The sequence below is a fragment of the Chiroxiphia lanceolata genome, chromosome 1, assembly GCF_009829145.1.
Source record: "Chiroxiphia lanceolata isolate bChiLan1 chromosome 1, bChiLan1.pri, whole genome shotgun sequence".
Lineage (NCBI taxonomy): Eukaryota > Metazoa > Chordata > Aves > Passeriformes > Pipridae > Chiroxiphia > Chiroxiphia lanceolata.
Window position 1 is genome coordinate 48,676,244 of NC_045637.1, and position 72,089 is coordinate 48,748,332.

At 38.1% G+C, this 72,089-nt stretch overlaps 1 protein-coding gene and 1 long non-coding RNA gene across 7 annotated transcripts; one reads left to right on the forward strand and one right to left on the reverse strand.

Moving 5' to 3' along the window:
* Positions 1-989: 989 nt before the first annotated feature.
* RBBP8 (RB binding protein 8, endonuclease) lies at positions 990-44,649 on the reverse strand. Of its 6 annotated transcripts, none has more exons than XM_032700298.1 (19): positions 44,534-44,649; positions 35,645-35,869; positions 30,572-30,614; positions 27,226-27,321; positions 25,214-25,326; positions 23,411-23,486; positions 20,183-20,346; positions 18,646-18,747; positions 17,857-17,954; positions 17,056-17,183; positions 15,230-16,112; positions 15,019-15,145; positions 11,459-11,559; positions 10,560-10,674; positions 9,873-10,025; positions 9,097-9,166; positions 7,999-8,095; positions 3,650-3,791; positions 990-1,758 (listed from the first exon to the last, which is right to left on the reverse strand). In XM_032700298.1, exons 2-19 carry the CDS (start codon positions 35,754-35,756, stop codon positions 1,661-1,663), a joined length of 2,718 nt encoding a protein of 905 aa, XP_032556189.1. In that variant the 5' UTR covers positions 35,757-35,869; positions 44,534-44,649; the 3' UTR covers positions 990-1,660. The 6 variants fall into 6 exon arrangements, with proteins under 6 accessions (XP_032556189.1, XP_032556195.1, XP_032556170.1 ...); XM_032700304.1 differs by lacking the exon at positions 44,534-44,649 and adding an exon at positions 42,773-42,813; XM_032700279.1 differs by lacking the exon at positions 44,534-44,649 and adding an exon at positions 38,735-38,848.
* Positions 44,650-56,401: 11,752 nt separating this feature from the next.
* Positions 56,402-60,760, forward strand: LOC116792890. The gene is made up of 2 exons (XR_004359294.1): positions 56,402-57,309; positions 59,086-60,760. It is a non-coding gene; the product is annotated as an uncharacterized LOC116792890 (long non-coding RNA).
* The last annotated feature ends 11,329 nt before the right edge of the window (positions 60,761-72,089 follow it).

Consider the following 72,089-nt stretch of genomic DNA (forward strand, 5'->3'; position numbering starts at 1 on the left):
TAAGATCCTGCTTTATGGTGAACTTGCCACCGGCTGCTGCAAGAAAGGAGCCCCAAAGAGAAGATACAAGGACTCCCTGAAACAACATCTCAGCCTTGGCCATATTGATCAACCTAACTGGTCTACTCTGGCCTCCAATCGGGAGGTCTGGAGACACACCATCTATAACGCTGCTGCTTCCTTTGAGAACGCACGCAGGATCACTCTTGAGGAGAAAAGACAACGCAGAAAGAACCGTGTCTTGCCGATACCACCTAAGGAGTCTTTCTGCTGTGCCTTTTGCAACCGGACGTGCCTGTCTCGTATTGGCCTTTTTAGCCACCAGCGTGCTCGTAGCAAATGTGGGTAGAGTCCTTCCCAAATCTTCGTTCATGAAGCCCAGCCATGGTGATGTCCTGACCTTTCCACTGGTAGAACTTGCCAACATTTCTATATAACTACACCTGTAATCAAATGGTCCTATCCACCAAGTTTTTAAATACATATTTTTATACACACACACACACACACACACATACACTCTCACACAAACACACACACATATCAAATACAAGAATAGAAATTACAGATACATTTATATATATAAAAATTTTTAAATATATAAATCCTTGGAGTATCTGTATTTTCTATTATTTTATTTTGACTTAAGGCATTTAAATGGTTCCTTGCTTTATGATATCTTTTTAAAAAAAAGAGTTCTCACTGGTTGAACCTAACTCTGATTGTAGCTTCTTTATTCCTCAGTATCTTATAGGTAGGCAGGCCAAAGATCACTAAGTACGTATTACACTGCCTCTGTTGATACTGTATGCTCTTACTTCCTAAATGCAAGTATGGAACTATATTGCCTGCTACAAAAAATTAATTTAAAATACCTCTGGACAATCCTTTGTAATCTAGGTGATGAGCATTGCTGTCCACTAGGAGAACTCTAGGCAGAGCTGTCACCCAAATTTAGAAATAACAATGCTTATCTCTATCAACAAGTGAGACACAGATATGCAAACAGGTCCAAATTAAGAAAAAAAAAGAAATATTGGATATTCTAATTTAAATACTTAGGAAAACACGGTGCTATACATTTAACACCAAAATTGAAGAATGACACTTAGACTTCATGGTTTTCCTACCTCCAAACTATTAACGGTAGATACATTTCATATTTAATACAACTTTATTACAAGCAAATATAACCATTACTGCCATAAGAGAAAGGCCATATAAGAAAATCCAGTGCAAAATAAAAGCACCCTAGAAAATCCACATTTCTGTTCCCATTAATAGACATTTACCCTTGCAAGAATAAATGATTTCAGTGACTTAAAAGCAGTTACTCACTGACACAATATTTAGACAGGATTTGCTGGAATTTTAGCCGTTGACTTCAAAGGAAAAAAAAAAGTGGGAGACTCATTGTCTGACAGGTGCAAAAATTAATACAAAATGTATTAACACAATATGAAACAAACATACATTAAATATTTTTTGTTTCCTGCTAAATCAGACTTTCAAATGAATTCTATAAAATTTACATATTCAATTAAACAGTTTATCTATCATTGTGGAAAACATAGTCCTTTATTTCAAGTTTATATTAACTATAAATATCTATGGGCAGGAAAGATACGCTTCAAGTTGGCAGGCCTTACTTCCCCATCCTTTATGTCTTTTGCTCTTTGGCTTTTGGAGAAAACATCACAGCATAAGGCTGCCGTCTTTTTGGACGCTGACAGGGAGCAAGATCCTCTTTAATGTATCCTTAAAAGAATAAGAATAAATCTGAAGTAAGAAATATAATATAAAACCAGACATAACTTTAGCTTAAATTTGTGTTTACCCTCAAAAAATAACTTGTGATTTTTATTTCCTTTTGTGGGAACTGGTTCTCACTTCACAAAAAGTTATGAGATCCCAGGGTGCAATATCATTCATTAAAACACTTCTCTGCTTTCTGGTAGGTGAGTGCATAGTAATGCACTGCAGACAGCCAACACTGAAGAGAATGGTAACTATGAATTGTTCAACTGTTAAAAAACAAAACTGCACTTTTCATTTTCTTCTCTACAGAAGATTTTACGTAAGTAACAAAGTATGCAAGCACTGCTAATTCAGTTGACTAATAAAAACCACTTTCAAAAATGTAAATCCTAGTCATGCAGAGAAATGGCACTTTAGGCACATGTGCTCTGTGAGTCTAAACAGTACATCCCTCTGTTTTAAGGGCACCCTTATTTATTGAAGACTTATCCACCTGGAAAAAGCCAAACATGAACCGACAGATCAAACACACCTTGAAAGCTTTCTGATAAGAAAAGTGTATAGCAAATTTCTATAACATACTCAACTTAGCTAACACTGACAGTGAGCAGACATTTTATGCAAGTCGATTACAGCACCTGGCTTTTGTCAAACCCTTACTGTTTATCAGGAACAACATCCACCCCAGTGAGAGTAGTAGATTCCTTCTTCATAGTTGGAAAATGCTGTCATGTAACTCAGTTATTTTAAAAAAAACCAACACAAACCACAATTGGTTCAAGATACCAATAAGAAGTAGAAAATACATCTGTTGTACCCCACTACTTTGGAGCAACGGCTGCAATTGCTCATTGTGGGAACTCTCTCTGGTGTTTTGGAGTTCTTGCTGCATTGTTACATAATTTTTTTTTTTTCCAAGGGAGGGTTGATCTTAAGTCTGCCTCTGATATGCTTTTGAGGACCACTAACAACTGAACAGCTCTTATTCTAGCATAACAGCCAAGAATTTTTAAAGAGTCTGTAAGCAGATTCCAAATGGGTAGTAAGAAGTTATGTAAAAATCAAAGCTCCCTGTTCTGAAAGATTAAGAATAATACTGCAACACTACCACACAAGAACACATACACATCTCTGGCTACATTTTCCTATGCCTGACCTGACACTGTTGTTAGAAGATTAATTCTTCACAGCTAATAACAAATGCACAAATAAAGATATCAGTAACTCAGAGAGTTCATATAGGGCTCCTCACCACTTCTGAAGAAATGTATATAGAGTGTACTACAAACTCACAGTGTTTTAATATAATTAGTAAAACCTAATTTTTATACCAAGCTCTAGGATTTTGAAAAATTATTTAGGAAAGAACAAACTCCTGTGTAAAGAGAAGTCAAAAAAACCCCAAAACCCAAACAGCACAATTTTTATTGCCACTAACAAGCGGGGTATATGTATTAAAAACTATTTAATCACACCCTACCTGCAACATACCCATTATCATGTGGTGTTACGAAGCTCTAAAAATACTGACAAAGGACATCAACAGTGCTGCCTGTCCCTCCTCAGTAAGTAAAATCTCTCAGCCTTTGCCTCTGAAAACCCAATTCTTGCTTGGATTCAAAGACATGTAGGGTTTTAATTAAGTTCTAGGAAAATCCCAATTATTTCTGCCTTCTCTATCTAGGGTCTAAGAAAGTTTTCATATATTCCTGTCTTAGTAGTACAGGAGCTGCTAAAAATAGACAATATTTATTTAAAATAATGGGTGCTGATAAGTAAACAGACCTCAACAGGACTGGGTGAGAAAGGCTACAGATAATTTCAGGGAACCATTTCTGGTAAACAAAATCAGCTTTGAAAAGTGCTTTGTAAGATTTTTTTTTGCACAAACCTCTTTCCATGCAGGTTTGGGTGGAAGGAAATCCAACCTCCCAGAAATTTTCAGGAGTATTCGGAGGAATGTAGCGAAATCTGTGTCTGGAACAGGAAGCTAGTTTCTTCTCTCTCTCTTCTTCTGGAATGTCTGCATAATACTAAATATTAGGGGAAAAAATCCAAGTTAACACATTCATACATATACAGCAACTGCTTTACACAATGACATTGTCAATCACTGTGTTTATTAACACAGTTATCTAAAAATGGTGAGGATAGCCAAGAGTAGAGATTTGTTATCCTAGTGACAAACACCTGGCAATTATCCTAAAAGCTTACTGAACTTACAGTTAGCTTCCTATCTTTTAACATACCATAGGTACGAGGTTTATGCATGTGTATAATTGCTTATGTCAACCATTTTACTGACTGATTTTACAAACATAAGTAGCACAGGTGTTGAAATAGACGGGAATTTTTAAAATTTATTAAGTTTCAGCTTGCATTTACAAATAAAATTAAAAAAAATGAAGAAACACACTACAAAAGCCTCACTGCAGAATTATTTCATGTCTACATTTATATCAGCAACAGCAAACTTAAGTAAAAATACTTCCTTCTTAATAACCCTCTAATTAGTAGTAAATAAAGAGCTAGTTTAACTAGCTGTCACTGAGACTCCACAAACTGTCTGCCAACCTCACATTCTCTACAGTAAATTGGTTACTCTTTTATTCCTGTCAGCTGTACTGGAGGTTGCAAAGACTTCAAACCTTTTTGCTGCATGTTCCCATGAGTAGCATCTAAGAAAGTTAGGGGTTTTTTTTTCCATGCAGTTTTGTACTGTTTCAATTTGTAATTCTAGTTGTGTCTCCTAAAACTACGAATCTGGCACTTTGATATCAGAGAGTGCCAAAATATTTTCAAAGCAAATTCACCATGTGATTAAGTGGCAAGCCAACAGTCACAGCGACACAAGAAACCTGACCCTAGTAGAAGTGGTAATACAATTCTACTGAAATGACAGTGTTACAATTCAAAAAAGCAAACTAAAGTTTAAAGCTCATTCGATCAACTGCAAAGTGATCTAGACTGGTGAAATCAGAAAAGGAAAAGGAGCCAAGAGATTACTTCCTTTCCCCAACTACTAGTAGGATTTTGCATAAAAATCCTCCTTCAAAAAATCATGAGATATAAATATTGATGGTTGTATAGAAAAGAGTAATCCCAGCTCTGAATATGTCAGTGTCAAAACTGCATGAACTAGGAAAAGCAGACTTGTTTCATTTTGTGATTCTGCAGTCCATGGGAACTGCAACTCTACCTAAAACAGGTACATTTTCTCCCATCCCCAAATCAATTCAGACTTTGTGCCATTTTACAAAGTGTGAGACCAGAACATACTGTGCTCTCTCCCTTATTAGTACAGGCATCTGTAACATGTGGATCTCCCAGTTAAGAACACAGATTTAGGTTGTTAGCAGGTTGTAACCAAAATTCAGGTTATGGTCTGTCTACTACGAAGTCCAGGAATGTGGGACAGAATAAACAGCCCATTCCATATATAATATTCAGGAATTGTTATGAGCCCCTAGTAAAAGGTTCTTCAAAACTTTCTGAGTCTAAGTCCAGGATCAGTCACTGATTTGACAATGTTTGCCACTGTCTTATAAAACGTTCCCTTAAAGCAGAAAAAGCCTATGCCAAGACCAGAACTTAAGTGGGTATCATCAGTATCTTGGGGACTGAGTCAGATAGATTAAGGTTACTTTCCAGCTAGACTTCAGAGACCCATCTGGAAAGATGTTTGTGTCACTCAGTTAAATATCTAGAAACTAATGAAAGAGGAGGAACAAGTAATTATCATCTGGAACACATCAATTTTCCCTGCAAAAGGTAAGAACATGGTGTAAAGTCAGCAAAATTAATACAAGAATTCTACAATATCTGTATAAGCCAAATAATACTAAGTCTTATTTAGGGATAATTAGCAGTGCTCCATATTTTTGTCCCGTAAATAGCCTGAACATTTAGAAATTGACCTACTAAGAGTTTGTAATGTGCTGTGTTTTTTTTAATTAAAACATTTAGATTGGTATGGAATATTTATAGATCCAACAATGAAAAATACAGTACAGTTCAGTGGCAACAGAAAATAAAAAGACCAATCAAAAATCAATACAAGTATGTTTTAAATAGAAATTAGAAAGTAACTTTTTTTCTTTGCCTTGTTTAGAAATCTGTTAGGGTTGACAGAGAATGAGAGAGTTATGTATGTCAGCTAAACAGCAGTAAGAACTCTCAGCTGTTTTCTAGATTGATTTCCCTGTCCACAGCGTTTTCAGTCCGCACAAAACATTCGAGCTAGGGTTTTCCATGGTGAAGATAGGCAACACCTCATCCTACAGTGTCTTCTCTGTAAAATAACTGTTTACAGAACTCTACAATTTCAAGTCTCAGAAAGGGAACTCCCATTAGTTTAGCATAAAGTTACTTACAGAATAATTTCTGTAATCTAAATGCATATAAAAACATCTGACTGATTCTCCTACTCATCCAAAGTGTAGCTAGACTTTATAGCCACACTAACAAATGTTACTTTTACAAGCTACCAGTAACTCCTGCCTACAATCTTTCTCTGATAGCATTGCAAAGTTGTAACAAAACAAGACTTCTTATCAAAAGTTCTACACTGTAAAGTGAATGAGATGCTTCCACAATTTTAAGATAAGCACTTATAAAGGACTGTAATATCAGTCTGCTGCGGCATGTGCAGAAATTAAATCTGTCAGGTCTTTTCAGAGTGACAGGTAACTCACCCTACTCACATCACTTGCAGCACACAGCCAGAAACAACTGACTGATATCTACTCACTCCCAAAATATTTCCTTAGACTTTGGTGACTTTTCAAACCCACATGGCTAATCAGTAAGCCAAAACTTTTTAAAAGCATCATTTATGCTTTATCCAATACTCCCTTCTTCCATAGGCATTTAATTCAAAGCTAGTTTTATTACTGTGCAATGACAGAGCCAAGCATTCCCTACATTTCAAGACATTCATTTTGAATGGTGTAGACTTAAAAAAAACCTCAAAAAACCAAAATCAACAACAAAACCACATTTTCCTGACACTTAATGTAAAAACCTACTCTTATGAAACTGGAGCTGTGAATGTTTTCAGACACCACAGTTACCACTTTAACTTGACAGAAAATAATAAGAACTGCATTTGCAGAGAGAAGATCTGCAGGTTACAGAAACAGGAAATTAAAACACTAACCACATGGCTCTTGGACCAAGAAATAGAGTGAAGGTTTGGGGGTTTTTTTTGGTTTTGTTATTTTCCAATATCTCGCTTTCTTACAATTAAACATATATTAAACACATACTTTATTTTCTTTAAATTAAACATATTTTTGAAAATGGTGTTTATAGTTATAAAACTTAAATATTTGTATTTAATGAGTTTCATCAAAACTATTTTTCAGGAATGTGTTTTAATTAAAAATATAGTCTTATAAATTTCTTCAACTAAGTAAATGGGACTTGACTGGAAACTGAATAGCAGAAGATTTTATGAAAAATGTTGATTCTATATGGGTGTGGAAATTAGGTCAAAATATTCCAGAAAATCCATCATTATTCAGTCACCAATCCACATTTCTAGTGAGTCATAATTTATTAGATAATCACCAATGATTAAGTTCAGCCTGAAAGCCAAATTAAATATGTCCTTATTACACATGTAATTACTTCAATATTTTATCTCTACACCAAGTATCTGAAAGCAGTTTACTAAACTGAAAGGGAGGAAAAAATGTAAACATGAAACCTGAAATGTAATACCTTTTATCCTGCTAATGTAAACATTTTTGCATGCATTTGCACATATAAACACATTGCCACCTATGCTGGTGCAATTATTTGAAAAACTTATCACAGAAAACAAGGGAAAAAACAAGTAAACCAGAGAGAGATATATCTATTTATAAACAGGAACAACAGGACATAGAACTTACTGAATCCAATACCTGTAAATTTCAGTAGAGCTTTTGAGCTGAAATTTAAAAAACTTTTAATAGTTCTTTGACTTACTGATCTTACTGGAACCATGATGTTAGAAGCTTCTATAACACATATACACAAAAAAACCCCAAGACTTTATATGCAGTTACTACAGCTGAAAACAAACAAACCAACCGCAAACTTGGTAAAACAGCTTTGGTAAACACTTACTCCTCTGCTACTGTAGGTAATGACAATGATGCAACCAGATTCATGATTTCAACAGCACTTTAGCACTTAAATACCGTCAGAGTTAGGGGAATGGAAGACTGACCAAACTTTTAAAGCATTACTTACTATTTCACATTCCTTACAAGTATGGCCAAGTAATTTTCTTCTTTCTTCTTTTTTTCGAATAACCTCAATATGAGGAAAATCTAACACAGTATTCTTTCTGAAAAATAGAAACATTTTCACATGATAGTACTTTTATTTCTTCTACATAACTGGAAATTTCTGGTTTTTAGAACATAATAATGGAGAATCAAGGAAAAAAAATATCAGATAATGCCTGCAAAACCCAAATCAGATTGTATTTCATAGCTGAATAGGACTATTTTTATAAATAAAATGTAATATGATCTTTTACATAACCAGAGATGTATGTCTCATTATTATGGCTTTTCATTGTGTGAAAGATATTAGATAGATAGAAATTGTTACTGTTAATAACAATTGTTAATTGTTATTGTTAATTCTATCATTATTAGATAGAAATTGTTCTGTAGAGCATTTATTTTTGTCTGAGTTGTGCTTGCACTGATTTCCATGAGAGGAACATATGTGGGGTTTCAAGACTAGAACAGATTCTTTTCAACTTATCTGCTCACAAAACACTAAACAAGTTTTCCTCTACAAAGAAAACATACACCAAAGTGAAAAAAAAAACCAAGCTAACTGAAGGGCTTGGTATCATTATGAAATAAAGATACAGACTTCCAGTGATGATTATACAGGCAGCAAATAGAGGAGGCACTAAGAGGCACAGTTGTTGAACATTATTCATTTATTGCACAGAGCAAGGGGCAAAAATATCAGAGAAGGAAAGATTTTTATTTGTACAAGCAACCTATAGGTTCTTGGCTCTTAAACTCATACATGACCACATGCCTGTAAGAAACCACATGGATTACAAAACACTGTGTTCCATAAATTATAAAAAGCAGAACAGGCAATACCTTCTCTTCAGCAAATATGACAGGCATCTCAACATGGTTACTTTTTTTCCCCTACCCCAGCTTTTATCTAAGGCTTTTATCTAATTAAGTAGATCTTTTGCCTGTGCATCTTCAACTGCTAACATATAACAAACATGTTGATTTTATGGAGGAACAAGCTCCCTATAGGGAGAATATAAAGAGCCTTAGAATGTCTATACAGAACAAATTAAATTACCTTTCATCACTTTTGAAATATGGCTCCACAAAAGCTTTCTGTTTGGCTTTATCTTGTTTATCCTCATGCTCTGTACATATACATGCAAAACAAAAAGTTACATATCATATAAGGTTAACAGACTGCCTGGGAAAACTTCTGTAAAATTATTAACCAACTAAAAACAATAAAAACCCGTCATGTACATTCAGTCTGAGATAACAGATTCAAGTATGTACTAAAAACAATATAGAATTGATTGAACTGACAATCAAAAAGCATTCCTGGAGTAGCAGGAAAACAGTAGCAAGACAAGTAAAAAAGACAAGCAGAATATTAAAGGGAAGGTTGCTTAAAATACAAAATACTGTAAAATCTTTGATAGAACCTGGGATAGGGAGAAGAAAGGAAGTAATTAATCTGTAGCCAAAAACTAGAATGACTCTTGGGGATGATCTTGTGCAGGGCTAAGTTGGATTGATGATCCTTGTGGGTCCCTTCCAACTCAGCATATTCTGTGATTCTGTTTGCTCTAAGAGTCACTTTGCTGTCCTGCTATTCTGCCAACTTCCATTACACATCCCACATTTGGGTGGTGACTGTATAAATGAACTGGTGAAATAATTATCATATTGCTTTATCTTATGTCCTTACAATTAATCAATTTTCACATGAATTTATGAAAAAAGAACCGATGGTTTACTTGGCATATTTGTTCCTAGAGAACAGAGCCTGATTTCAAATCCACTTTTGCAGTTTAACTAGTCTAATAAAGACAAAATGAAATCATATCGCACTCTTTAGTTTCTTGCTTGCTACTGTTATTCCCTTATCCCGCTCTTCATCATGAAGAGTTTCTTTTTCATCACATGCAGAAGGACTATCTTCTGGTAGGCAGGATTCATATTCTTCATGGGTTGTCCGATCAAACATCTCTGTTATTTCTCCTCCTATTATAAAAAGTACAATGAACATCCAAATCAGCCTCTCCATGATTTTAGTCAAGAAAGTGCATTTTGATTGAATGTGTATCAAAAGAAGTAACATTTAGTCTTTCCATAGAAAGTCTAGTATGATGACATAGTAAACTTCCAAAGCTGCTTGTTACAAGAGTGATTGTTGCAGGTGAGATCAGAGTTGTTACATGGTTAAGTATTTAACTCTTTGAGCACTATAAATGAACTGGCTCTCTTGGCATAAATCCTATCATTTTCTTAATCTTAAAAAAAACCCCTCAAAATCCACAACCAGACTGATCTGTGCAACCTATAAAAATACATCAGCAGTTTTTTACTGTAAAACATTTTTTACTATATAGTCATACAGGGAAAAAATGCCATTCACTCTTCCCTTCTCAAAAAAAACCTCCAAACAACAACCCAACAAAAAACACCCCAAAACCCAACCAAACAACAACAAAAAAAACCCGAACGTCCCACACACCACGAAAAGCAGCAAACCAAAGGGGAAGAAAAAAGTCTTACTTGGACTGCTTTCCTGATTTTGCTCTTGATTTTTCATTTTTAATAGCACACTATCACTAACATATGTGTAATCCATATCAACAACTTCCCCTCCGACTTTGCTCTGAGAATCACCCTAGAAAAAGCAAAAATGACAATTGCCCTCAGATGCAACTGGTGTAGTCAGTGTCACTTCTGTTTATTCTGAAACACTTTCATAGCAATTACTGGCTTCTTTTTGGACACCCTTTTTCCCCCCCACAGTAATGTCTGCGTGATAAAGATATAAAATCTACGTAAAGAATAACATGTTTTGAAATTCAAGTGTGAAGCATTTAATTGATGGGCAAGAAATGCCTTTAAGAGATTTCATGTTAAACTCTCCAAAGATAAAAAGTAACAATGAAACACACAGAAATGAAAGACTGGACAAATTAGTAGATTTTAAGATAGTCTTTAAGTGAGAGAGACAAAACAAGCAGACTTCACGAAAATTCTCAGAGATCTTAATAACCAAGCTGCACTCAACTCAGAGAAAGATAATAGTCATTATTGGCACATTTTCTATCACTTAACATAAAGAGATATCACAGATGTATCACACTGAACATTTTCACAGGAAAAATAATGAGATTTAGAATACTTTTTGTCTTAAAAGAAACTCAAAACCACCTCCAAAAGCATCAGTTTCATATGGAGTATATGTCTGCTGAGTTTATCAACTAGACAGTGGAAATGTTGTAGGATAACTGTAGTGTACTACGCAAAACCAAACATTTCAGGTGTGCAAACAAATATTAAATGAGATGAATTTAGAATTTTGGTAGAAAATGGGTTTGGTCTGCCCAGAACAATGTTCATGATAGCTTTTCAGGCTTTTTCAACATCACAGAACATGCAGACTTGTTATAAAAGTTTACCTTTGTATCAATCACAGTAATGTCCATTTTGTACTGTGAAAGGTCAGCTCCTGGGTCTATGCTCCACTGTAGATTTTCTAAAGAGGGTTTATCTTTCAGGTCTGGATGCAGAGAATATGAGGAAAAAAAAGACAAACAGAATCAAAAGTCTGCCAGCAGCACCCTATAGTGTGTAATTTACATCGGCTTCCCTTTTATCAATTCATCTATGGGTTTAGGGATTATTTTTCTCCAACAGGCTCATTTGGTGTAAATCGTATTTTGTCTGAAGAGTTAGAAATAGATCTTTTAAGTTTTTTTGTCATATTCAGGAAGCACACTACACCTTTGGGTTTGTATGAGGCATATAATACATAAAATACACTTGCAGGTAAATCCTCTGTCAGGTACTATTGATAATGCATAGAAGACATTCATAGGCTCACAGAATTGTTTAGGTTGGAAAAGACCTGAAGATCATTGAGTCCAACCATTAAGCCAGCACTGCCAAGTCCACCACTAAATCAAGTTCTTAAGTACCACATCCACAAGTTTTTTGAACACTTCCAGAGATGGTGAACTCACCAATTCCCTGGGCAACCCATTCCAATGCCTGACAACCCTCTCAGTGAAGAAATTACTCCTAATATCCAATTCAAACCACCCCTTGTGCAAGTTGAGGCCATTTCCTCTTGTCCTATCTGGTTACTTGGAAGAAGCGGGTGACCTCCACCTGTCTATAACCTCCTTACAAGTAGTTGTAGAGAGCGATAAGGTCTGTCCAAAGCCTCCTTTTCTCCAGGTCAAACAATCCCTGTTCCCTCAGCTGCTCCTCATAAGACTTGTGCTCCATCCCCTTCACCAGCTCCATTGCCTTCTCTGGACATGCTCCAGCACCTCAATGTCTTTCTTTTAGTGAGTGGTCCAAAACTCAATACAGGATTTGAGGTGCAGCTTCATCAGTGCAGAGTGGCAGAGTGATAGCCACCAGTGCAGAGTGACAGCCTTGGTCCTGCTGGCCACAGTGGTTCTGACACAGACCTTTTTGGCCACCTGGGCACACTGCCACCTCATTGTTCAGATGGCTGTTGACCAGCACCCCAGGTCCTCTTCCATCAGGCAGCTTTCCAGCCACCCTTCCCCAGCCTGTAGCAATGTTACATGGGGCTGTTGTGACCCAAGTGGAGAACCTGGCACTTGGCCTTCACAGAATCACAGAATATGCTGAGTTGGAAGGGACTCACAAGGATCATCGAGTCTAGCTCCTGGCCCTGTGCAGGACCATCCACAAGAGTCACAACATGTGCCTGAGAGTATCATCCAAATGGTTCTTGAACTCTGTCAGGCTTGGTGCTGTGACCACTTCCTAGGGAGCCCAACCACCCTCTAGGCTAATATCCAACCTAAACCTCCCATGACACAACTTCAGGCCATTCCCTCAGGTCTTGTCACTGGTCACCACAGAGAGGAGATCAGTGCCTGCCCCTCCTCGTCCCCTCATGAGGAAGTTGTAGACTACGATGAGGTCTCCCCTCAGTCTCCTCTTCTCCAGGCTGAACAGAGCAAGTGGCTTATACCATTGGCCTCAACCCATCCATCCAGATCCCTCTGCAGATCCTTCCTACTCTCCAGCAGATCAACATTTCCACACAACTTGAGCTGTCTGTAAACTGACTCAGGCTGCACTTGATCCCCTCATCCAGGCCATTGATAAAGACATTAAACAGGACTGGCCCCAACACTGAGTCCTGGGGAACATTACTGGTGACCGGCCACCAGCTGGATATAACTCCATTTGCCACCACCCTCTGGGCCTGGCCATCTAGACAGTTTTTTTACACAGTTAAGAGTACACCAGTCTAAGCCATAAGCACTCAGTTTCTCTAGGAGAATGCTGTGGGAAACAACATCAAAGGCTTTGCTGAAGTCCAGGTAAACATCCTCAGTCTTTCCCTCATCCACTAAGCAGGTGTGGATCCTTCAGTGGATCCCCATCCAGCCTCATAGACTTGTGTGTCTAAGTAATGCAGCAGGTTGCTGACCATTTCTCCTTGGATTATGGGGGCTTCATTCTACTCCCTTTCCCTGTCTTCCAATGCAGGGGACTGGGTACCCTAAGAACAACTCATCTTACTATTAAAGACAGAGGTAAAGATGGCATTAAGTAACTCAGACCCTTCTTCAACCTTTGCCACTATAACTCCCCTTGCATCCAATAAAGAATGGATATTCTCCTTAGCCCTCCTTTTGCTGCTGACGGATTTCTAGAAAATTTTTTATTGTCTTTTATGGCAGTAACCAGATTAAGCTCTAGTTGTCTTTGGTCATTGTAATTTTCTTTCTGTGTAACCTCACAACATCCTTTTAGTCCTCCTGTGTCCTCCTGAGTTGCCTGCCCCTTCTTCCAAAGGGTCATAAACTCTCTTTTTCAATCCCTGAGTTCCAGGCAATGTTCAGTCAGGTTGGTCTTCCTTCCCACCAGCTCATTTTCAGCACATCGGGACAGCCTGCTCCTGGGCCTTAAAGATTTCCTTCTTGAAGAATGTCCAGACTTCCTGGGCTCCTCTGCCCTTCAGGAACTGTCAACCAGTATCCTGAACAGGCCAAAGTCTCCCCTCCAAAAGTTGAAGGTGGCAGTTCTGCTACCCCCCACTTCTTACTTGTCTGAGAATTGAAAACTCTATCATTTTGTGACTGCTGTGCTCAAGATGGCCCCAACCATCACTTCACCCACCAGCCCTTCTGTCCACAAACAACACATCCAGGGGGTGCCTTCCCTAGTTGGCTTGCTATTTACATTAGATCAATGAGACAGGTCTAAGAAAAGAGCACAGAAGTGTAAGAAAAGAGTACAGAAGTGTCTGGGCATTGTTCCAAAGATGTCTCTTGATTTGTCTGTGAAGAGAATATTTAGATTCCAAGCTACGCAGCCACACCAACTAGTGACAGATATGTTTTAAATTCATAATGCAAGTATTTCTAAATAAAGTATGCAGTGTAATAGCTCACCTAGGGAGTACAGAAGCCTTGATTTTACAATCCTAGTTCAAAAAATTAGTTTTCAGACTGAGAACACTTAATAGGAAAGAAGATACAAGGAAGAGTATATATACAGGAAGAGCATATGGCAGCCTATGTTTATTATCACTAAAGGTACAAATTTCTTTAACAGATCATTAGGAATAATGAAAAATATTAACTAAATAGCTTATCCTTACACTTAAGTACAGTTTTCAAGCATTTGAAAAAAGTTTAAACCCAAACTTGCTGAGATTTTTATTATTACACTGCTAAACAATAGCAATGCTAAAAAAAACAAGAAAGAACAAGATTCCCAGCCTGTTGAGTGTACACCTGAATACCAACGATATATTTATTAAGCAGTGGCAAAAGAATGCCAGGAAGATACAGATTGTAAATGCGGAGGGTGATCTTAAGAAGTCCTGAATAGAATGAGTCTGAGTTAGAAGCAGAACAAAGTGATTAAAGTGGAAGAAAGGAACATATGAAACATTCTACTCAACCACAGCGCAGGCTGAGGCGGTAGGGCAGCAATAAAAGGAACATTTTCATCAAGTTACCTTGCTCATTTTGCAGTGCTTTACTTTTTGATACTCTGCAAGGGTTTGGTTGAAGCACAGATGCTGGTTCAGACTCTCCATGTCCTGTCCTTGTTTTCCTTCTATTTGGTACGTGGCCACCGGCAACCTAACAACATATTGCAATTTTACTATTACCCAAAACTTAAATATAGTATTTCAAAGGAGCAGAAAAGAAGTCAGAAAAGTGTACCTGTACATCACCAAAAAGTTCCTCTGTCTCTGCAGAACTTGGCAATGGTGCAAATTTGAAGGGAGGAACTTCTTCTTTCATTTGGACCTGTTTTTTCTTATCTGGGAATGTTTTTCCCAGCATTGCCTCTTGTACATACGATTCCTCTTGTAAATCTCTACCAAACAAACAGCTCTCGTTGGCATTTTGAATGGATGATAAACCTTCAGGAATGGGCTTCCCCAGGTGTGAAAAAATGTCATTCAGAGTCACCTGTTTCAGTCTATTTTTACATGTCTCCTCACTTCCTTGTTTTTTCTCTTGACAACGAACTCCAGAGAAGCGATCGGACAGATCCAAGGGCTTATCAACTGTATGTTCCCCATTAATATGCTGAACATCTGATCGAAAGGGCACAGAGTTCTCTTTGTTGAAAGATGTTTTTTCACAGCTAACTGCATGATCATCTTCAGGTTTTTTTCTCTTAGCACATCTGCCTTCTAGCTGCTTCTGGTGCACAAGAAGGAAATCGCTCTTGATCACCTCATTTTTAGCTGTGCAAGTGTTTCCAACACAGGTTACAGGCTCACTAGTATTCTTTTTCACAACCATCTCCCTATTGATAGACGCCTGGCTGATAACTGAGTTGATTTCTGTTCCAAGATTCAGTGGTGCAACAAAAGCAACATCTTCAGATTTTGATTTACTTTTATGAGATCTGGAACTGGATGGATTGTTGAAGAGGTTGGTTTTGAGATTAGCCTTCAATCCTGAATCTAAAATACAAGGAGCATGACCTGTACTTAAGTTGTTCTTCATACTGCTAGAAGCTCCAAAAACAGGAGAAGCTACCTGAGAATCCCAGTCAACATGTGGTGGAGTGTTCTGAGATGGATCTGAAATACTGAATACAATGTGAGATGAGAGATTTTTCTGGTGTACACAGGCTGGGAGGAGAGAAAGGGATATAGAGAAATTCTAAGTTTCCTATTACTGATCTGCTATAAAGCTGTGCAGGTTGCTAGTATTAACTGAAAACAGAAAGAAAAATCAAAGGGAACTTATTCTAGGAGTAAGTACTGTTGCAATTAAAGAGCTGTAAAAGGCAAACAAAACACAGATCTTGCCCTTCATTTTGGTATGGTGTGAAAATCTGTTCCACATTCAACTGAAAAGAGACGACAGACCTAAGCTTGCCTAGGAATCTCTTCTATCCAAGGACTCCCTACCTTTCAGTGCAGTGAAAAGTGAGAAAGAGAGAAAGACTGCTATTGCAACCAATCTAGGTTCTTGTATAGATCTTAAAACCAAGACAACATATTCTCAAAGCTTCTCCAAGCGAAGGAAAAAAGTGCAAGCTTCTTTCAGGTACTCTGTTTTTTACCTGTCATCAATAAAACATACATTTGAGATGACAAATAGGGCCAAAAAATTTCAGTTTAGACCACAATATCCTTAGGAGAGTGGGAAGGGCAACACTAAATCAGTATGACACCTAAATCAGCAGAAAAGTTTAATGATCATTTTCCTATTCCAGCTTTAGGCCCATTATCCCCAGGGTTATGAGCCTCACACGATGCCTTGCAATGAGAAGCTGGGAAGGCAGGGACTGTGTGCAGAAAAAGCCCAAATCAGAAGTTTGTGAATGAAGTAAAAGTCCACAGTTTTGCATTCTATCAGTTTCTTTGCTTCCAATGTTATTTACTTGAAAGAAACACCTATGATATGAAAACACTTATTTCCATGTGTTTAAAGCAAAATGCTGTTAAGGTTTAAAATTCTACTAAAACCAGAACTTCCTATAAGCCTGCTTAAAACAGTATTATTATAACTGTGTGGAAACACACCCTAAATTGATGTCATCATTTCTTGATTCAGAAGCTGGATGCTTTCTTGAGTCTTCAGTCTGCATGCTCTCTGGGGCCTGGCTCATAACTGTATTAGTGTGGGGAAGATTCAGTACACTCTGGGACTCCTATAGATGGTGAAGGAAAACAAAGAAAGGAAGCGTGAGAAGATATTGGAATTAAAAATTAAAAATATCAGAATTAAAAATTAGAAATGTGCTAGATTTGCACACAAATACTCAGAGGACGCATTCAAATTGAAACATTCAAAAATTCACGAAAAATAATAAAAGCTAGCAGATGAACTTTTGGCCAGCAACTTTAAAGAAATCTTATGGAAACTGAAAATAATTCATCATTCAAATGCTCACACAGAGAAATAGTCTGCATACTATAATTTTCATGGTAGTTTCCAAGCAAAAACATCAAGTAATCTGACCTGGAATCACCAAACAGTCTCATCACCTAATACTCTATTTCAGTGTCTTAGACTTGATTACTGCACAAAGGGAGTTTGGCAGACCCAAGGGTTTAGATCACTGTATTAATAAAACTTGCAAGTTCTATACAAAGTGGGAACCATGTCCCAACCCTTCTCCCCAACCCCCAGATAGGTCAGCTGAGTTGTATCTCTTCCTGCTAGAGCAATTCAGTAACGAGTAAGCAAAAGCAAACCAAAGTGAGCTTACTGGAACTCAGAATACCTTTGCAGAATCTTAATGCAAAAGAGGAAAAACACTGGTTTTGAAAACAACTGGCCCAAAAAGCTGGTTATGTAAGAAATTTGGGAATAGTACTTACAGATTCCTCTTGAACACCAAGTCCAATAGTTTCTGCGACAACTGCAGCCAAGTTAAAAGATGGTTTTGGAATGGGATAGCCTCCCACTCTTGGTTTATCTTTGTGGGAAGATCACAGTAAGTTACATATATATCATAGTCTCTTACTCCACTCACCCAGATGGTACAAACACAGAACTAAAAAGTTCACAAATTAAAACTGGCATTCATGGAAATAGTTTGACCTGTATCAGATAAAAATCATATCTGAAAGTGCTAAGTGGAAGAGGGGGGCAGAAGAAGAATTTCTGATGAGAGCAAACTGCTGTATCAGCACAGAGAAACATGCTTCCAATCTGAATATAGCTTCCAAAAATGAACATACAAAGACAAGTCAGTGTAAAAGTTGCTTTTTCTCCCAGTCCAGGGCAGGAATAGTCTAAGAAAAGCACATAGAACAGTGGTAATGTATATTTATAGTAAAATGCTTCTCTTGCATATTTCCTTGGTGACAGTCACCATTATTTTTCCTATGTTTTTATTAGAAAAACAAATAGATGAGTTTCCCTTTGAGGGGTTTAACATTACCCAGTCCACTAAGCTGGGGCAAGTTAATAAGATTGGAAAGTACAAGAACTACAACCACAACAACCATGACCTGCACAAATGATTCCATGCTAATTCTCACAGTCATTAGTTAAAAAGGTTTGCACCTTTTTACATTTCTTTGTTAAAGAGATGAATCCTCAGTTTTACAATATTTTTGCCTTATTTTGAATGGAATTAGAACTAAATCTATTAACACACTTACTTGGTACAGGGGACAGTTGTGGATCACAGGTGTCTGCCACTAGTATCTCTTCTCTGTGGTTACTGCTCACTTGTGTGGAAAAGAGTGGAATTTTTCCAAACTCTAGGAGATGTAGAAACATTTTCACTCGGTGAAATTAGGTATCCTGTTGTGATAATTTTATGTAGATACAGACAATGATCCTGACCTTAAAAGCGCTTGAATATGAGTTTTGATATGTCAGTAGATCCAGTAATCTAAGCACACCTGATAATTTGTCATAATGATACCTCAGAATAAAGCCACAAATATTTCATATTAGTCCTTTTTCTCACAAATATGATCCCAGCCAGTCAGCCCTAAAACAATACTAACAAAGAATTACACCACTGTCTATACTGACCACATAAATATATGTATTCAAGCTCTATTTTACCTGTTAATATGGCAACAAAACAATTAGAGAGCAAACCATCCAAGGGACTAATGTTCTGCATCAGCTAACGTAATAAAGTGAAAAAGTGAAAACCTGAGATCTGAATTATGGCCAACTCTGCCATGTAGTCTTTTCGGTCCAGACGACCGACAGCTTTTCATAGGCATTAACTGTGATAGGTATTTACACCATTTCTTATATATTATACTTTGGATTAATTTAGTAGCTCCATTTTTTTATTCAGAAAATGGAGAGGTACAGCTATGTTTAGAAAGGAGAAATTATTCACAGTACTAAAAGTTTCAAATGCAAACTAAAGGCCATGAATAACCAGCTCAACCTTTTTACCCCACTGTTGTCCTATTTTTATTCTTTGAAAGAGGCTTTTAGTCAAGACTCCTATTTAAATATACTCATACATTATTTAAAATACCTTTTTTTATGCCAGAAGATAGATTAACAAAATAAGAGCACCTGGATTATCGTATTTCCTGTGTATCATTAAAATACAAGCACAAAGACCCTTTTTTCACAAAAAATATTTCTCATAGTTAAAATACATTAGAACTTACAGAACAAAGTCGGGAAATAAACTGTGGACAATACTTCTAGACTTAAGACAGAAAACAAATGCAAATGGTGTATCAGCACTAGAAGAAGAAAGATCATGTAGGTATCTACCAGTTTCAGTAAAATTACTTTAATTTGCATATTCTGCAGAAGAATTGCAGATTGTGGCAAAACACTTGTTTCCCTCTCCACTAGGTGGTGGCACCGCTGCATGCACAAGGCAAACCCGAACAGATTTTTTTTTTAGCTAATTTGTACTTACGGAAGATATACAGGTTGAAAAACTGTTACATTTGCACATGGATAAAGAAAAGTAGAAGGTTGAGATAAGTTCTGAGCATACTGCTGACATAACAGTTACTGCCAAAGACACTTTCCCCTAACTCACGTATTATTGCACAAAAAGGAAAAAGGTAAACCAAAAAAAGGCACAAGATTATTTTTTTTTTTTAGTTTTTGCGCTTTGCAATCAAATTTATACATCATCTTTCTCTATAGCCCTTAAGATAATTTTTAAGTTAATTAAAAAAAAATCAAAACCAATACTCTTACCACTGTTGCTAAGTTCCAAATCTGAGTGTGCATGTTCTGTGTATCGGATATGCCTATTCTCTTTTTTTCTCCTCATACGATTAACCACAGAAAATGAAGAGGTCAGAACTGGAGAATCCGGAATGATTCCTTCTTCTAATTCCACTGCTTGCTGCTTTTGCTCCCTGGAGACCAAATCAAGTGGTCAAATAAAAATCCCAAGTCAGCAAGATGAAGAGTTTACATTTCAGCAAGCAGGACAATCATATGGTCCAAGAAAGCAACAATTAGGAAATGCAGCCATCTCAAAAGCATCACAGTGTAAAAAAGTAATACTACAAGCCAGTTTTTAGATATATCTAAATCCAAATTCACCACTGCTCCATCAAGCCAAGGAACAGCATAAAACCCTAGCTCTTCACACTTGAAGTCAACATATAACTACTGCAATGTGGAAGACTTTTTCCCTGGAAGAACCTAGGCATTGGAGAGTTTATAGCTTGCTCTCTGAAGCATGTGCTACTTTAACAAAAGAATGCTGAAACAGACGGATTAGTGTCTCTTCTCCCAGTACATCCCAAGAATACTAACTGTCTTAAATACAAAACAAAAGCTTTTGGACAATTTTAAATAGCAATGGGCAGCACTCAAAGCAATCCCGCTCCAGAGCATTTGATGTTACCTCCAATTCACAAGGTCTTCAGAGATTAATGTAAAAAGCATGTAAAGTAGGTAATGTAAAACAGAAAATGAGTTGCAGTGTTTATCTTCTCTCGCACTGTCAGCTCTAACAGCCTGTTGCAGAGTCAGTATATAAAAATTGGCATTAAAAATAACTGTATTTTCTTTCAAAAAACTGTATCTAGACATAGCAAGGAAATAACTACAAAGAAAGTGTTAATTTTGGATCTTTTAACTTAAATACACTTTGTTTAGTACTTAATAAGAGGCTACCTGCTCTGTGGTGGTGGCAGTGAGAAATGGAAGAGGCAGTAAAAGAAAAGTACACAGAAATCTAACTCGGCCTGCTTGGTCATCTTTCTGCAGTTGCACTTTTCCTTATGATTCTCAAGAGAAAACACAGGCCAAAAGATCATTTCCTAACTATAAAAAGAAGGATATAAGGTTTTGATCTAAGGGAAGAAGAGGAAATGCAGATATATTTCTGCTTGGATTGAAGTGAACCACAAGTTCTTATATAAAATAAGGTAATGGAAAACTGTAAAAAGCTGTCTGACTTAAGACAAAAAGCATTTTTGCACTTAGGCTTTTTTACTGTGATTAACTCTGAACACTTAATAACAAACATTGACGCACTTGATGCTCCGAAGCCCTGACGAATCCTACTGTGTGATTTTGTAATTCCTCTTTTCTAGCAGATTTACAAAAAAAAAAAAAAAAAAAGCACTGGAAAACTGTATCATCTACTAGCAATATCTTAAGAAACAAATCAAAACAAACAGTAAACCAATACATTCATCTATTTACTTTGCAAATTTAAGTTGGTTGCTAAAGTTCTCTTCAAATTTACTGGCACGTGTGGCCTCGTATGACAAATTAACCTACTATAAATGTATTTTTCAGTACGTTAGTTCTGTGCAAACTAAGAGGTAGTTCCTACATACCATCACAAAACAACGCCATCAACTGAAAAAGCTGCTATATACATAACTACATAATAAATTCTGAACCATGGAATTATCTGACACCTCAGAAAAGGTTTTAGCAGAAATTTCCTTGCTGTTTCCATCCACACATAATGAAATCCTAATCTGATAAAGAATCAGATAATACAATTCTTCTACAATTTCATTGATTTCACTTTTATGGAGAATTCTTACATTTTTTTCTCTAATATTACACCTTGGTAACAAAATACAGAAGACTGCAAAAATCTGATTTCATGTCATGGACTAGAAACAACTTGCTATTTTACACCTACACATTGATAGTATATTGATCTAAGTTATTACTTCTAAATAAAGTAACATGACTACAGTTAAACCAAAACATCCAAATGCAGTCACTATATTAAAAACACAAGGGCCAGCCTTGTTAATTAGTGTTTATCCACTCAACTCTGCACTCATTTACATGACCACCTAACATGCAGAGCAAGTAACTTAGTGTTACATTGGTCATTCTCAACTTTCCCACATTGGCTGGAGATTTTTACAGGAAGCTAAACCACAAGATTGGAGATCAAACTCAATGAATTAGGACGGATCTGCCTGGTGCCAATTTTTTTCAAGTCATCTCCTCACTGCATAGAAGAACCATTACTGAGCAGCAATTACACATTGCGAAGGATATAGAAATTTGTTCCTACTTGGTACTAAAAGGTAATACTCCTGTGGTCATCAAGTACGTTACTCCAAGAAGATTAAATGCATACAGAAAAAGAAATTACAATTAAGGAGCAAAGGATGGGAGACAAACCGAGAAATACAAAGTAACAGGACCACACTAACTCTGAACAGAAATCCAGTTGTTTTACTTCTCTACCAAAGCTACCTTCTGACAAAGACAAGAAAAAATTAGGTGCATAAAAAGGCTGACATATCATGTCCACACATCCTGCCCCACTTCCCCCATGCATGTACACAACTTATTCACAGATATGCAAAAGTGAGATAAGTTTCAGATGATGTCAAACCATAACAAGAATGGAACACTACCTCTGACTTGCACAGTGCACCATATTTGCATATTAACCACAACATTACATGGCACATTCTTGCTATTTCAAATTAAAATTTGATGGTCACTTCGTAGCTTCCCATTTTCATGGTTTTCTTTCAAAATTTACTATGGTCTTTTTTCTTTTAAAATTGTAACATTATTGTAAGTTTATTTTAAAAATTTATTGTAAGATCCTGGGATTTTCTACGAAACTACTTTTCTAAAGTTTTAACCTAGAAGGAAAGAATTGATAAAGAGTTGACTGAGGAATAAAAGTACGAGACATAAGGCTTTGCTACATACCATGACCAGAGGTCAAAAAAATTCCTATGACAGATTTACCTCTCTCTGTTTAAAAAAAGACATGCCCATTTAAGAGAAAACAAAAAATCTGCACAGTAGAAAGAGGCTAGGCTTATGTTGCTATCGGGGCAGTATGCTATCTTTTCACAATCTATCAAAATAAGGAAACCAGTTTTAAACACTTAAAAGCTGATGTTTATATTCCCAGACATTTCTACTGGGGAATAGGGGAAAGGGGGAAATATCTAAAACAACTCTACTTACTCCAGCTCCTTCTGTAATTGCTGGAACTGTTCAGTTATCTTTTTATTTTCATCCTGTAAGTTGTTTTTTTCATTCACTGCAGTTTATACAAAAAAAGAGAAAAAGAAAATCAACAAGCATATGTTAATATCATAATTTTGCCAGGTCCTTTAATTGTAACTGTAACTAATTACAAAATGTAAAATTGTAAAATGTGAAACCCTCTCTATGGTTTACAAAAATGAAGTTTCAAGCTAATCATTAAAAAGATTGCAAATGATGTGTTAGAAAAGGGAAAGGTGTCACAATTACTGGATCATAATATTTGTTCTACACATCCATTAATTACTTTTGTCCATGTACATACAAGCGAGACTGTGCTGTAAATATGAATTAATTGCTCACTTGAATTCATGGACAAAATTGCTTCCTTAGGTTGAGGATAACCCATGAAGTATAAAACAATTAGAATTTGGTTTTAGCCACTGAAGCAACCAGCTAGTTAAAGAGAATGAAAAAATCCTCCAACAAGAATTTCTTTAAAATCAGTTCAATATTTTGGAAATTAAGAGAGACTAATCAGAACTTTTTGATTTTAGTTTTCTTAATTTCCAATTCATTCTGTCTGTGCTTCACACAAGCTTATGGCATCACCCTTCAGCCTTTCTTCCATGCTGTCTCAAACTAACATAGTGATTAGCTCCCAACTTTTCTGTTTGCTTTAATTTTTGTATTCTTGTTCTTATTTTGTCGTTGTTGTATATTTTACCACTGGATTACTTTTGACTGACCTTTTCCACTGGTTGCCATATAGATCTCAACCCAAATCCACAGAATCCTACTGTTCTGTCAGACAGTGTTCCAGAAGGTTTGTACCTAATAGGTCTCACCTTGATTTTTAAGGTTCAGAGCTTTATTTAAAGATTAACAGGGTTCAGCCAATCATTAAACACAGAATTCAGAATATTTTTACACAAACATGCAAGAATAAAAATCCTTCAAAAACTGATGTATTTTGTATTAGCAAAAAACATAATATTTCCATAACTTAATTAAGCATTGAAAAGCTACCTTTTGTATTTGGAACTTCTCATGTTTTAAATCTCATTGAAAGTCTGCTTGCTCTTGACCAAGCAAGACAACTAAATAATACAAAATAATTAATGGTAAAGATACAACTAACATTTTAAAATCCTGTCCTGTATTATTTAGCACTTCATACAACCAATCTTTCCAAACTGTCTTTATTAATGCATTTGTGTCCTGCTTGAATGTCACCTAGAAGAGTTTATTTTACATGTACTACTTCCTGATTTCAAAGTGTGCTGCCTACAAGCTGCCTGGTGTAGATTCTTTTGTGGTTTCTGTGGGTCATGTGAAAGTTATGGGTTTACTGCAGTTGAAGTTCAAGTTCAGCTAACTACAGGACACAAGCTGGACCCAGGGCACTTAGTCTGAACCTGCTACTTTGCGATCACCAGTTCCTTTGAAGTCATGGTTTCTTCAGGAAAGTTGGCAATCAGTCATTCTAGCTGCAGGAATAAACAGAAGCAGCCACATTTTATCTAAAGTAGCTACTTTACACAGTAAGATTTTCCACGTCAGTTCACTTTCAGTATCAGCACTTCAATCTAAGAAGGTGGGTCAAATGACTAGTAAGTAATCGGTATGTTACATATTTTCAGACTGTAGAGTTAAAGTATCCCCCGACTGAACTTTTTGGGTTTACTAAGCACACCACATATAAATTATATCAAGTTACAGGAATTCATGAAGAGCTAGTCTACAAAATAGTATGTGGATAGACTTGTGGATAAAACTCACTAAGCTCAGTAATAAGTTTGAGATTCTGCTGCCGGATGTTTTCAAACTCTTGCTGCTTCTTTCTCATGTGTTCTTCGGTTACAGCACATCGATCACATAATCCTGCTCTTAATCTACAATAAAATTGAGAAAAAAATGTCCCTCTGTTAAGAAAATATTGCCATACGTGAAGCAGATATCCACGTTAACAGACCTTTTGAACAATGAATACCAGAAAATTTGTGACAACTGTGCAAAACGCCACTAAGTACTGTGGGTTTATATGTTGACATAGCAATATTTTAAGATTTCCAAATGACCTAATAGTACATGAACTAACTTTTGCATAAATGACTGTAAATACTTGATACTTCTAAAGCAACATGCATTACTTTAGTAAATAAAGTAGAGCATGCTACACTTTGCCACTGAAAGCCTTTGTGAGATGTCAGGATAATGTCAGACATAAATTACCAGTCACTGTAAGTAAAGTTCATTCAAGAAAATACAAATAAGTAAACAATTTCAGTAAGTATTTAGTAAGTGTTTCAGAAAGTATTCAGTATTATTACTTTATCTAAGAAGGATATATTACTGTCATTAAGCAAAACAATCAAATCAAAAGGACAAAGTTCACTCTGTAACAAATGCCATGCAAATGTGAAATCTTCTTTTATGTAGACACCAATAGCTAAAGTGGATCCAAAAGTTTATGTCATGTGAGGCATTAACTTCGCTGTCTCTAATGGTTTAGATCAGTTGTTTAAAGCACATCTGTGACCAGAAAGTACTTGTTACAATCACTCCATCTTACCTGGCACATTCATTCATGTAATGAAATATACGTTCATTTTATAGGTGATAACTGAAGTATATTTATTTCTGGTACACAGTAAAAAGCTAACAGTATTACCAAAGCGAAAAGGAGACCTTCTTTTGTCTGCTAAATAAGAAACCAGTCAGTCAACAGTTCTGCACTGCTGCTGCTACCACATGAAGTATTAAAAAAACCCAAACAAACGAAGTTTCCAATTTCAATTTCCAATTTCCAAACAGTTGAATATTGGAAGTAAAAGCCATACTGGTTTATTGGTACTCTAATATTGTGGAATTATGGAAAGAATAAATACTGAAATGCCTCTTCATATTATCTAATTGTATAATAGACAACATATTATAATCTCATTGTATTAAATCGTTTTAAGTACCCTTTTAGTTTTCTGCAATGTAAACTCTTCATCTGCTAAAGGATTAGAAAAGTCCATCCACACTATGAGTGTCTCTTTACTTACACTGTGTGAAAGTTTATTACCTGCACGGTTACAAGTTTATTCCTAAAGCCTTTCACAGAGAAACGGAGTTGAAATCAAAATTTGAGTATCACAGCTCTAAAATTTGAAGTAACAGGGAATGTTGGAAAATAATTTATTACGTAATGATGTCCTGTTCCCAGAAAGCTGCTGAGAGTCTGTTAACAGCAAATTTAACATACGTGTTCCAAAACAGGTATAACTTTTAAAGATGAAAAAATGCACTGTAATTTCATGTCTGTTGGTTTTGTTTTGCTATACCAGATTAAACAGGAACAAATAAGGGAAAGACAGAACGGGTCAAAAGGCAATGAGAACAACTAAGTCCAAAAGAAAGCAAAGGACAGAACCTGTAATTAAATTTAGGTAAAACAGACAATTGGCAAAAAAGACTCCCTCAAATTTGAAAGATTTCCTAATGAGTTATTTAATGAGTTTCACAATATATTATAGCCTTTGGGTTTTGTACTTGTATTATGTCTTGGCTGATATGTAAATTTACCTCTACAAAAATATATGTAAGAGAATGCACCCTAAAATGTCTGTTTGCCTCCCAAGCTGCTCTATTTTATTTATCTTAACTGAACTAAGCAAACTAAGCACTTAAAAAATAACAATATAACAAAATCACCAAAACATAATAAATTCAACTGGCAAAGTATCCAGAGCTAATCTGTAAGAGCAAAACACAGCAAACTCAAAAGCTAGAAAACACTACTCCACCTGTCTTCTAAAACCTTGATGGTGTCATGAAGTGCTTTTTGCTGTTCTCTGAGCTGTTGGTTCTTGGTATAGAACTCTTCAAGCCTCTCTGCATCCCTGAAAGTAAACAGAGAAAAATTAGTTCTACCTTTAAATTACAGCTATTAATTTTTCAATAGAGAATTCTCTCTGGGATGTTTCTTTCATATTCTTGGGAAAATCTTATTATCTTCAGCACAAATATTAAGTTGAAGACAAATAAAGCGTTTGTGATGAACGATAATTTAGAAATGACTGAATTAGGAAATATGAGGCTAGTTTCTAATTTGTATTACAGTTGATCTTCTGTTGATAAATCTGATTTTTGCTCAGGTAAAAGTTAAGAGTTGACAGTCAAAGCACAAAAGCTAATAACATTCAAGCAACAATCTCAGAGAACATAAGCATGAACACTTCTCTTACACTTTACTGTGTTGTGGAGCTGTTGGGAATCTAATGGGGGCTTTCACAATCAAGTCATTTTGGTCTTTTCTTAGCAGGCAGTGAATGTTGCAGTGTGGCAAACCACATTAGGTTTAGAAATGTCTGAAAGGTCTTTAGGTCCATTAGAGGTTTACTTTCTCAAGAAACAATTTGCAGAGTCTATAAAGCACGTATTCCTGTAATATGAATACTGTGAAAAGAACTCTCTTTCCGAACCCATCGGAAATAGAAGATCTTGAGAAAAACACCTTCCCTAAAAGTCAGAGTTAATTAATTAGCAAAGAGTATCTCCTCCTTAAAAGAGGTAAGGAAAAGCAGTAACATTAACTTCCCAGTTTTAGCTCCCCTTCACTCTTATTATAGGATCACCCCACCTCCTCAAGATGTAAAGTACAAGCTAGAAGAACAATTTTTTTCTACAAGGCAATTAACATTCAGTAAAAGCTAAGCAACTGCATCTATGTAACATAACAATGACAAACTTCTGAGAATTCATTTCCAGCTCTTCTTTTTACCACGGAATCCTTTGTATATATCCATGAAAGCGGTTGTTTGTTTTCAGTGTGCCTGAGATGGATTATTTGAGGAAGCCATGAAATTGGCTCATGAAAAGCTGTTAAGCTCACACACAACAGGAAATGAAAACATATTTACTAACTTGTTGATACAGCTCTTTTATACAGACATACTTTTATATTGGCACTATCCCTTTAACATATGTTTAGTCAAACATATTTTCATACTGCTGGCATTCCAGTAATACAAGAAATTAGAAATCATGGGGCACAAAGTGAATGGGACTGCTGGAAGCTTCTACAGTGTACAATCACAGACATGTTTTATTAATCCTGAATTTTAAATGCAGATGTTTTATCTTTCTGTACTACCATCGAGACCAATTTAGGCCTTTTCAATTCCATATTCAACCTACAGAACAGTTACATGCAAACAGCACAAGGGACCGTTTAAGACTTGTACTTTCACTTGGGGAGGACAACCCATAAAAGTTCTGTTACCTCAGTTCATTAACCAAGAAAAGCCAGGTTATGGCAAAATTTGAATTGAGAAAAGCAATCTGTATTTTTCTGGTGTTTAGGCATTAAAAAACCCAAAAATCTCATTTTTTTCAATTTATGCAACTTACAGGAGGCCTAAAGTAGTAAATTTTTAAATCATTTCTCTAGCTTAATTTAATAAATAAATAAGACAATAACATACACTAATACTACATGCCTTCCACCTAAACCCTATAAAATGTTCCATGAAGGTACTAATATGACAGAAGGAACTAGGTTGTTGGTTGTTTTCTTTTTTTCCTTAAAATTCCAGTGCAGCTGATAAACGTCACAGACATTTCTGCCTATGAAGGCACCCTGCATAATGGCTGGTCTCTGACCTAGAGTTTACAAGTCATTAGCCTCAATGCTGGAGTGGGATACAAAATAAGGCACTCATTGTCAGCTGATTACCAAGTCTGAAATACTAAACCTCAGGTATTCAGATGCACTAAGGAGAACAAGACCTCCTATGTAACAGTACTGTATCTACACTGTGGGAGTTGTAGAGAGATTCCAACAAATAATAATTAAACCATTTGGTATGTGTTCAGTCACACTACTGATAATATTCATCATCTAGAAAACTGACTGATCATTTAAGATTTTAGAACATGGAAGCAACTTATGATACACCAGGCTAACAATACCAGCAAGAGATAATTTCATTCTTTTAGATTAAAAAAATATTAACTACCTAATTTATAAATTATACTTAAGAAATAACAAGATGTTAAATTGATTTTTTCCAGGAGCATAAGTGTAGTCTCTAAGAATAATACATAGCACCACATATTGGCTAATTGAAAGCTGTATAATAACCTAATATAATATTATGTACTAACATAAATATATTCCTTGTGATTCTTCAGTATATGTCTTTGACTGCAGATGGCAATGTAAATCTGGAGCATTTTTGCTACTTCTCAGAAGAGTTTAATTTCTTTAATATATCTAATATAATTATATTGTTTTCCACAATGGAAAAAGATCAAGTAATTTATTCCTATTCCTCCTACACAGCCACTTTATAAAGTGCAACTCATAATACAGATCATATGTAATAGTACCATAATATTAATGTAATCAAATCTGAAGTGAAAATTTAAATAAACAATCACATATGCATAACTGTTATCATTTAATTAAATATGGTTGTAGTCAGCAGAAGGAAAAGAAAATGCTAATTTAATGCTGTAAATACATATTATAATTCTACTGTACATGTAAATCTTGTAATTCAGGTTTTTCCCAAATTGCTTCTAATGAACAGAAAATAAAGTAAGTAAAAAATAAGTAGCATACAATGACTGCAAAAGAAGTGGGATATGTCTTAAAATATAAGAATTGAGTGAAAATTAGCAAGACTATTAGCAGAATCTTTACTGAATGACTGAAAGCTGAGTTAAAGCACAATACCCGATATTAAAGGCAAACGTAGCCAAAAAGAAAAAATCTAAATAAAGTTGGCTTCTTGTCTTGTCCCTTACTTCGCCTTACAGATTTGACCTCAATTTTGAAATGTCTCCTTAATTATCTTTTGTATTAGCAATGCCAACATCTTGACTGGCATCCTAGAAATACTATAGACAAGAAAACTGTAGGAGTCACTTGTTCAAAGAAGGCAAATGCAGCGTTCAGGTTACATACCCTATAAACAGTTACGTACATCTTCAGATGACTTCAGCTGAATTACTAAAGTGAGCAGAGTTTTGTACACAACTGAAGGAAGATTCCATGAAATCTCAATTGATCTTACAAAAATTACAGCTCATTAATGGCAGTCTGATTCTCTTTTAATAAATTAGATCATTGGGATGAGTACTTACAAGCATCTTTCCTTTTTTAACTTAGATATTTTCAGCTGTAAGCCTAAAAAGTAGAAAGAAGAAAATACATGTTATAGAATTCTGATTTTAAAAAATTAGTGAAACAACAAATTAACTTTCCTTTTGCCAATGACATCTGCAAAGAGACAAAAAAAATGCCACTAATCTGGAGAGAAGATCACAGAAATCACAGAATATTCTGAGTTGGAAGGGACCCAAAAGGATCATCGAGTCCAACTCGTAAGTGAATGGCCCCTATGGGGATCAAACCCACAACCTTTGTATTATTAGGACTGTGCTCTAACCAACTAACTTAATGGCTCATTCTGGACTTTTCAAGTATGTTCTACAGGATCTTGGAAACAAATATAGTTATTACAGTCTCTAGGAAAGAGGGACTTCTTAAACAAACACTCAGATTCCCACTTAAACAGGTATAAAACACTCTCGTAAAAAAACCACACATGAATAGGCAGCACCTTCAATATATTTTCATTGACTATGCCCACCTAAGTAGCATAAATTATGTTCTATGTGCACATAAATGCATAATACTACACTGGAAATGAAGTATCCAACCACTGAACTGTGAAATGCATTACAGTGTACATGCAGAAAGGAAGCATTAAAAGTATGCGATCCAAGGCTTTAAAAGCACAAAAGGACAACACGCTCCATTGGAGATGAACTACCAGACTCTCTCAGCCAAAGTTTCTTTGGAAGATCTTAAGGTGAATTGAGGAATGATATTTCATCTGTGGCCTTTCTCCCAGTAAGACTCCCACACTCCTAAACATGTATTCTGTGCAGAAGTAAAAAGGTCTGCAAATACAACTAATGTTCTCAGCAGGAGTGGCCTGCTGACAGCCCAGGGGACAGAACACTGTCCAACCAATCTGCTTGCAAGGTTTTGGGTGCATTTGTATGTGCACAGGGGCAGGAAGACAAAAGTGCTCCAAGCACAGCTTAACAAGCTGGATGCAGTGCTATGGAAGTGTATGTGATTATCCACACACAAGCTGGCCATTCCTATTCAAATAAATGGTCAGAAATAATCAGACCACAATGATAGAACATTTTCTTAAATACAAATGCAATAGAAATTTTTGTGTGACATCAGAAAATAACATAATTTTTTCCTAGAGCCATTATTTTCTTCTAACTATGAAAGGCTGCTACCAACTTCAAGTTGAACATTAGGTGTCTTGTAGGTTCTCTTGCAAAAGCATTATGCATTTTGGATAATAGGATAAACTTATGAAACCAGAAAACTTCTAAGAAAACTTCCAACAAGTTTGAATTTAAGTCAAAACACAGAGTTGATACTACTACAGAAAATGTAGGTTAAGGCAGCTAACAGACTTTTTTTTTCTCCCCTACCACACTCAACTGGGAACAAAGGGGAAAACTATTTGCTTGAGAAGGTTCACTCTTCAGGCCACTTACAACATCAGGCCAGCCACAGCCTCAGTGACCCCATGCTTGCTTCAAGATGCCAGTGAGACAATGAGATAAAAATGCAGAAAGACCATTTAAAAAAATAGTTAGGAAATACAGCAAGATTTCTTTTATCTCCAAATGTTCAGCACCTGTGAGATGTTATGTTCTATCACGCAGATCAGCACAGAAAGAGGGTTTATTTTTTTAAGTAGTTGCCATTCATCAAGTCAATTAGGCATCTGCAATTAGAACCCCTATAAAGCGTGCTTTAATGCTGCTCCACACCCGTCGGAAGGAATGAAGCTGCACAACAATGCATCTCCTGTATGAACAGGTAGTCTGTTCAGCAAGTATTTAGGATTGTAACTTTGGCAACCTGAGCCACCAATTGAAGAGGCAGGGCTCAAAAGGCCCACTACTGTGCTACAGGTAACACTATCTCCCCTCTCACCTGAATTCAGGAGGAACTAAACTAGTTACTTAAAGGTTGCATTTTTTCTTAGTTCAATGACTGCAATGAGAAGGCAGGAAACCAGACTGTTACATTTATCCAAGAGCATTGAATTACTACATCTGGTATAATCACTTCCTTTTGCTTTTCCAGGGCCTTGAGAGTTTTTAAGCATACTCATTTAAAGAGCTTTGCTTTTTTGGGTTTCCTTATTTAACACTCTAGTGACTATGTAAACCTATGTGGAATTGCACTACGTAACTTCCCAATTCCATTTTATCTTTCACACAACATTTATGTGGAATAGAGAAGCTGCAGACTATATAAATCTACGTTGCCTAAAGCTCCTATGAGCATTAGTAAAAGGCACACTATCTCCCTTAAGGTGATGGAGATCTTTAAACTGTCATTAGGCAGATTAATAAAACACACAACACTATTTTATCAACCTTGCTACTTGATTAGACTACATACCTGTAACATTTCCATTAATGGCTATGACAATTTCTGTTCTGATGAATTTTCAAATGCTTTAAATGCATTTTCCTAGAACTGACAGTGTCTGGGAAAACTGCAGAATTTTTATCACTAATGTTTTCTTGAAACAGGTTGGACAAGCTTCTGTCAGCAATGACACACACATAATCCTACCTTAAGGGTATAGAGATGGACTAGATGACCTTCTAAAATCCCTTCCAGCTCCATTTTCTGTAATTATTTACTTTTGAGGACCTTCCAGCTATTTCCTTTCCTACAGCAATCTATCAACAGGATTGCTTTCCTCATAGTTTTCTCTGCATCTCTGACTACAGTTTTTTCTCTATTGATATCTTCTGCTTTTCAGAGGTAAGGAGTAATTGAAAAAAAGCTAGGCTAGTTCTTGTACGTGAAACTCTGCTTACAGTTCTGTGCTGATACATATATATAGAAAATATATTTTTTTTAGTACAGAGCTTTAGACTTGAATTAATCCTCAGAAACCATCTCGATAAGATCCATATGCACCAAGTATCTATATAATTATTTCAAGCCAGAGGTAAGAATTAACACCTGTAGAAATAAGTAACTTTACAAAAAGCATTAGTAAATTCCTTTCAATTTTGTGAGCACTGTGCAAGTATCCCACACATTCTAAAGATAGGAAATAAAAGCAAATATAATCACCATTGTTCTGAGCTGCTGAGCACTTCTGAACTCTTATGAAAAGTCAACTGACACTGACCATGCCCAGCATCTTTGGAAACTAGGTTGTAGGTGACCTACCAATTGTCTCATAATGAATTTGAGCTAAATGATAGCTGTTTTGTCTGAAGAGGGCCAAAATTCGGAATTTTTTGCAAGTCATCAGTTTAAAAGAGTAAGAAGTTGGATTTTTCTTTAGATAACAACTGAAAAACACACCCTTTACAATAAAGTAATATCAAAATGCAATAAAATCCATTTCAAACTGTGTGAGTTTAAAGTATTCTCTAGTCTATATTCTATAGATATAACTTATACAATACGTCCAACCATTTCAAGTTCCTGTGTCATAAATTCTACTTGTCATGGATTGTTAACAAATAATAAGAATTCCACCATTTCAGTGATCAGTATGCTGTGCATTGTACACACCAAAAGATTCTTCTCCAACTACTTACTTTCCCTTAAGCTTCCACCTCCTTTAAAATAATTTTTTGCTGACATTTAGATTGGAAACTCATGAGTCAATTTTAATTCTTATTTATAGACTTCAGGAACAAGCAAAGTCCAGGCAAGCCTGTGTTTGATGTTTCTAAAATATCTTCCAGTACCATTTTCTATAAGAGGATCCCCACCTTCTGAAAAAATTAACTATCCTTCAGGCATGTCTTTGATGTTATCATGGAAGACCTAATTTTACCTAACACAGTGCGGTGCGGGACATACTGACAAAGGGCTAGGCATGAAAAAGACTGCCTGGTGGCAAAATTACCTGGCCACACCCAGCATGCATTCTAAAGAGTATCTTGCTTGCATAAAGAAAACCAAAACTTCAAAATCACGTGCTGCACATCCCAAGAAACTAGAGAAAGGGTCACTTAACACAGCTTTCTACATGGGAGCTTTCTGTTTGTACAGTTGTTGTTGTTCAGACATGCCACGGATTGCCAGATGCCATTCTGACAGTACTTCCGCATTTACCTGTGGTTGACATCACACCCACTCCGAAAAGAACCATCAACAATTAGAAAAAAAAAAAAGTCATTAAGAAAAAGTAAATTTTTGCTGTGTTTTGTAACACAATATAAAATTATATTTCATATGGTTAACATAGACTTTTCTTCAGTGTAACAAAATGCTACTTTCTGGTATATCTTTCCTTTCAGGTACCAAAATGATAAATGTTTTTTTGGTTGGTTTGTTTGTAACAATTCATAACACGAAGTGTCACAGCCCAGTGCTGCAAACTATTGAATCTATACATGAGACTTTAGATTAGCAGAACAAAACGTTAACTTCTTATGAAAAGTTTCCAGCAAAAAAATTCATGAATACTACCTGTAAAACAATATTACAATAGCAACACATATAGTGCAATAATTCATCTTTTCCTGAACTACTGAAGAATGAACAGACACTAACAGTCAATCTGTAGTAAAATTGTTATCACACGTCACAAAATATAAAGTAAGAATAAACATTTATAAAAATATTATAAATTTTGCTGAGAAAATTTAGAACACTACAAAGCAAAGGAATACTTTTCATTTCAGTAACATTAATCTACAGTGGTATTTCACACAAGTTAGGGAAAATAAACAATGCAAATCGTTTTAATGTATCTAAAGTAACTAAAGCCAAAGAAAGAAGAAAAAAAATTCATTGAATAACATGGTTTGGAAACTTTGAATCACAATCCATTAAAGGTAAAGTACCACTTAAATATTTTCTAAGCAAGCACAAATTCCATGTAATATTGTGTTACTTTTTCTTCACTGACCTAGCAAATCATTTATCCTTGTTGATAGCTTAATCCTGTTATACCAGGCTTAGGTGGTCAATCTGTAAGGATCATTTGTAATCATCCAATCAACTTTCTGCATAACTTAAGACACTAAAAATCTATTTAGTTCCATGCAAAGTATTTAGGTTCAAAGTCTTCCTGTGGCAATTGACAAACCCAAACTTTAACCTGACAAGCCCAAACCTAAACGATTTACCTTGTACTTCTTTATCATGACATTCTTTCAGTTTGGACCACAATTCCTTGAAGAAATCTCCTGAAGGTTCTGCAGAACTAGGGCTCCCACAGCTTCCTCCAGATGCATTCATCTTGCTTTTTTCTGCTCCCAGCTTCCTTGACTTATTTGCAGAACTGGCTCACTCTCAAACTTTGTATTTTAAATTACATAGTTATGAAGCTGTTTCTGAAGACAGGTGTATACCTGTAACAACAGAATGACAACACTTATGTTTGCATGTATCAGAGTATAACTTGTAGCCATGGATGAACTACAAAATTTACTGTCTATCCTTGTTGAGGATACATTTATTATATATAGTTATATACTTTTATAGTGACAGTCACCCCGAAGGCTCTGATGATGCCAAGTATTTTGCTGCAAAGAATTACAAACTAACAGAATTTCCCTCCTCTTAAAAAGGTATCAAGTTAAAATTAGATTAAGATACTTAGGAGTCTTTATGCTTTTCCTATGTAAAGATACAGTTAAACAGAATTCCTGTTTTCCAAAAGTAACCCAAATCCGTGAGCCAAAATCTGGCTGCCAGCAAAAGCATTTGTCAAAGTTTTATCACAGAGGTATTTGTGTATATACATCCTTCACATAAACATGGATTCAAATGACACCCTTTTGCAAAGAAAAGCTCACATCCCTTTGAAATCTTCCTAATTCTACAGTGAAATGATTCCCACTCCCTGATGAAAAGAAAATTGGAGAGTAATCTCAAAATTAATACATCTCCAAAACATTAATATTTGAGGAGAACTACCAAAGTCAGATAGCTCTGTCTTAAAAGCTTGACTGCCTACACAGCTCAGGATAGTCTTACCCACAATTCTATCTGTTTTGAAGGGTTTCTTAGCACAGATGATGCCCTCAGGTAAACTTCAGGGGAAGCACAGTACTCAAATCTGGATCTGAGCCAAGGTAAGATTCAATTTTATCGGCACTGGGTGTCCAATACTGAAATACTCCCATAATTTTTATCCTTCAATTCCCTGTGTGTGAAACTGGCCATTCTAAGTTTTCAGCATTTTTATGCAGTCAATTTTTAACAAACACTTTTGAACAGGCACTGTGTCATTACCAGCTGGACATGGCTATCTCTATGACTCTGTAATATAAAATACAAGAAATAAAAAAAATCTTAGGTTTTTTGTACTCTTCCTAAATTAGCAGCCTGAGTAAGCAAACCACTATGTCTACATAGACAAATAAAAGGAGCAGTCTGCTCCCAAATTTTTGAGACACAAGTTACAGTTGTAGTTCAAAAGATGCAAGGTCTATAATTAGCCAAGAAGCTGCATTTCCTTCCTTGAGAGTCTTCGAGCAACTTAGAATATCTGGGTGCAGCTACTGGTTCAGCTGGTCCCCTAGATTCACCATGATAAAATGTTCAGTCCACTGGTCAGTAACCAAGTGTAGGGCCTGGAGGCTTTGGTTCCACTCTCCTTTCTCATATCTCTGTGCACAGCTTTAAGTCACTTTTCTTTCAGTCTGGCTGTCTTTAAAATGGAATAAAAATAATGGAACAAAACATTATTCTCAATAACACAGAAACACTTGAACTGTACATTTTCTATAGTAGAAGGATACTTAGATGTCAAAGTAATGCTTTAACATGCTGTGTCCATAGAAAATTCAGAGCCTATTTCAGTATCTGGTTTCAACCTAGCAAATGTTATCTTCAAAGAGGTCCTTCATAGAAAATAAAATTACCTTTTCAAATTAGCAATGACTACAATTCCTTGGTGGAAGTAACAGTAATCTGCTTGCACCTTTGCAGCTGAAATGCTCCACTCTTTGTGCAGCCACATTAAGCCATCTCACAATGCTTCTTTGTGGGACCAATTGCCTAGTGACATTAGGAATGTCTTTTAAACTCTTGTTTTTCCAACTTCAGCAACAGATATTTCAATCTTTTTCCTCTGCCAAGCGCTAGGGCAGTGAAAACCACAAACCTGCTTTCACTTACTGTTTTAGATTTGTGTGCCAGATTAATCATTTTCTAGGATAAGTCGTCTGACTCTTGACAGTAAATGCTGTCCCTACTGTTTGTTTTGGTTTTGGTTTTTTTTCCCCAATATGACTTTGAGGAAAACAAATGCACAAAACTTGCTCGGAGTTTCTGCAAATGATTAGTACGTCGACTAAATACAAAGAGAGAAAAAAAAAAGCAACTAATTTTCCCAAGCTTAACCTGTTTCAAGATCCCAAAACGATACATTGCTTCCTACAGGTGTTCAACCTGCCTTAAAATACAGGAACCCTAACAACTGTTTAGATCGAGCCTTTGACAGGCCTGGGCAGATGCACAGGTGTAAAAGTGACGGCTTAGTCTCCAGTCCTAAGAAAGGGCTTTCCAGTCCTTCGGGAAAAAAAAAAAAACAACCAAACACCTGAGCTGGATGTACAGACACTTGCAGGCAGGGACAGGACTGGGAAGCTGCCTGAGGGGGGCTGGAAGCACCACGCCAAGCCCTCTCCCGGATATCCTGCCGACTGACGCTCTCATAGAACCACTTAAATACGTCCATTTCCCTCTTCTTCCACACAGCATCTCCCTCCGGCACCGTAAGGCTCTGCAGGGCTTCACGAGTGATTGCCTCCAGCAATGCCGCAGCACCGACAGCGCGCCGAGGCTGCTTATCCGTGTTTACATCTCTCCGCCGGGAACACGCCGCCTCTCCGGGATTGTGGGGAGCACACGGAGCCCCGATCCCCACCAGAAACCCTGGGCAGCAGGCTGCTCCTACAAACTCAACTCTCCTCTACCTCCCGGCGGTGAACTTTATTCTCCTTTCCCTCCTGCGCGAACACCGCACAGAAAACTCACTCGAGAGACACGCCGGGATGCTCTGGGAAATCCTGCCATGGGAGCTTCCCGCCAGGCTTGGGTCACGCCCAGCAGCCGGGACGGCCGGGGAGGGGTCGGGCATGTCCAACACGCCCCTTCCTGGGTCAGGCGGGGCAATGCCGGCGGCGCACCCGGCGGGGGCCCAGGCCTGGCGGGGCTGTGGCGAGCCTGTCCCTCGGGCGGAGCGGGAGCGGCGCGCGCGCCGTTACCTGGTTGGCTCCGGCGGCTCCGCCCGCGAACGGCGGGAAAATAGGAAAAGCTGGAGCGAGCACCTTCCCTGACCGGGGGGGGGAGGGGCGCGGGCAGCTCTCGCGAGGCTTCCGCGCTACTCTCGCGAGAGAGCAGGGCGTGAGGGTCTGCCTCCCCCCCCCCCCCCCCCGCCGACGGGGGTGCGGCAAGCGCGGGGTTCGTGTTCCGGGAGTGACACAGGATCGCGGTATCAGTTAGGTTGGAAGAGATCTCGGAGATCAGCGAGTCCAACCTGTGACCCAGCACCACCATGTCAACTCGACCATGGCACTAAGTGCCGCCTTCAGTCTTTCCTTACACACTTCCAGGGACAGTGACTTTACCACCTCCCTGGGCGGTCCATTCCAATGTGTAATCACACTTTCTGTGAAGAAATTCCTCCTGATATCCTAACCTAAACTTCCGCTGGCACAACCTGAGGCCATTTCTTCTCATTCTGTCACTTGCTACGTGGGAGAAGAGCCCGACCCCCACCTGGCTACACCCTCCTTTCAGGCAGTTGTAGAGAGGGATAAAGTTACCCCTGAGCCTCCTTTTCTCCGTGCTAACCAACCTCAGCTCCCTCAGCCACTTCTCACAAGACTTGTGCTCCAGACCCTTCACCAGCTCTGTTGCCCTTCTCTGAACGTGCTCCAGCGCCTCAATATTCTTACTGGGCCAGAACTGAACATAGTGCTCGAGGTGTGGCCTCACCAGTGCCTGGTGATCCAGATGGCCAGACTGTTTCTGGTACAAGCCAGGATGCCATTGGCCTTTCTTGCCACGTGGGCACACTGCTGGCTCATGTTCATCCATCAGTGTCATCAGCCATTGTCCTAGCCCTCTCCTCCTCTGCCCCAGTGCTTGAGGTTTCCACAGAGAGCTGCCAGAAGAAAGCCAAGGGGTCAAGCCAGGATTTTTAATCTACTGATTACTGGGATTTACACACAGATGCATTTGCAGTGCTTCCCCCTGCCTTCTTGATCAGAACGGTTTCCATGGTTTGTCATTTTAGCACACAGCAGAACAGCCTGGGGCACATTTTGATGTTTTAAGTGAGTCTGAAAACAGGTAGGCTCATATAATTATTATGGCATAAGGCAGATGAACTTTGGTGTCACTTTTGACACTTCTTGCAACACAATTTTTTTCCCCAAATTGTGGATCAATGTTCCTTCATTCCTTGGGACCAACCCTGCTGTCTGCAATGAGATAAACCCCTTGATTTTAAGTCTGTAGTTCTTAGTGGTGAATTAGAAACAAAATACATCTTTTCATTATCACTGCTCTGCCTTCACATTGATTCCACTGGACCATTTGGATGTGTATAGGGACACCTACAGAGACAGCTTAGTGGCATGACTAGAAGACACAGTGGTGATCAGTTTGCAAGGGCCAGTGCTGCAAACCTGTACTTTCTAGATCGTTAATAGCAGTATCTAAAAAGTTATGTTTTCGGATATTTAATAATTGTTAGTAGCTGTTCCATCTTACTTTTGTTACATATTCAGATCACTCAGATCTCCAGAAGGTGTCATAAATATGGAACTACAGCGTAAATAAGACTGGATCTGAAATACTGTTTCAACAATTTTGAAGTATTTTGAAATACTGTCAGACAGAAGTCCAAGATGACCTGTGATTAAGCAGACTTCAAATCTGTTGTTAACCTTTGTTGAAAATACTCTTGGTTTCCTATCAAATACTTACCATGAATTCAGAAGTATTTTGAAGAAATCTTATAGTTAACTTTTCTGCTTCTTCCACACAGTTGTTTAACCACTTAGTTTTCAACTAAGATAAAATAAATGCGGTATTCAGGAGCTCAGCAGGAGATTGCTTATATTGTAAGTTTGATCCATTGTCATATCAGTACACATATGGTGAACTAAAATAATAGGTTGTGATAGACACTCCAGTCCTCCTAAATAATGCTTGTTGACAGCTTTTCATTCTACTTTTCAAGCTTCTATAATCTAAAAGTTTGCGATGTAGGCAAGTAATCATTTCCTCAGAGTTAAGAGAAACGGATGTCTTAAATATACACATAGATCTGATAAGTAGCAATAAAATAGCCCTCTTACTGATTGATGAGATATTTTACCGTAAACTGTACCTTTCTTTCTATTTATAGGAGGCACTCTGGAAAATAATTATGTCATCCCTTTTATTTCCCAATAAACTGTGTGAGCAGTTTGTTCTCATATTCTCTCATGTTGAACTTTACAACAACATAAATCCACTGACTTCTACGATGTTATTCTTACCTACTCAACAGTAAGTGATAATGGATTAAGACTAATGGTTGAACTTTACTCTTATCTCCCTTACAGATTTATTTGATTTTATGTATTCCATAACCACATGGAGACTGAATAGATCCCTGGCTCATTGAACATATTAGAAAATTACTGAAGAGTCTGATATTCCACATTCATTTATACTGGATGTTTTAAGCTGACTTGTCTGACTGGAGCTGCACCTCGTTCACCTCATAAGAGTAAACACACACCTAGACAATAAAACTGTGGGAAAAATGCTTCACCGTTGTTGAGCTTGAACAGATACAACACTTCCTGTGGTGTCATGGCTCATGTCCAGATTTCAAAATAACCCTTAATATAGCACATTAAACTAAGTGACAGAATACTTATCCACGAGCAGCTCTGATAAAAAGGGAGTCTAATTTTATCCTGGCCCTTTTTGGATCTGTCTGGTCTGAAATGTTTAATCTTATAATAGTATGTGGAGCTGTTGGTTTTCAGGTATGGTTTAGTGGTTATACCTTTCTTCTTGATGACTGGACAATTTACCAGCAAATCAACTAATGACTGAATTTCTATTGTAAGAGTAGTGCAACATTGCATCACAGATAAAATAAAAAGTCGCTCTTTATTCTCACACTTGCACCCCTGTTTTCAAGTGTAGTGCAGAGGCTGCATCAGTGTTTCAAACCATTCAGGTAGCAGCAGGTGACCTAACTCGCTGCATATGCATACAGAATAGGGCTAAAAAAGGTTAGCAGAAGGCTTACTTTTTTTTTTCTTATATTACTTTAAATTTAGATGTAAACATTAAAACCAGCTTTGAATTAAAATGGGAAGTCCAACTTAAATGTTTCATATGCTGTAAGCACAGTGGTAACTATTTCACTCTTTGCCTGTATGTGTATATACGCATACATATATATATATATATAAAATAATGAGGTACTTATTTATTTGCATGAGATTGAATGGATTGCACATACACATACATGGCCAGTGTGTTCACAACCTCCTTGACTTGCAGATCTGTAACTGAGGAATAAATATAATGTTTAACTCTCTAGTTGTATTAATTCAACGAATTTCATGTTGCAGTTGCCAATGAGGACATCAAAGGAGACCAACTTCAGATGCAGCATATAAGACTGTGTGGCACAGTTCAGCTGCTGCCTAAATGGGATTTAAACAGGGAGTGTAGGAGCTGACAGTCCTCTGAATGGCATGTTTTCTTACAGCTGGGAGGGCAAACAGAGAACACCACTGCTATCTGGCACAGGTAGTTGCTTTCTCTGGAAAAATAGGGAGGAGCCACTCCATCACCCCCACTAGTTGAATTTGATTCTTCTCAAGCTGCTTGCGTAGCCACTTTTGAAATCAAGCCAAGATCAAATTCCCTGATGCCAGTAACACTGTTCACTTTAAGAAACCCTCTTCTTTGAAGTGCTTTCACTGCTCCTCGTCTGTAGTCAGAAAAAGCCAGGGCTTATTCAACTGAAACTCTCAGGTCTCTTAGAGAGTCTTGATGGAGGGAAATAAAGAATGCAACCTGAGGGATGCTGTTGCAGGACCCCAGACCAGTGTTGCTGGTCTTCAGGCTCTAAGCAGCAGCACCTATTTGTGTTAGCTGCATGTGGAAATGTTTTGCTCCTACTGATGTTTCTCAGGGCAGCACGACTAGTTTGAGTAGTTATGTGTGTTTATCTCAGCTGAAGTAAAAGTTTACAGATCTGTGCACAAAATCATGCCACCTACCTTTTACTGTAGTGAACGACATAAATTCAGGGCCAGAAAACAAGCAAAATGAAATAACATGTAGGAAATAATATTTTACTTACCATTTGAGAGAAAAAAAAAAGTCCCCAAACAATGGCCCCTGCTCTTCCAGCCCCCTAAAAAAAAGCAGCTGAGGAAAACCCGAATAAAACAGAACACATAAACAGGAGAGAGAGAGAGGGTGGCAAGCAGTATTTTGAAAAAGTGGTTTATTTAGTTTGAATTTTAAAAATGTGCTGTGTAAAAAACCTAAAGCTTTAGAAATCAAAGCTCTCTTGTAGCATTTTATAGTCTCTACAGAGACTTCCTGTGCAAACCATACAGTTCAACCAGCTATAATTTTTTCTTTGGAAAACGGTTTATTCCTTGTAATTTTTCCTTACATATTTGATAGCAGAATCAACAGAGTTGATAAGAAAATTAAACTTTTCTTCTTGATAAATGTTATTACCTTCTGTGAGAATACAAAACTTTCCCTATGCTTTTTTTCTGTTTACCCGCACTTGGAAGAAAAATTTTTACACGCAGATACAATGCTGCTAACTAGAAGGTAATTTCAATTCATTGATTTTTTTTTTTTTTATAAGTACTCAGGAGGCCTTTTTCTTGGCACTCTACAAATGAATAATATTCATTTTAACATCAACCTGGAAACAGCTGGCAAGTAAACACCTTTATAATTAAAGCTTCCTGTTGTGTGCCTACCATAAAGTCTTACATAATCCTGTATAGATATATTTGTGTCTAATGGTTTATATCCACTGATTCTGAATATTTTTTTTTTCACATCATCAAAGAGAATGGTGATTGTTTCCTGTAAAGATAGACAAAATTAAGATTTCTCGGGGGACGGAAGTAGTTATGTGAAGGTTTTCAAAAATGTAGCTACACAGATGGTGAGAAGATTCACATTTACTTAAGTTAAAGAGTTATTTTGTCCTAACAGGCATGACAAAACCTGTCTTCATTCCTTTCTATTCAGCTCAGCAAGTACCTCTGTGCTCCAGTAGTTAATCAGTTACCAGATTCCACAGCTTTTGTTTTCACACTGTTTAATTTTTCTTATTTGACACAGAACCTGTGAATGGATTCAGTCACAGATACAGGTAGAACTTTCAGGTCAACCTACTCTTTATGATTAGGACTGCTTTTTATTACCATTGCCACCACCATTACTCATTCCAAACAGGTAAATTTCTAATAAATATGTAGAAAGCAAGCAGTAACAATGTACATTTCCTGTCTTACTATGAAGCTAATTCTGAATATGTAAATCTAGACTTAATTAATTTACTTTATAAAATTGAACAATTAAAAAAGTTAGTCTGGCAAGAATTAATAACTGCACATCTTACTGTAATGGCACTATGCCTTGTCACAGCAGTGCTGTTATGAGACAGGGATTACAAAAACACTGTATAAAAGAGAAGACCAATAGGCAATACTTAAATGACTTGCTCAAAATACTAAGTCATTGGCAGTGGAGTTTCTATCTCTCACTCCCATGCTAGGTTCATTGAACTGTCTCTCCAGTAAATACTCTTGCAGAGGAGATGATGTTGAGCTGCACACAGAAGGGTCAAAAACTGCAATCACAAAAATCCTGTCGACAAACACCATTGAGACTGGCAGTACTCAGAGACATTAAGGAGATAGCCATTATACCACTTCAAGCATCAGAGAAATTTTTTGCTTAAGGTTATCTTAAATTAATTTTAAAGAAAGATTTTCAAAACTCACCCTTCTGTTTGAATTGTGAAAAGTTCTGTTCTTGATCGGGGTGATAAATATTTACTATTGACTTCCCCTCCAGCTATAAACCTCAAGTGTAAGTAAGATGAGGAAGCCACTGTGGACCACACTAGAGAATGCCGAGAGGAGATCTGCTGCACCTAAGATATATACAATGTGCAATGGATAACCTAATATGCCTTTCATTTAACTGGCTGGGCAGGTTTCTGCATTCTGGAGAGCGTGGAATCATACCAGAATTTGTTGGCATAACAGACCCATCAGACCGGTTCCTGGGGCGCCCAGGAACCTGCCCAACCAGTCTGCATCAAAGGCTGGCCCAACATGCTGCAGCTCAGCTCGGGGAGGCTTCATACGCGGTGAATTATTCACGCCTCTGTCAACTCCCAACATACTACTCAGAGAGAATGATGTAGCCTCTAGCAAAGTAATTTACTGAGGGCTGGGGGAGTGATACATCCTTTTTAAGTGTAGCAAGATCTTATTGTTATAAATTTTCTTTCGTTTCATATGCAGATACACTGGGCTAGAGGTCTTGCCCAGCATAAGTGCAAGGAGAAATAGGAAAGAAAATACCTTTTTTTTATAACGCAAACCATACAGACTTATTATAACCAAATAACACCAAATTTTTAGTGTGACCAGCTAAAACCCCCTGAAATTATGCACCAAGACTTATTTATATATATACACACCTATTGTATGCCTAGGATTCAGCATAACTTTTGTTACCACATGAGAAACGGGACACTGGGAGCTTGCATGTGGAATATCCACCTTGTGACTTTGGTGGAGACCCAGGTCTGTGCAAGCCCACCCGGAATTACCGCATAGCGTATTTCAAGGTGAAACAGGTCAGAGAACATGTCGTGTGTGCGACATGCTTCCATAACTGTGGGGAACTACAGCAGCTGCCCTGTTACAATATCACATGGGCTGCCACAGCAGCTGCGCTGCTTCTTGTTCATGGCTGCAGGGCAAGAATACTTGCACAGCAGTCCTGCATATTGCATAGTTATTCAGGCTGTAGGCAGAGATCAGGATATGCCCCGACAGAGGCCTGCATCTGTGTAAACTTACTACTTTTTTTTTTCCTCAGATACAAATATAGTCCATAATTTTCAGATCTCCTGCTGTGATTGTCAGAGATGTTGAGTAAAATCAGTAAGAGCTGTAAGTCTAACACTTCTGGAAATGTGATCATGAGTACATACAGTCAGTCTGCTAAACCTATGCTTATTTTTTATTTAGGCTCCTGAATTTAAACACTCAGACTTGAAAAAATTTGCTGTATTAAATGTTGTCAAAGGCTCTGAGTAACTGCAGAAAGCTGTGTTTGTTCATAAAATGATCCTACAGTGGTATCATTTATCATGTTTTAGATTGTGTATTCTTACCCATTTTAATAATACTTACAAGACAACTAGTGATCAGAACAGGAAATTCAACCATCAAATTCAACCAGCGTTCTGCAGCATGGGCAGTATTTTCACCATTAACCAGAATATGAAAAAGTAGACATGCTGATATTTGAATATACTCAGATTATTTTACTACAGGAAAGTAACCCTTCCTAAAAGACCACATCTTATGACAGACTTGAAAGGAAGGCTCTTTTCTGAAGAGGGCAACTAACTGGGCTGAAATGACAGATGTAAGCTGTTTGTGCTTGTAGTCACACAACCTTAGGCTATGATTTCATACAGCTAAGCAGGGCTGGGCTTGGTCAGTACTTGGATAAATGATTTACAGAAAGTGCTGCAGGAAGTGGTTTTGGTGATTCAGTAGGTTTTACGGAATTATTGGGCACTAGTGCCAACTGTGATGGAGACATTGAGTTCTGGATATGCCACAGTCCTGATGCTATATATTGAAGTTTTTAAGCACTCCAAAGCCCTTTCCACAAGCATTACACCTTGAGCTGTAAATCCCTGTCCAACGTGAATGAACTGTGTTTGCCTACAGTTTGTTTTCATGAGTGTCACATATTTGGATAAACTGTGTAACTGATTAACACAGGTAAATTACCACCCAAAATAGCTGTAAGACTGTATAATGTGGAAAAGGTTCTGCTTGCATAACAGACTTAAGGAGGGCTGATGTGCTTCAAAGTTGGTCTACTGCCAGCTGTGTCAGCTGGTCTCATAAAAGATACTGTCTGAAATGTTACTTTCTTCATTCTGAGTGCATTATTAAAACTGGAGTCTTATAGTGAACCTGATGGTAGACCTTTAAAAAACATTGTGCTTGCCATTTAACTTTTTACTGGAGTCTGAAAAGTATAGGAATAAAAGGGATCTTTACTATGTCTTCCTTTGACTTGGGAGCTTAAAGGAGACTCTTGCTCCCCCCAAACCAAAACCACTGTGTACACACCTTAGAGATACAGCAGGGGCTTCTCGCCAGTTGGGACTTCTCATACAGATTTGCTGGGAGGGTTGATTCATTAAGTTAGGCTTTTGTATTCACTTCCACAAATAACAGGAATTTAATTTTTCATAAGTAAAAAGATAAAGGTATAGGACAGAGAAGTTATTGTATGTATCATTACATTCTTGGATAAACATCACTTGACTCTTGTTCTCAGCCTTGTAACTCATGGCAGTTCTATAAGTACATTTACTGCAGATATAAATATTGTAGTATCAGGCTGGCTTGGAGTTCTCTGTGAGAGAGATTGCTTTTCTTCCTGAAGAAGGCAGTATTATTATCTGAAGTACCAAATCCTCTCTTATTTCAAATATAATTTACAATAAACGGATGTCACAGATGAATTCTCTTTCAAATCAAACCTATTATTAAATGCTTTTACAACTGAGAATAAATTGTATGTAAATTATATATGATATATATATCATCTCCAGCTTCTGTGAAGAAAAGTCGCATAATGCTTATGTGTGAAGTCTACCGATTTATGCAGTGATCATATAAAATCTTCTCCAGAAGAGTCTGAGAGGTGCAATTCTGAAAAGTAAGACAATATAAATGGTGCAGGCTTCAACTTGTTCTTATACTGAAAGTATGCACAAGCATTCATGTCTACAAGTATTCATTACAGAGAGTTTACAACATACCTCCCCGTAGCTATCAAAAGCTGTTCAGTTCTTTCACAAGCAAATTCAGATAACACACATGCCCCCACCCCCTATCAGAGTTAGGTAATATTTCTCTCCCCTTGACTAGTTGTGTAGCAGTGTAAGGACAGAAGACTGTTGGTTCATAAAGGCACATTGAAAAATAGGCCAAGTCCTACTTTGGATAACAAAGAGAGGTAGCAGCAGTTAATTTCTGACCTAAAGGCTAACTAGAGAAAAATTACTTCAAGGGAACCAAAGGATGCAATCTAAAGCATTTTCTGAAGCTTCTCTGAGCAAGAACAGGTTTAGAACTTGTTGCAACCATTTTGTTGGTGACAACAGTGTCTCACCTACCTTGGCTGAGACAGCAGGACTGGACATTGGCAAGATATAAAAAACAAATTACAAGAGAACTATCATTATTCTCATTACAAGAGTAAGGCTGATATAAAAGCTTGGCTGTTTTCCTCTGAGAGGAAAAAGCCTTAAAATGTTATTATTTTTGGTGTCTGTCTAACTCTTTCTCCGCAGTTCTCAAGACTGTCTTTAACAGTTGGTCCAATTTAGTAATTCAAGAAGAGTAATTAGTTTTGAGTGTAGAGTGGTCTCACTATGGGCTGTAATACTACAGGAATGTTGTGAGGAAATGTAAGAGAAGAACTAATTCCTAGGAAATTCCAACATTCTCTTCCGTTCTTGGAAAGGAGGAGGGGAAAAAAGGAAATACAATCAGAAAGTAACTGAAGCACCTGAGACCATTACACTGGAATGATTATTCTGGAATGAGATTGCAGAAATGGCTGGAACCTCCATTTTTTCCAAATTCAATGTGTAGGGGTACAAATTTCCAGCACTTTCTCATATAAAGAGTGATTTATTGTTACTTTTTTCAGAAAAGGCTGCCACAGATTAAAGTATCCCTTGTCACTGGATTTTCTTCTTGTCTATTTGTTTGTATTTGACCAGGTTTGAATTATTATTATAAAGCAGATACAGACATTTAGGAATATTTTGCTTTTTTTTAAAATGAAGATTGATCTTTACAGAAGAGTTAGCATTTGCTATAAAGAGAGTTACAAAGTGGGAACCAGAAGTGGCATTGTTGTAATTGTTTGGGGGTCTGAATAATAAATATTTTTCTGTTATTTGTCTTCTTTTCAGATGATATTGTATTAAGCAACAGGCTTCCTACATGGAAGCACAGGATATCATGGGAACCACAGTTATCTTTTCACATGCTGAAATTAGATATTTTATTTCTCTATTTTGTTATCTACATCTTTAGTTATTTTAAATGTGAGAACTACTTTCTCACCCCTTAGCTTGTACTTATCCCCTCTTCTGCAGTCCTTGGTCAAAGACCTTGGAAAATCGAAGTAGACTGTCTACTACTCATTTATCTGCTGTTTTGCTAATGCACTTCATAGTTTTATTAAGAAGCTACAGTTTTCTATTGCAAGGCACTTGCTGAAATGTTCTTAGCATCAGGTTTCTCTTTGTGTTTCATATTGCAAAATGTAGTAATAGTTTAAATCGAGCTGTTTCTGAAAAAAGAATTACTAAAATTTTCACTAGGTTGATTTTTTAAAAAAAGAATATTTATTTGTTTCTTTCTGGTTCTTTGAGAATTAGTGCTTCTACAGCTAAATGACAGTAATTTGTCAAGGGCTACTGATGTGTATCTAGAATAAGACCAGTCTTTCTTCATCAAAAATATCTACAAAATAGTTTTTTAATCAATTTTGCTATTGAAATATTGAAACAACATATTGAAATTACAAGGTGCTATGAGAAGGGGTCTAAATCTGAAGTTAACTGCTGTTGTTTCAAAAGCCACCTCTTTCAAAACAATCAAGTAACCTATAGAAAAACTAAGGAAAGTGATGTTTATATAGCTCCTATACCTGATTCCTCAACAATGTTCTGTGTGTCTTGGGGATATCTATAACTAAAAAGAAATTGGTATTGTCTCATATTTCTTCTATTTGCTTTTTGTGTAGAATTATTGCATAGTTTGGGTTGGAAGGGACCTTAAAGTTCATCTTGTTCCAACCGCTCTGCCATAGGCAGGCACACCTTCCACTAGACCAGGTTAATCAGAGCCCCATCCAACCTGGCCTTCAACACCTCTAGGGATAGGAAGTCTGCAGCCTCTCTGGGTAACCTGTTCCAGTGCCTCACCCTCAGTAAAGAATTTCTCCCTAATATCTAATCTAAACCTACCCTCCTTCAGCTTAATGCTATTCCCTCTTGTCCTATCACTGCATGCCCTTGTGAAAAGTCTCTCTCCAGCCTTCTTGTAAGCCACCTTTAGGTATTGGAAGGATGAAGTGAAAAGAACTTCTGACTTCTGAGAGTGCTTTTCTTTGGTCTTATTTGTCATTGATTCTCATATTAAATTTAATTTTACGACCTCTGACACTTACCCACTGTCACCGCTTAAGTGTCTGAGCAGTTATTTATGTCTTGGCTTAATCATACTGAACTAAATTATTTTCTGTTAAAATTAATGTAACTAACAGGGAGATTAATTTGTCCTACTTCTTTCATCTGACCTCCTCCTCTCCCTCTCTCGTAAGATTAGCTCAGTTGGTCAGAGCATAGTGCTAATAACACCAAAGTTGTAGGTTTGATCCCCATATGGACCATTCACTTAAGAGTTGGACTCAGTGATCCTTGTGGGTCCATTCCAACTCAGAATATTCTGTGATTCTGTGATTTCTTCAAATTCTTCTGTCATGTATGATCATTGTTCATATTCAGCAGCTATCAAAGTACTATCTTCATTGCTTAACCTCTTGTCAGCTCTCTTAGGACTTTAAAAGGAATAGTTCACACCAGTCTGGCAGCATTATTAAAATTGCATAAGAAGAGTGGTTTGTTTCTATGCCTCATCCACTATTTCTTCTTTATCCCATTTAAAATATAGATTATCTACCTTCTGGTCAATCTCAGGAAGAGGTATCTTCTGGCAGAGGGAGGGGAAGAGCAGTGGGAGGTGGAGAAAGTGTGGGAGTGCCATCCTCCAGCACAAGCTTCTGCAGAGCTTCTGTCCACCTTCCTGTGAGACACACAGCTGGAGCCCGGACATTCACGAATGTTAAAGAGGCCGTCACTCACCTCCTTGATTTATCCAGAAGCCAACTTTGCCATTGTCTTCAAATAGTGCCAATGAAAGTGTTTGTGGATTTTCTTAGTGGAGGGCGTCAGTGAAATAATCTGCCTTAAAAATTTTATACTTAAGCAAAAGGAACTTTTAAACCAAAATTGTTAAATTAATGTAATGGCAAAGCCCGACAAACCCTGTATGAGGATAGTTGAAGTACTGGCAAACGTTGGCAGGGTAGACAAAACTGATGAACCCACAGGATTTTTTTCTTTAAACAAAACATATGTTTCACTTTGAAACACCACAGAGGTAGCATGTCTGAGGGGAGACATGCTCAGGCCTTTTTAATACATGAACGGGATCAAACTTTTGAGAAACTAGCACATACACAGTGACCAAGACCTTATTAAATATGATATGAATGTTCTTAGAGGCCTTAATTTCATGAAGAACCTATATAATGAACTGACAGCTAGACGGCAAGTACATTACTGGACTAATTCTAGAAACAACACAACACATTTTCCTTATTCCAAACTGTTTATGACTGAAGAGATGGGATCGACAGAAAAAACCCCAAACAAACAAACACAGGAAAGGTAATTGTGATTTAACGGTATCTTTTGTGTTAGATTTATCTTCCTCCCTCAGGAAAGCTGTATAGCTAAAACATGAACTCTTCACCTGCACAGGAAAGATGTAAACTTTGAAGTGATTCTTTGTTACGTGATGCTGGTCACATTTCGTTTTGCACTGTGTTTACTGTGCTGTGCATAACAACACAGCTTTTTCAATGCTCTAGTGATCAAAAGAAGAAGTACAATACAGACACAGTGTATTATTGTTTCCATAAGTACTTATGAACTTCTGAAAATTCCAAGGGAAGTGGTAATTTGCCTTAAGGAAAGCGTAGTTTTTGTGGTACTTCCATGAGCTCCTGACAGAAGGCAGGGTTGTCAGGACTGATGGCTCAGGCCACCTTTATTCCAAGCCTCCACCTGAGGCAAGACCAGCATCCAGCAGATAGGTCATGGCTGAGTCATGCTGTCTGAGAAAACAGATAATACAGGATTTCAGTGTAGTGGAGTTTTTTGGATGATTCATTTAAGCTAGACCAAATTAATCTGCAGCCACTTATACTGACTATATCAGCTAAGCTAAGTCAGGAAGTCTGATTTGGACTGTGGATTTCAGTGATTAGACAACTTTTTGGATTTGCTCTGTGCAATCAGTTTAAAATCCCATCTTTCATCAGTGTGTCTGACATGGGAAGATGAGAGAAAAGTAAACTAAGGCATGAATTTACAGCACTCTGGCTACTTTGCCAGTATAAGTATATCCTACTGTCAAAGTGGACCAACTAGTGAACCCTGATGGCATTCCCTTGACTTCTTGGCAGTGGTTACCTGGTATAGCTGGGACTTAATCTACTGAAGCTTGCTCTATCCCACATGTGAGATTCATTTGTATTCTTCCATGACTAGCACAAAGTGGGCAGAAATGTCAGTAAGCCTGACCTGGAGCATCTCGTCTAAACTGGCGCTTGTACCAGTAAAGTGTGTAGATTAATTGGGTGCTATGTAATTCAGGTATCCACCCTTTTTGCGAGTTCTCACAGTATGTTCTTCTTTAGGAAATAAATCACCTTTTAAGAGATGTGGTTTTGAAATTAAAATAATTGGAATTTGATCTAGAGTTAAAAAAAATCTCTACTTGTTCAGTGTAAAGGCCTTGAGTATCTCTATTTGTAAATCAGCAATGTGATTTTCTTCTCACCTAAGCATCTAGAAATGCAAAATCAGAACACAGTGGTGAAACCATTCTTTTTTTTGGCCCAAAATGCACCCTCTAGAATTAACACAACCACATTTATGAGATGTGTCCCCCCCACCCTTGTGTGCACCCTAATAATCTATGTCTAGCTAAAACTAACTGGGTAACAACAATCACTCTCAGCTGGCCCAAATACAGACTCTCCACCTACCTACTTATAACTGGGCTGACTCATACACAATTGAGACCAGACAGTATGCTGTGTAAAATGGCAGCAAATAGGAACCTAAAAGGCAGCAAAGAATACTGTCTAACAAACTCTGTTTGAATTCAGTGAATGAAAATGTGTCAGCTAAATGCAAATCTGAGAGAACACTTTCCCCCACCCAAGCAATTTAAAGTACATATGGAATAGTGAACAAACAGTGTATATGTACCTTCACTCTTATTTTTTTTCTGGCACTCATGTCTATAGTTCACTCCTGGCTCCTATTCCAGCAAATACAGGAATAATTAGTTCTAAGAACAAATATCAGGGACTCATATTTGAGTTATGCTTTAAAAGGCACTGAAACAAAAACATAAAGTATTAAACAACATCTAAGGTGTTGAACTAGGCTCTGCTACCATTTAAGCAGGCTTCCTTTTATAAATTGAGGGATTGTTATTTCATTAAGGAAGTGCACAAAATTATTTTTCATCCTGAAATGGATGATCTCAGTGTAGGTGCATGAAAAAATTGTTCTTTTGTGCTTTCTCCTTTTATTGATTTGCTGCTCTTTAGGTTTTGTGTTCTAGGATTCTTCAGAGGCTTCTCTCTATTTATTCTGTGGGGTCACACAGAACCGAGGCATGAAATGGGTTCCCCTGTTTCATAAACTGGGCTGGCAAGGATCCTGCTGCCTAGATGTCTGTGCTGGAAGGGACATGGAGTGCTTGTTGTCCATGCAGACAATTGCTGCATCCCCTGTGCAGCCAGCTATCCAGTTCTTCCACAGTAAAAGGCCAGCAAAATAGATAAATGGTGACTATTTTGGGGTGAGAGCAGAGGGGAAGGAGGGAATATATCTTCTTGCAGGAGTAATCTGCTGCTTCCACTTTCTTCACTGCAGCAGCAGGGGTTAAACCCTCAGTTCCCTCATTTTGTCAGAACATGAGTTACTTTATCCTCTTTTTTAGGGTGCCAAGATCCAATATTCCTTACACTCTGAGAAGGACTGGGACAGCTGTTTTCTAAGAATTCTGCCACCCTTATATATTTACTGCTGAGATGATATCTTTGCTGTTTTTCCAATCATGTCTGCCTTTGATATTTTAAACACAAAGTACTACAAGGATTAATGCATACTGGAATGTGCATACTGGAACAAGGCCTATTTGTTACAGGAAACTATTGTCACGCGTTACTGACAATCTGACATAGGCTCAATTGTCTGCATTGCAGCATAAAACTTACCTTTGAGGAAATACAAACCATTTATCAATGGCTAATCTCCAGGTTGTTTTCTTAACATCAGTGAGAAACAATAATCCAGTGACAGAGAAGTTGTTTTCTGGTCGTAGGTACTCTACCTGGGTCACCAACAACACCAGGGGTATTTTCTTTAGTAAATATTGGTTTTCTTTTTTACATTATTGCAGCGGTAAGCCAGAGGAATAGCACCACCAAAAAACATTCTGGTCTCAGCCAATTTCCTGGTACATAGATTGATTTCAGCTAGTACTGGAACTGGTTTAAAAACTGAAAACAGCTGCTTCGGTTTCCCCTTCTTTATTTAAAGTTTCTAGATCATGTTTTGCCCATTGCTGTGAAAAAACATGAAAGCTCAAGTGTACCCCGGCCACGCACCACCTTGTGTGCTTAAAAACTAGGCAGGATCTGGCCCTGCCTCTGTCACTGAGATCAAAATACCTTTTTTAACATAAAAAGGAATTTATTGGTAGAACAAAAATCAAGTCATTGAAAAGTTTCTTTTAAGGGACACCAGAATTACTGAGAATCCAAATAATATTTATCTTCAGTAAAACTGTTTCTGTCTGCCACAGGCATGACATAAAGTTTAGACTCAGCCCCTGGGGGTGAGTAATATCAGGAGTGATCAAGGGCAGGAAAGCTGGACAGGGTGCTAAGTTTTGTTTTGCTTCAGGCTTACAACAGCCCTATTGCACTGGAACAGCATCTTCTCTTTTTCAGCTGGCCTAATGAAAGATTCCACCACTTCTGGATGTGTGGGTTGTAGGGACAGAGGGAATATATACAGCACTGAAAATCCCATTTGGAATTGCAGAGCACACTCCAAAGCACTTGGCTGGTGGGCTGCAGCCTGTACAGCAGCACTCTGTGCTGTGCTTGTTGACAAGTCTTGCTAAGGCCAAGGTTGGAGAAGGCAGCAGCTGACACCAGTGGTGATATTCAGGTTGTGATTAAGGGAAGAAGAACATGGGAACAGAAAAGATGACAGCTGACATAGCAACAGAAGTATGAATTGGAGTACAGGCAGGGGGAAGGAATTTGGACTAGAACAAAATTTGGATTTAAGTTTGAAAGTTTTCTTCTTGTGAAAGTAAATGCCTGCTGCTACTTACTCTGAATATACTCATTCTCAGGAGTTTATACTGTTACCCAACTGCTTATGAAGCAGTTCACAAGTACTTGTCAGAGGCAACCTGCATATTTATTTTCCGAAGAGAATTTAATCTTGTTTATGTGGAGGAAGTGATTAGCACCTTTGCTAAGCATATTGTAATCTCGAAACCAGACAATTCCAACATCTGAAAAACAGTAACATGAGTGTTTCAAATCGTCAGCATAATTTTCAGCAGTATCAATCAAGCAACACGCTTAAGAAATCAAGAAAACATCTTTATCCAAGCCACTTTCTCCCATTTCTATTCTGGTTCAAATTTTCCTCTGATTCAACTTCAGAATAACCACCTTATGGCAATTGTTAGGAAGGCTGGAAGAGTTAAATCAGGGTGAATACGGCCCTTTTGTTTGTGCTATCTGTACTTTTTGTACTCTAAAGCCCAGGGTGACACTTGATATTGTACTTAGTCAAAGCTTTTCAAAGGGCACTCACTGTATCAGATTAATGATGCTCTGAGTTACACAGGCAGCAAATCAACCAAATCAATACACATACAATAGTTCAGGTGGACTTTTTTTTCTTTCTTTTTTTTTTCTAAAGAATGAAGGACTTGCTGTGGCAACACCACCGGAAAGATAGAAATATGTGGACAGATGGCAGTAGGGTCTCGTTTGGACAAGTGAACAGCCTGAACTAGTGTCATCTCACCTGGCATGTGACCTGAGAGAATTTGCCTCTGAGTTCTTTCCTCCCTTTTGCATGGCCCTTTGTTCATTGTCTTTCAGCAGTGACTGATGTTTGAAATACATATGCTACTGCTGCTTACAGAGCTCTAGGACCAGAGGAAAAAACAACCTGAACTTTGGGGACATTTCAAAAGCAAAAGGACATATCTATCTTGGGACAGCCATTTAGTCTGATGTCTTTATAAAGTTTTGCCCTTGAAAACACAGCAGTTGCCTAATTTTGAGCAGCCATGACCTTACTTTTACTTTGAGGGGATGGACACTCAGGTCAGCTGGGACCTCTGCCCTTCCATCAGGACAGCCAGCCATCTCAATAGTAAGTGCAAACTGATGTGTGAAAACTTTAAAAAAATCCCGATGCTAGGAGAAAAAAAAGAGATAAACCTGCCCATTTTTATGCAAATGTTTGGGTCAGAACATTAAGAAGGTCTCAACCTGAGGAGTTTGCCTCTGCAAGACCAGACTACAAGCCTTCTAGATAAATTCCAATGAGATTGTTGTTACAAATATTAAATTGGCTTTTCTGTTTCTTTTCTTCTTCTTTTTTTTTTTTTTAATTAGGTTACCTGGTTTTATCACGAAGGAAGATCAAAAGACACACAAGCACCATAAAAAAAGCTAGGCGAAGGAAGATACAAGTGCAGAGAACCTGGCAAAAGACTGCCAGATGAGTGACCCTGGGGAGGCTGAGCTGGCTTCTGGCTGAGTCTGAGATTCCAGAATCAAACTAAGGAAGTTGCATGCACTGGCCACTTAGGAAAGGCAGATGCATCACAACTGGAGTTTTATTTCTGTACTTCTTGTTCGTGTGTAACTGGAAGACGCCTAATAGCAGGAATGCTGTTCTCTCAGATCCCTACTGGAGGAGATGATTACTTATGGCAGAGCGTGTGTGAGGAAAGATGTTGGCTTCCTCTTCGGTAGTACTTTCCCCAATTTGTTACACAGCATGACAAATAGAACAACACTTCCATGATGTTTATATGTTTTATAACACATGTTAGCAGTAGCATCAAGACCAAGTGCCAAGATACTTAATTAATTCCACTTTCCTGAATTAACCGTAAGGTTTGAGTTATGTATGGCAATTATCTCCTTTAAACTGTTAAGCACGCAGAAAGTGGTTATTGCCCGCTGTCTTTCTACCTCCACCATGTCAGGGACAGTGAATCTTGCTGTGTGTGTGCTCGTGTGGTGACACAGTGGTGCCACACACCTTCCTGCTGCTGTTAGAGCCATGACAAGCTGCTCTGGTGGCCCTGCGGTGCTGGACTGTGCTCCTGTGTGAGGCTGCCAGCAACTCACTGCCTGAGGAGTTCCCATTCCAGGAGGTGAGGCAGAAAAGGGTAAGGCACTGGTGTATCATCATCATGGCTGCAATATGGAGGAGGAGAAAAGATACAGAGAAGTGGTGACAGGTCCATGGTTGCCCTGAGAAGCTGGAGTCACTGTAAGGAACTGAATTCCCCAGGTAATCTATGTCTCCATCCCAGGACTTTAGTTTCCTAATATTGCTGAAACAATGCCAGTCCCTGGTCCTGCTTGCTCCATGTAAGTTCAAGGGCTCTGGCACCTTGAGCAAACAAGGAAAACCACAATCAAAGGGCAAAACATGCTGCTCCTTGCTTGGACTTCTAGTTTTGTTCTTTCTGCTGAAGGTGCCTGGTTTCATTTTAATTATCTTAATCTGATTAGTCTTCACTGGACATGTTTTTTGGTAACGATCCTAAACTTAACAGTCTGAGGCTGCTGTGTGATTCTGTAGAGTGATACAGGACCTCCCAACCTGCTTGCAGGACCCATTACAGGCCCTCTGTACAGAAGATAGTGAATTAAGTGGTTCTGGTGCATTTGGTGTTTTATGGCAACAAATTACCAGTGTCCTGTGGTGGGTCTCATGGCCCTGATGGAGCTCCCTAAGCCACGTGTGAGGCTTCACTGCATAGAACCAATGTACTTGAGTCTGCTTTGAGATGTATGGTTTGCATCAGTGGTTCTTCTGTGGGCTTCTGGCATACTCTGAGATAGAGCTCTCTGTCAGTTTACAGGATAAAGATGATGTAGCTGGTCCATATTTAAAAGCTAGACCACCATCCGTCCCAGCAATCCGTAGTGAGAAGTCAAAACCAGAGGGCAGTGCATGAGCAAATGATGAATTTCAGCTCCTTCCCAGAGAGCTGGGCAGGGAGGAGGAGGTGTTCTCCAGATCACAGCTTTTCCTGCTGGTCCGGGGAGCCACAGCAAATGGAGGTGGTAGGAATCCAGCTCAAAGCTTATAAAGCTGGGGTCCCTGGAGAGGGTCATTGCTATAAAAATGCCTGCTCTTAGCCTACTAGGAAAAGAAAACAGTTAATGGTGAAAAATTAGAGTGTTTTTGTGATTGCATTTAAAACCCGAGGGAAGCCTGTAATGGGCTAAATGGACTACTTAGAGAAAACCCCACGTTTTCCTCTTTTTTGTGTGTGTTTTAATTTACTGTGTGTAGCTGCCATTATCCATAAACCAGAACTTACTACTCTGTTACAACAGGAGAAAAGAACACTTTATTGTCTGCTGTTGGCAGATCACCCAAAGTCCCCTCCCAACTTAACAAGCATTAAGCTTCAATAAGACACAAGACACTTCAGAAAAAAAACATCGCCACAAGGCTAATGATGACAACAGCTGCCAGCAAACTTTCCATTGCAAGCAAGTAAAGACTTGAAACAAATTTTAGCTCAAGTTTTGTTTTAGTAGCATCAGTGACATGTCTGTACCGGCAACAGCTCAAATTGCATTCCTTAACACTAGGACTGTAGACCTATCTCCTGGAGTCATTACATTGCAACAGCCTGGTAGTCATGAGTAGGGTTGTGAAGTCTTTAATGAATCTGACCTTTTTCTTCTTTTAAGAAGAGGTATTTATGCCCTAAATGGCCAGTGAGACAAGTCACTGGAGTCTCATACAGATGAGAATTTCTTCATGCAAAAGAAAGTTAAAGTACCTTTCATGTTTGGAAGAGGACACGAGAAGGAGGTTGTGGATCTCAGCAAAGCTGAAGAGAAAATAAATTTGTAATTTTGTTTACTTTTCTGATACTAATTTCTGATGCAATAAATTCTTAGCAAGTCATTAAAAGCCTGGTCCACATCAGTGACCTTACCTACATGAATAAGAGCTTTGTACAACATGAGGTCTGACCTCCATTCATTTTTACAGTCTATAGTGCGGTCCAGATTTTACTTGTACACCTCTTTCTCCCAACAGGGTGGATTATGAAGTTGCTCTACATGAAGTTGCTCTATACAGAAAACTTTGAAGATAATTAGACAAGAACGACAGAAACATCTTGGTAACAGTCTGAACAATGTAAATACGAGATGGTAGAACACAGGTAGCGAGTACAGATTGGTAGGAAGAAGAGTTCATGCTGTCTGACAGTTATTGATGCCCTCCCCCTTCTCAGAACAAGTGTTGCCATTTTGTTCAGCATCCTTAAGACCTGTAAAGAAATAATGAACAAAGGCAGGCTGGAAGGCCCTTCTGACATCCTAACTGTCTTTTCCATCTTGTGAAAAGAGTGATCTTAAAATGGGGACTATCTTGCAGAGATGGAGTCAGCCATTGGGTAAAAGTGGAACTTACTCAACAAATCTGCTCCCTGTGCTGCAATCAGGAACATGTACATGTCAGTTTTCTGACAAAAGTACGTTTTTTTTTTCTCTGTGTAACCTAAGACAGAGGCAGAAGTTGCAGTTGCTCTAAGAAGAATCAGGAAATTTTGGGTCACATAAGCTGCATCTCCCTTACTTGGTGGAGCACAAGCCAGAAAGCTGCCTGAAGCTAAATGCACTCATCTGTGTGTCTGCAGTTCTGGTCCTAAAGTACAGTTCATGAGCCTTAAGTGTCTTGCTGAAGACACCAGCCTTTTTAGAAGGCTCCTACACTGACTTGTCTGCATTGTACTGACCATGTAATTTTGCTGCATGATGATAAGAGCATATAATAATAACATGAGTTAACATGACCTATGGGTTGGCATATGTTTGAATGTGGACTAAAGAATAGTATGGCTCTAAATCTCTGCTTGTTTGAAATTCCTGCATTTTGGGCATTAGTATTGAAATTATTTGGACATGAAACAAATTTGAGCTAAGCATGTGCTGGGACACAAGCTTGAAATACACTTTAAAAGTAACCATGGTGGTGTCCACACCCATGTAGACTGTAGTGCAAATCCCATTACTGAAGCTGCATAGGCGCACGCTGATGTGACCTTCTGCTTTTGTTTAGTTATGGTGCAAATACACCAAGTAAAGCATGCACTTACCCAACAAAAATACAAACCTTCTAAGGTGGTTCTACAAAAATGTTTTATATTTGTGGTCCTATTGTCAGCAGAATAGTACAGGCAAAAGGATTGTGCTATTGAGGAGTTACACTGACTAAAGAAAAAAAAAAAGCTAATCATAAAAAGTAAAGAAGAATATTGGATTTGAGAATTTATGCTCAGTATTTTGTATAGAAAACCTGATACTAAAGCTGCAAAGAATCCTCATCTGTATTTCAGGGATGTAATCCTGGTTACTTATATACAAAATGCTTGCCTGTCTTGATTATTTAGAATATATTTCTTAATTTCTTTTAGAACAGAACAACACCAAATTGCTATATTCTTACTTCAAGGCAAAACTCACATGTTTAGCCTAAATGAAACCTAAATGAAACTAACTTGGCTTGATTTATCTTTTAGTTATTTTCTATGGGACGTATTGTGTTATTAATTTAGGCAGGACACTCCTCATTGTTTTCACTGGAGAGTCCTGCTTAAAACATGAACCCACATTACACTGTCCTAATGATGAACTTGGAATAAGTATTTGGATCTGAAGGAAGAGACAATCTGATTTTGGAAATCTATTGATTTTTATGCAGCTTGACTGAAAAAAAACCAACATGGAGACAAAGTTCAATTTGAATTCTGACACTCAGAATTCATTTTTCCAAATGAAGCTCTCTTTCCTGAGAAGTGAGCTTCATTTTGGGAAAAAAAAAAAAAAAAGAAAAAAGCAAGGAAAAAAACCCCCTTGAATTGCATCCTCCCACGAGGACATTTAATTTAATAAAGCAGCCTCCTCGGGATTGCTCCACTGTTGCTTAGGCGCCTCAGGGGGAGGATTCTTCCTCATGAGGGGGAGGACCTTGGCCAAGCATGAGGGAGACACTAAGGCTGGGTGTTAGGGAGTGGTTTTGTCCCTGAGGGCAACATTCCCCTTTCCAAACAGCTGTATGGATTTCTAATGCAAATTCTGTCTTAATTATGTGTGTGAGAGCATTCATTTTTAGGTAGGTCAACCATTTCACACTCCTCTCTGAATTCCCCTGGCTAGTTTGCTTGGTCTGGCAGCTTGCAGAAGTGCCCACCCTATGTCCTGGTGTATACTTGCCATCCCCCTCCATCCTCACCCCCAGGATGTAGGATAATAACAGGCTAAATGACTTGTTGGCAAGTTTTACAAAGGTAATCTGAATTTTGGCTTTAGTGTGCCAGTGTTGGTAATCCCAGGAAGACCAAGTTAGCCCTTCTGCCTTTCAAGGTGGAGCCGGTGGAGTCCCTTGCCTTGTCTGTAGCCAGGGTCTGGAGCGGTTTAGTTGTCTGCTACCCCAGCACCAGCCACCCACCAGCTCCCAGGGCCAGAGCTGCTCCTCTTTGTCACACTGTGTTGCCAATTTTGTGTTCCAGCATCAGTCTCCAAAATAGAAGCAAAGGACAAAATCCTCTCTATGCCCCTAAAGAAGTGAAAAGGTACTTTCTCTGTCAGCCTCAACATGAGCAAGACTGAAATGAAGCCTCCCCTTGCACTCCCCGCTGCCCACTGCCTTTACAAAGTGCTAAAGTCTTTCAAAATGTGAAACAGATGCCTGCTTTTGGGAAGCTCAATGTGTACCTGTTGCACACTGCCTTCAGCCCAGGAATGGATGCTGTCCAGGAAATGGCAAAGCAGGGTGTAGAGTTTTACATACACAAATAATACACTCTTCTATCCAGAAGCAATATTCTAGGGATATAAAATAAGTTGTTATTTGTTACTAAAGCATTTCAGGCTAAACAAACTAAAAATGGGGCCAGGAATGAGCAGATTTGCAACAAATTTGCATGGAAGAAAACTTTTATTAGTTGGTCAGCATTCTTGTGCAGCATCTTGAAGGATGATTAGATACTTTCCTAGCTTTGTGAAATATTGTGAAGGACTAGTCCTTTATTGTTACTTTTTTTGATTTATCTCTTTTTTTTTTTTTAGGTGGTGGGGTGGAGGGGAGTTGGAAGAACATATGGATGTATGATTTTTTTGTTTAATCTTTGTTCTTTTACCTCCCGTGGCAGTCTCTCTGGTTTGTCTTACCTATTTGATTGAGTTTTCAAGAGGAAGCCAAGAAGCTGTGAAGGAAAGGACATTGAAACTCTCTTGCATCCAGCAGCAGGAATGCATCTGGCAGCACATTCATGCGTTTAAGCCAAATTTTCTCTGATTAAATGTTTTTGGCAAAAAATCAGAATTGGTAAGTACATTGCATATTGAGCTCCTTTCCAAAAGTAAAATGAGAAAGGAGGGGAAATACTATCCAGTTCAGAAAAACTCGATGGTACTATGTTTTGATATCTAGTTATGTATATTTAGCTTAAAATGTGAAAAGTGGTGGCTCCCAGTGGTCGCATAATCAGACTTTTCAAGAAAAAGTCGGCAATAACGCCAGATGGCGCTTAAAGCCCAAAATAACCCTAAAAATGCCTTAACCTCAGGGCTTCCAGTGCCACCTAGTGCCGCCACCCGCCCTCCTGCTTCGGGCAAGTAACATCTCAGACAAGGAGAGCCGCCAGAATGGCTAACTTCTCGAGGAGCAGGTTATGCTCTCTATGTTCATCGTGCAACATATGCAATGGTTTGAGATGGGGAGTGTGTCTGGAGGCAATACTACCATCTTTTAATATTCTGTCTCTATTTCTGCTCTCCTCCTAAACCATCCCACCCTCATGGACAGTGTACTGGTTTAGGTGCACTTTTTGCTGTTCTCTTGGTATTTTTGACAGCACTGAAATTTGCTGTCAAAAATCATCAGCGCTATCAGAAACCAAAACGTGTAAGTAAAAAGAGGCAGACTGTGAGAAAGTATGTCGTCTTCAGTATCCCTTTCACAGTGATACTTTGTTCACTTACATGCCTCCAACAGAGGTTTTGCAAACATTAATGAATTATTATTATTATTATAGCTATTGCCATTATACTTTGTTTGCTTCCCTTTATCCCATAACAGTGAAGCAAACAGAAGGGAATTATTGTAGTCAGTAATTTTCAAGGATTCATTTTAAGCAACAAATCCTTGGTTCCTTCTACTTTGCTGCTGAGCTTGCAAATACTTAGTGGCAATCTCTGTTGTTCATCACAGGGGAAAAATTTTAAAGCAAATGAACATCAAAGAAGTAGCGAGAGGAGAAGGATTGTCAGTTTCCACATTAGACTATCCTATGTAAAAAAAAAAAAAAAAAAAAAAAAGAGTTGTTTTATCTCTGAATGAATGGGATGGGACTTACTCATCTCTCCACATCTGCCTGCTTTACACAGTCCTTCAGCCTGCCTGAGCATGCATGTTTTCTGAGTGGGATATGTCCTGTCCTGTTATGTCAGCTCCTTTTCTCCTGAAAAAAAAAAAGCCAGCAACAATGTTCTTTTCTTGCAGATTTATGATTTTCTGAGCAATGATTTTCTACATTTGGCTGCTTCATTGCACACTGAACACTTGCCATTGCTAACAGAATGAAAATCTTCCTAGTAGTTGAAACATGTTAATTGCAATTAATGAATACAACAAATGCTTACAGGCATTGCCTATTAAGTCACTATTTTGCATAGCAACCTGTTGCCTTATAATGTTGTTCCCTCATCTGTGCCAGTTCTCTATTCCTCCCATGGATCACAATCGTTTACCCACAAACAATAGGCAAATATGGGTGTTGTTATGTTTTTGGGCATCTTTCCCCCCTTCATCTAAGTATTTGTGGTGTGCTTTGTCTGTAAAGGTCACCTGAGCCACCTAGAGGGCTGAGGGTAAGGAGCCTTCCCTGGGAGAAGGTCAGTGAAGGAGTGAGAAAGAGCCCCCCAGGGCCTCACTGGTTCTCCCTGGGAGACACAAAAGGGACACATAGAGAACTGACAGCAGTCTGAGTTTTGAGTGTATAACAAAATGAGGAAGAAAACTTCTAATTAGCTCATCTAGAGAAAGCATGGGGGAAATAACAGTCTTTCTCGCCATATATTTTTTTAAAACAGAAATGCTCTATTTGCTATATAATTAATATGCATTTTTTGGCTGTAAGTGTCATAAGAAAGTGCCATATGCAAGCGTCAGGCCCAAGTTTAGGAGAAGACAGTGATAAACACTGCACTTTTGCTAGCTTCAGTGGAACAAGTTCTCAAAATCAAATGCATGCTAAACAGTCGGGGGGTTAAGCACTTCTGTACTGTGAGATCTCCACTTGAGTATTTTGCCGAGTCGAAGCCTGGGACACATGTGGACCCCTACTTGCATGTAAGGCAAGGACACCCAGTAGAGTAGAAGCATGACTAAGAATGCGTTCCCTCAAAGACACTTGGAACGGATACTTGTGCCTGCAGTAAAGATTGTCTGATGCTTCCCAGTGAGAAAATGGGGCAGAGTAAGTGGGAACAGATGTGAGGATGGAGAGACAAGCCAGAGAGAACAAGAACAGCAGTTTTCCAGAAAGAAAATACATTTTTTTTTCTGTGATTGAACTGTGCTTTCCCAACTTTCATCTTTCATTTACTGTCTAACAAATAGCTTTGAATATACTCATTAAAGTTCTGTCTCATCTCCCTCCCGTGGCTGGGCATAGACAATAGTCTTCTACTGTGTCACCAAATGCTCAAGCAGATTAAGACAATCGTAGGCTGTGCTATGGATCTAAGTTTTTGGGACCTGATGACTACTCATGAAGTTTTCCAGTACTCTCTCCCTCTTTTTTTTTTCCCTTTAATGGAATTGCATGTAAAAACTACACTATTTAGCTTGCAAGTCAAGCACTGCAAAGTAACAAAATATCAGAAATAAGTTGTCTGCATTACATTAATTTGTCTCGTCCGTGTTCATGACATTTACATGATTTTTTCCTGCGGGGTCCTTAACCGCATAGGATGGGCTGTATTCTCAGATTGAATCAAGCTTCTGTCAGTCTCATCTCTGGGAAAATGCAGAGGATGGACCCAAAGCTACATTCTGGACCACTGAAAAGTTGCAGTTTGCTATAGTAGTTCTGTTAAAATCCAGCTACAACAGAAATTAATATTTCTGGAAGCAAAAGCAATCAAATGCTTGCTGTTTTTCATCCTCCTCTTTTTGAAACGTATAAAACAGCGCGGGTTTGCTTATGCTTTTTGAACAAGGCAGGTGGTGAATTCCCAAGTGAATTGTGTGTTGCCTGAACCCTCTGCTGTTTGGTTTGGCTTGTAATTAAAATCTTGGGTAGATTACATGGAATATTTGTGCTGACTTATTCCTCTTTGGCTTGAGTAGTCCAAATGGATCAAGCAGGAGAAAAGAGATAGGAGCTTCCTGTCAGATGAGAGCCGTCAAAGCCTATGGAGGTTTGATGCTGGTACTTGCTGGTTCTTTGCAGATAGCACATGAAAAGCAGAGTCCTTGAGGTGCTCCTTTCCAGCAACTGGTTTCAAACCCTCAACAAAAAAGTATGTGAAAGGTTTAAATTTTATTCATGATTTTTCTGGGCCACTGGAGTCAAGTAGGTTTAAGTAGGTGCTATTTAAAATGTCCCATTTGGTCTTTCCTAATGAAGATACCAGAAGATGTAGTTGTCTCAGAAAGGATCAAATGTCATAACAGATGTTTTTTAGAGGTTCCTTAATGGAGATCCAAGTGCCACCTGAGATTCATCGGAGAGAGGACTTGCATGCTTAAATGTTTGCATGAGGAGCATACTCAGGAACAGAGTCCAACATTGGGACTCTGGGTCTCAAACTTGTGGTAGACTTGCCTTAACTCATTAGATTCCTTCTTCTCAAAGAAAACTGGATGGAAAAGTGTTGTCAACATAGCCGAGCTGATGATTAAAGCTTTTTGTTTCTGATGGGTTACTTCTGCATCACTGTGTAAGCTAATGCTGACTTAAGGATTCATATTAAGGACTTTCAAATATATCCTTAGCTTCCAGCCTGATGCCATGAGTGAACAGTCCCAGAAGAAATTATCTCCCTAGGAAAAAATGAAGAGAGGGGTGTGAAGAACAATTGGTTTTACTGGCTGAGGTAAACCATAGCTGCAATATGCATGACCTCTAGTGCTTTTTCTGGGGAACGTAGCCAAAATCTGTTAGACTCAGTTAATAGTGGAAATTCTTGTGACAAAGAGATATTCTTACAAGTTTGCTAATCCTTCCCTTTTGTAGAAGTTTGTCTCACCAGAAGAAATGCATATTTAAATTCATCAGATGACTTTAATTTTAAAAGCATACACTTATAAGTTATTGTTTGAGTAGGAAAATAAGACCCTGGTGTCACTTTGTCTTGTCATGGAAGGTCTTTGAGGCCTCATCCACACTCAACAGTAAATTCACATTCACCCTCTGGGTGATCTGGCATAGAAGAGAGCAGAAGGGGCAGTACCACTGCTGCCCTGCAACAGCAGAGGAGCTGCTCAAGATTTTGCTCTACAACCTTTACTCCTGTTGTAGAGATGTTCTATTAAAACCCTTTTAGAAGCAAATACAGCTGTTTGTCCTTTTAAATGCTCTTCTCAGTAAAGGATGTAACTACATTCTAGGCAAAAGATGAGCAAAGAGAAATTTTTTTTCCAAGACAAAAATGCTGAAGTGATAACTGTCTGCTTGAATATAGACATAATGAAAGGCTGAAGCAGAAGATATGTCCTCCTTTTCCCTTTTTAGCATTGCCCTAGAAACCTTGTTCTTCACTTTAAGTACAAGAGAGTTCCTGAAGAGGGTAGAATTAAGATTTATTTACTCAAGCCCTGTTTTTTGCTGATATAGATTATAGCACGATATTTAGTTAATAGGAGGCTAGAAACCATGATAGAGTGATGTTTGGCTCAGAGATAGGCCTCAGTGTCCATACAGGGAAAAAAAAAGGTTTTCGTATTGTGCATAAATCATCAACCCATTACTCCTCTGCTCCTCTCAGAACATTGTTTTCCTGCTGGTAATAAAGCACATCAGAATATCTTATAAAAAAATATTTTCTTAGTCTTGATATCCTAATTGCTTGTACGGAGTAGCAATTTCACAGATATTTTAGTCTCCTGTCTTGACCTGGCTGTGCTGGATTCTTTCCCCCCACTATTACTACAGTTTTTTCTTACTTATAGAAAGAACATACACCTTGTCTATATGAAATTGGCATATGAGGGAAAACTTGGTATTTAGAGAGGGAAAACTTAATCTGATACAAAAGCAAGTGCACCCAAGATACTTGCACTTTTAACCTGCTTCATACAGAAATGCGTATTACCGTCATACTGCCTGTGTGCCTATATTTCAGTCCTCTATAACTTTTGAATCTCACAGAATCATCACAGTTGAAAGAGACCTTCAAGATCATCTAGTCCAACCATCAAGTTAGCACTCCTATAATCACCCCTAAATCATATCTCCAGAGACCACCGTGAGATGCCTCTTGAACACTTCCAGAAATGGTGACTTCACCACCTCCCTGGGCAACTTATTCCAATGCCCAACCACTCTTTCAGTGAAAATTTTTTTCCTGGTATCTAAACTGAACCTCCTTTAGTGCCATTTGCTGGCTAATTTCAGTTCATTTGATGAAGGAAAGTTAACAATAATTTCTCCTGTGTTTAGTGAAAATTAGTAGCCAAGCAGAGTTAAGGGGTTTAACTCATTTTTCTGCTGAGTGAAAGACTTCGTTATGAGCAAAACATTATTACTGGACATCAGAAAATCCTCATGGAAGAGAAAAGGAGCTGATAGATGCCTCAACCTCAGGAAAAGTTTCAATCAGAGTTTGCATCTTATTAGACACAAGATAATCCAACCACAAGACACAAAGCCATAGGAAACTGGACTTCATTTTCTGTAGCTACTTGTTCTTTAAATCAGAATATTTGGGGTTTTCGTCTCTCTTCACTTTCAGAGGATTATTACTGTGCTATGGTCTTGGTCTTTGAACTTACAGCATCTTTATTTTTTAACTGCAGCTCCTTTTCCATTAGTTCGTAATACTTCATGAATGTAAAAGTTAATTGTGTAAAATGTGGATAATAAGTCTGAGTATTAAAAATGTATTCTTGACTTCTGTCTGCTAATTAACTGTAGAGTTTCGATTTTTGTAAACATAGTAAGTAAAAGTACTTTCCCAAGGGCTGATTTAATTTTCCAAACAATAATGTATGTACAACTTATTTATAGTAGATGCTACAGTTATGACTGCATCAAGATTTCATGATAGCTCTCAGCTTACAATTCCTTGAGGAAAAAACTGTACTTTTGAGTTAAATTGTCTATATTTATTTAAAGCCCTGAGCATTAATTTACTTTTGGGGCATTATTATTGTTTATTAAATTATTTATTAGGGTTTTGTATTATTTATTTAGTGAGGTCTGTTTTTACTGTTGGCTTATGTATGGGAGGAAAAGTGTCATTTCAAAAGCAGAACAAGCAAGATTAAATATTATTTATGTATGTTTTTTCATTTCAGTGTCTTTTATTTTCTAAAAGAGGGAAGAAGGAAGAGGGTAAGACTTCTTTCCAAGGTATTAACTATGGGAATTACTTAATTTACTCACTCTCTTTTCTTTTTTGAATTCCTTGTAGCCAGTAGATTGGTGCATGACATGCTTCTTTGTATGGTAAATCCAATTCAGTCAAGTTCAAATCACTATCCAGTTCAGTACAGCCATTTAACCCTTAAATAACAAGTTCTTAGTTGTCCCCAAAGGAAGTAATGTAGTTAAATTAAGCTGTCCCCAGCCTGAAGAGTTATTGTGAAATAATGAATATTCCATAATCAGGAAATGGCGGAGTAGAGAAGGCAAATCTTTGAATCCTCATGAAATTTTGGAATTAGCATCTGTATCAAGACCTAATTAATATTTCCTTTCTGAGTTCATTTTCCATCTAATTGGCCAAGCTCTGATTGAGAACTGGAAATGTCATCCAAAAATATTTCCTCTTACAAGGCTACTCTAAACAGAGTGATTGTAGTCTGTCATTGTATTCCCTGTTCTGTGTTTTCCTCCTTCAAGGATTTTCAGCCATAGTCACTGTATTAAAATTGTTTAATCTGGGCAAATTTTCAGCCCAAACTAAATTGTAAACTGGACTTTATTTTGGGTCAACATAACTCATATGAAAAAAGTGGCTCCCTGTGCCTGGTGTCAGTGCTGTGTATCCACAAGGATTTGAATTGGTGGAGTTAGGCTCCTTGCCTACCATGCAGCCATGGTTCAACTCCCAGCTTTGGTGAACCGTAAACCAGGGACAACCTTGTTTAACATATCACTGAATCTGATTGATATGTTAATATCATCCAAGTTCAAAGCAACACGTCCTGGCAAGATAAATGCTATTTTTTTCTTGTAATTTACCATTTCCTTCTTCCGTAAATCCAGCAGACAAAATAACAATGGAGGGGGGGAAGGGGGCTGTGTCAGACCAATCCTTTTAAAAATTAAGAATGCTTTGGCAAAGTCTCTCTAACCTGTTACTGTAAACATCAGCAGTCCTGTCACTGTCTCGGCCCGTACAAATACGTTCATGGCGCCCCACCTAAATCAGTGAAATATGTACATAGTTCAGACATACAAGTCAAATCCCAGGCAGCAACAATAAGGAGTAGGAACCCGAGGTCTTTTCCCAGGTTTTATCTTTTACAGGCATCAGTGCTGAGAGCGTAGTAATGCAGTTACTAAATCCTTCTCAGCCCGAATCCTGCTTCCTCTGTTTGTGTGGCACTTCCTCCAAGTGTTGTGGCTGGGGCAGCAGAGCTGGGCCAAACACAATAGTCCTGGGCTGAGATTGTTGTCACCTGTCCTTTTTTGTCTCTTGGTTTTCAACCTACTACACCTAATCATGAATAGGAAAGCCCATGGACAACTGCTCCTTTTTTTTTTAAAGAAAAGACGAATTGCACTTACTTGATGTTAAAAAACAAAGTCCTGTCCTGTGCAGCCAGGCTGGTGCTCTTTCTCCCATTGAAAGCAAACTTCTCCAAAGTTTGTGTTGCCTGAGACACAACCAGCATACTCGGTGCAGCTCAAGAAATACCGTGGTCATTTGATGCTTATTGTATCAGCGACTATTTTAGAACTGTGGAAGAGAAGTGTTTAAAATTAAGTCCTCTGTGACTTCGAAGGCATTTAAAGTCTCCTCTTGAACTGTATTGGCAGCATGAGGGATGAGAACTGGGATGAGAAACCAGGCTGAAGCCCAGTATTCATGGACTGCTTGAGAGGGCTGAAAAACAGCTGTTACTCAGACAGAAGATATTTTGTACTGGTGGATTTCCAGCTGATTAGGCGACAGGAAAAGTTTAGTCAACACTTTATCAGAGCACTGACTTATGTTTCGTTGTAAGGTGTTACAAATAATTTGGGGCTCCATGGTGCTGCTCAAGTCTCTTGCTGTTCAGATTTCACCTGGATTTTTTTAATTAAGGAGAGAGCATTAGGTGATTGGGATGATGGATTGACAGGTCTGAATAAGTTGTAAAGTAGTGTGAGGTGCCAAAGTGGTACTTAATCACACAGCAGTATGTTCTCTGGTCCCACCTGTGGTCATTCTGCAGGCCGCTGCCAGGCAGGGCTGCTCTGTTCTGCACCAGATGAGGCTCTCCCATCATGATAAACTGTATTAATTGGTGTGGGAGGTTACAAGAGTGTGGCACCACTCTGTTAACATCTTTCTTTGGGATGAAGTGCCGGTGTCCTGCAGTATTGGCTGGCCAGACTCCCCTGGGCACCGAGAGCCCTGCCATGCCTCAGCTTTCACCCTGGCCCAAGCCAAGTGACTGTGTGTGGGATCTTCGTTAGATGGAAAGTTGTGGAGGAGGACCTACATCATTTTGAGCATCTTCTTCTGTCCTGGGCTGGCACCAGGGAAACTGGAAAGGCTGCCCGTTCAGCTTGGTGCAGGGATGCTGCTAAAGCACTGCTGACAGCTGAGCTGATGGCATCTCCTGAGCTTTTATGGGGCCTTGTCCCAATAGCAAAAATGGGTGGGGGATTTGGATTGACCATCTGTGTCCTGGACTGACCCCAGAGCAGATACCCAGAGTACTGACTGGTGCCTCACCCTCTTGCTCAGGAGAAGGAGGTTCATTGCAGGGGGACTGACTGGCAGTGCTGCTCAGCGCTCAGCTTATTAATGCTTAGATGATTGTTTGTGTTCCTTACAGTGGGAGGGGGCAGAGTAATTTATACTGCTTGGGGAAAATGTAAATAATTACAAATTTCCATCCTATCGTCCAAGAAAGACAGCATCATTTTATACATTTGTTTTGGTGCATTATAATTATAATCACTATTCTGGAACATTATTGGAAAAGTTTTTGGTTTTTTTCTAAAATTGTAAGTCATTTTAATGACTAAAAAGTTAATACGGGTCTTGTCCTCATTATTCATTTATTATCCAATTACTTCACAAAATTGGTTCTGAAAATGTAAAATGTATTTTTATGAAATAACAAATGCTATAATTAAGTTTTAAAGAGTGGATTGTTTTTAAATTCCTGTGGAGAATATTAAAACTGAATTAAAAATATTAAATATGGAATCTGAAAACGAACAACAACATTAGAAGGGAATGAAAACAAAAAAAAGGAATGAAACAAATTAATAAAATGTGATAGTATGTGGACAGGGAAACACTAACCCTTTCACCACCTCACTTGAAAACATTTATTTTCCCCACCTGTACAAGGAGCCGACCTGGCCCCCTCTGTTTACCTTGCCTTTTGCTCACAGTTACCCACTTTAGGACTGTATGGCACCCTGAAGAATTAAACCATCTCAGGTCTGGTTCAGATCTCGTGGAGCTGTAAAACTGAAGCAATTGTTGTCATCAGTGGAGCTCTGCTGGTGAAGATCTGGATTTAGTGCATGTAATCATTACCTTGAAATTTAATGTACTTTGCAGTTACTTGCCTTTCTTGGATGCACACAATGGATTTCTGGTTAATTGGATCCAATTCTTTATTCAGACAAAATTTTA

Bases quoted from the DNA above. Each gene is read 5' to 3' on its own strand.
- RBBP8 (XM_032700298.1), bottom strand. From the start codon at position 35,756: ATGAATGCATCTGGAGGAAGCTGTGGGAGCCCTAGTTCTGCAGAACCT. The intron at 16,113-17,055 runs GTGTGTTTCCAC...CATTGTATTCAG, and splicing joins AATGATGACATCAATTTAGG to TATTTCAGATCCATCTCAGA. The intron at 1,759-3,649 runs GTTTGTGCAAAA...TATTCTTTTAAG, and splicing joins CCAAACCTGCATGGAAAGAG to GATACATTAAAGAGGATCTT.